At 33.8% G+C, this 60,948-nt stretch overlaps 6 protein-coding genes, 2 long non-coding RNA genes and 1 pseudogene across 14 annotated transcripts; 3 read left to right on the top strand and 6 right to left on the bottom strand.

Annotated features, from left to right (window-relative positions):
- The first annotated feature begins 408 nt into the window (after positions 1–408).
- LOC118054896 (syntaxin-related protein KNOLLE) lies at positions 409–2,716 on the top strand. Its single transcript, XM_035066668.2, has 2 exons — positions 409–599; positions 881–2,716. Exon 2 carries the CDS (start codon positions 908–910, stop codon positions 1,847–1,849), a length of 942 nt encoding a protein of 313 aa, XP_034922559.1. The 5' UTR covers positions 409–599; positions 881–907; the 3' UTR covers positions 1,850–2,716.
- Positions 2,717–9,854: 7,138 nt separating this feature from the next.
- On the bottom strand, positions 9,855–10,088 carry LOC140955135 (uncharacterized). The gene is made up of 2 exons (XR_012168906.1): positions 9,970–10,088; positions 9,855–9,928 (listed from the first exon to the last, which is right to left on the bottom strand). It is a non-coding gene; the product is annotated as an uncharacterized lncRNA (long non-coding RNA).
- On the top strand, positions 9,935–13,864 carry LOC118054899 (uncharacterized). 2 transcript variants are annotated; one of them, XR_012168905.1, is made up of 4 exons: positions 9,935–10,081; positions 10,222–10,513; positions 10,576–13,470; positions 13,695–13,864. It is a non-coding gene; the product is annotated as an uncharacterized lncRNA (long non-coding RNA). The 2 variants fall into 2 exon arrangements; XR_012168904.1 differs by lacking the exon at positions 9,935–10,081 and having other exon boundaries at positions 10,111–10,513.
- Positions 13,865–25,554: 11,690 nt separating this feature from the next.
- On the top strand, positions 25,555–30,102 carry LOC118054905 (putative disease resistance protein RGA4; annotated as a pseudogene).
- Positions 30,103–36,055: 5,953 nt separating this feature from the next.
- LOC118054915 (uncharacterized) lies at positions 36,056–38,939 on the bottom strand. Of its 2 annotated transcripts, none has more exons than XM_035066686.2 (5): positions 38,486–38,939; positions 37,758–37,808; positions 37,365–37,498; positions 36,549–36,649; positions 36,056–36,456 (listed from the first exon to the last, which is right to left on the bottom strand). In XM_035066686.2, the coding sequence occupies exons 1-5, from the start codon at positions 38,864–38,866 to the stop codon at positions 36,272–36,274; spliced, it is 852 nt and encodes a 283-aa protein (XP_034922577.1). In that variant the 5' UTR covers positions 38,867–38,939; the 3' UTR covers positions 36,056–36,271. The 2 variants fall into 2 exon arrangements, with proteins under 2 accessions (XP_034922577.1, XP_073262868.1); XM_073406767.1 differs by lacking the exon at positions 38,486–38,939 and adding an exon at positions 37,937–37,966.
- Positions 38,940–39,541: 602 nt separating this feature from the next.
- On the bottom strand, positions 39,542–43,859 carry LOC118054914 (uncharacterized). 2 transcript variants are annotated; one of them, XM_035066685.2, is made up of 8 exons: positions 43,599–43,859; positions 42,977–43,306; positions 42,701–42,875; positions 42,059–42,239; positions 41,880–41,960; positions 41,546–41,653; positions 40,531–40,800; positions 39,542–39,878 (listed from the first exon to the last, which is right to left on the bottom strand). In XM_035066685.2, exons 2-8 carry the CDS (start codon positions 43,275–43,277, stop codon positions 39,780–39,782), a joined length of 1,215 nt encoding a protein of 404 aa, XP_034922576.1. In that variant the 5' UTR covers positions 43,278–43,306; positions 43,599–43,859; the 3' UTR covers positions 39,542–39,779. The 2 variants fall into 2 exon arrangements, with proteins under 2 accessions (XP_034922576.1, XP_073262932.1); XM_073406831.1 differs by having other exon boundaries at positions 42,977–43,302; positions 43,599–43,858.
- Positions 43,860–45,620: 1,761 nt separating this feature from the next.
- Positions 45,621–50,558, bottom strand: LOC118054913 (proteasome subunit alpha type-2-like). 4 transcript variants are annotated; one of them, XR_012168841.1, is made up of 4 exons: positions 50,255–50,558; positions 50,060–50,124; positions 46,829–47,143; positions 45,621–46,280 (listed from the first exon to the last, which is right to left on the bottom strand). XR_012168841.1 is itself a non-coding variant. In XM_035066683.2 (4 exons), exons 1-4 carry the CDS (start codon positions 50,370–50,372, stop codon positions 45,935–45,937), a joined length of 378 nt encoding a protein of 125 aa, XP_034922574.1. In that variant the 5' UTR covers positions 50,373–50,558; the 3' UTR covers positions 45,621–45,934. The 4 variants fall into 4 exon arrangements, 3 of the variants coding, with proteins under 3 accessions (XP_034922574.1, XP_073262877.1, XP_034922575.1); XM_035066683.2 differs by having other exon boundaries at positions 45,621–46,049; positions 47,064–47,143; XM_073406776.1 differs by having other exon boundaries at positions 45,621–46,049; positions 47,097–47,143.
- A 1,199-nt stretch (positions 50,559–51,757) lies between these two features.
- LOC140954161 (putative disease resistance protein RGA1) lies at positions 51,758–53,971 on the bottom strand. The gene is made up of 2 exons (XM_035066674.2): positions 52,262–53,971; positions 51,758–52,157 (listed from the first exon to the last, which is right to left on the bottom strand). The coding sequence occupies exon 1, from the start codon at positions 53,969–53,971 to the stop codon at positions 52,262–52,264; it is 1,710 nt and encodes a 569-aa protein (XP_034922565.1). The 3' UTR covers positions 51,758–52,157.
- LOC118054907 (putative disease resistance protein RGA4) lies at positions 53,792–56,125 on the bottom strand. Its single transcript, XM_035066675.2, has 2 exons — positions 55,997–56,125; positions 53,792–55,059 (listed from the first exon to the last, which is right to left on the bottom strand). The coding sequence occupies exons 1-2, from the start codon at positions 56,054–56,056 to the stop codon at positions 54,463–54,465; spliced, it is 657 nt and encodes a 218-aa protein (XP_034922566.2). The 5' UTR covers positions 56,057–56,125; the 3' UTR covers positions 53,792–54,462.
- Between the last annotated feature and the right edge of the window lie 4,823 nt (positions 56,126–60,948).

The following is a 60,948-nucleotide window of genomic DNA, read 5'->3' as shown; positions in this document are numbered from 1 at the left end:
TTTATTAAGTTTTAGCTCTTGATTGACAATTGAAAAAATCAATTTAAATTCATAAAATCTAATATGATCCATTATTATTAAATGGTTCAATTTGAATCCAACTCATTGAATTTGTAAATGGACTAAGCTTCGAGGATGTAAGTGCAATTTGTTAGCGCAGAGATTAAAAATGTAATTTCATAAGAAGAAAGGGTCAAAACTAAATCATCTCTCCATGGGGGAAATATCGAAAATATGGACCCACGTGGTGGAAGAGTTGGCCCCATATATTTAATGAATTGAATAACGAACACATTGAAGTAGCATATAGCCGTTGGAAAGGAGGCTTGCTTAACGGCTAGTTTTATTTCCTTCCATTGCCTATATTGGGGGTGTTTTTCTGCTTCCTTTTAAGCACCCTCTTATGACAGAAACTAAGCTTGTGTTTCCAATAAAAAACCATAAGATCATCTTGTTGTTTTTGAATCTCTCATTAAAATCCCACTTACCATCTTGATCTCTTCCCAATTCCCTCCTTCCATTTTGAAAATCTCTCCTTTGCTCTCTTTCTTTGCTGTAGACTATTCAATTGTTGCTGTTTTTTTCCCCATTTGAGAAAGGTAAGTTTTTCTCATTTACTAGTCGATTAGATCTTTATTTTTTTTCTCTTTAGTACTAGTATAGTTTATTTTGGTATGTAGACTTGAGCTTAGTAGATTCAACCAAACCAAATATTACATAATGCTCATGTCTTTATCTGTTGATTTTTATTTTATTATTTTATTTATTTTATATATATTTTGCATAGTTCAATCAACTAGGTTCATCTTTCTCGTTGAAACTGTAGGAAGTTTTTGACTCTCTGATTCTAATATTTAATGTCATGTGGGTTTCGATTCAGGTGTGTCAATTCTGAAGATTTGTAAAGATGAATGACCTAATGACCAAATCGTTCATGAGCTATGTGGACCTAAAGAAAGAGGCCATGAAAGATCTTGAAGCAGGCCCTGACCATGATTTAGAAATGGCAAATGCATCAAACACCATGGACAACAACCTTGGTCTATTCCTTGAAGAAGCTGAGGATGTAAAGAAAGAAATGCGATCGATCCGTGAGATTCTTGACCAGTTGCAAGAAGCAAATGAAGAAAGCAAGTCCTTACACAAACACGAGGCCTTAAAATCGATACGAAACAAAATCAATGCAGATATTGTTAAAGGCCTGAAAAAGGCCAGAAGTATTAAAACCCAGCTTGAAGAAATGGATCGTGCCAATGCTGCTAATAGGCGTCTTTCAGGGTACAAGGAAGGAACTCCGATTTATAGAACAAGGGTTGCTGTTACTAATTGCTTGCGCAAGAAATTGAAGGAGCTGATGATGGATTTTCAAGCTTTAAGGCAAAAGATGATGATTGAGTATAAAGATAATGTTGGTAGGAGGTATTTCACTGTTACCGGAGAGTACCCAGATGAGGAAGTCATTGATAAGATCATCTCTGATGGTAATGGGGGTGAGGAGTTCTTGAAACGTGCAATCCAGGAGCATGGGAAAGGGAAGGTGTTGGAGACTGTGGTGGAGATACAGGACAGGCATGATGCTGCCAAAGAGATTGAGAAGAGCTTGTTGGAGCTGCACCAGGTGTTTTTGGACATGGCAGTGATGGTGGAGGCACAAGGGGAGCAGATGGATGATATTGAGCACCATGTGTTGAAAGCTAGTCACTATGTGAAGGATGGTACCAAAGAGCTCAAGGGTGCTAAAGATCACCAGAAGAGCAGCAGGAAATGGATGTGTATCGGTATCATTCTCCTTTTGATAATCATTCTTGTGATTGTTATACCTATTGTTACTAGCTTTAGCTTCTCTTGAATTGAAGGGCCTTATGGAGGATTTAATGACCTGTTATTCCTTCTGGCTTTCTTGCTTTACTTTTGGAGGATATGCTTGAATCCCTTATTTTGGGCCAGATTAAGTGGGGAGGGGATTTAATGTTGTGATGTAAATTTAGAAAAATTGCTTTATTCTTTATGCTTGTTCTTTGCTTCAATACTGGAGGTTTACATTCTGTACAGACAATTGTTTTAGAACAGGTGTCTGCAATGACTTTTAGAGAAAGAAAAATATGAACTTGAAAAGCAACAGGATTGCCTTTAGGCAAGATAACCTGTATGTTGTTCTGGTTTTTCAGAGAAACATGATCCATCATCCTTCTATACCTTTGTATGGATGTATAGGTACGTTATGGAGCAACATCATGCTCCAATGTAGGCAATTCAGGAGGCAATTGGGTCTTGGTTAGAAACTATAGAAACAAATTGAAAAATAAAAAAAAAAGCAGCGGAAATAAAAAAGAAAGAAAAAATCCATGGCAGCAGTGATGGTGGAGGCACAAGGGGAGCAGATGGATGATATTGAGCACCATGTGTTGAAAGCTAGTCACTATGTGAAGGATGGTACCAAAGAGCTCAAGAGTCCTAAAGATCACCAGAAGAGCAGCAGGAAATGGATGTGTATCGGTATCATTCTCCTTTTGATAATCATTCTTGTGATTGTTATACCAATTGTTACTAGCTTTAGCTACTCTTGAATTGGAGGAGGGCCTTATGGAGGATTTAATGACCTGTTATTCCTTATTTTGGGGCCAGATTAAGTGGGGAGGGGTTTGGTCTCTTGTCATTGAGTAATGGTAGGATTTAATGTTGTGATGTAAATTTGGAAAAATTGCTTTATTCTTTATGCTCGTTCTTTGCTCCAATACTAGAAGTTCACATTCTGTACAGACAGTTGTTTTAGAACAGGTTTCTGCAATGACTTTTAGGGAAAGAAATATATGAATTTGAAAAGCAGCATGATTGCCTTTAGGCAAGATAACCTGTATGCTGTTCTGGTTTTTCAGAGAAACATGATCCGTCATCCTTCTTTACCTTTGTATGGGTGCGTTTTTGGAGCAACTTCATGATCCAATGTAAGGTACGTTATGGAGCAACATCATGATCCAATGTAGGGAATTCAGGAGGCAATTGGGTCTTGGTTAGAAACTATAGAAACAAATTGAAAAAAGAAATGCAGCATAAATAAAAAAGAAAAAAAAATCCAGATTTCCTTTTCTCTGCCTGGGATGGTGGTTGCAAGGAAACTAGACATTTATAACTATGTAAGTTGTCTCTGCAACAGAAAAAATTTCAGTTGCATTGATCTCTCAAGTGAAAATCATGGAGTAGTTTTTTTAGCTCACGGGCTTGGCTAGCTTTTGAGGCATAAGTAATAATAAGGTCACAAGTTGTCATGATTAGGAGAGGATTTCTTTCCTCAACTAAGCTTGCCTTCCTGCACACAACAATCTTCTTCTTTCATGTCTTGTCATCAGATGGCTTCCCTTCACCAAATGACACATCAGGTTTTCCTTGATCTCCTCCATCCTTTTCTGTTTCTTTTCTAGTATTCATATGCTTTGAATAATTAAATAACAAAAAATGGAAGAAGTTTCTATGTATGTGCCCTTGGCTCTAACAACGAACTTTAATTGCAGGTAACTGCGTCTTGGACTTCAAGGCATTCCCTTACGAACCAACCGGTGAGTGCATAGGCCACCAGGACAGGCATGGGAAAGGGAAGGTGTTGGAGACTGTGGTGGAGATACAGGACAGGCATGATGCTGCCAAAGAGATTGAGAAAAGCTTGTTGGAGCAGCACCAGGTGTTTTTGGACATGGCAGTGATGGTGGAGGCACAAGGCGAGCAGATGGATGATATTGAGCACCATGTGTTTGAAAGCTGGTCACTATGTGAAGGATGGTACCAAAGAGCTCAAGAGTGCTAAAGATCACCAGAAGAGCAGTATGAAATGGATGTGTATCGGTATCATTCTCCTTTTGATAATCATTCTTGTGATTGTGATACCTATTGTTACTAGCTTTAGCTACTCTTTAACTGAGGGCCTTATGGAAGATTTAATGACCTGTTATTCCTTCTGGCTTTCTTGCTTTACTTTTGGAGGATATGCTTGAATCCCTTATTTTGTGGCCAGATTAAGTGGGGAGGGGGTTACTCTTGTCATTGCTTTACTCTTTGAGTAATGGCAGGATTTAATGCTGTGATGTAAATTTGGAAAAATTCCTTTATTCTTTATGCTCGTTCTTTGCTTCAATACTGGAGGGTTTACATTCTGTACAGACAGTTGTTTTAGAACAAGTGTCTGCAATGACTTTTAGAGAATGAAATGTATGAACTTGAAAAGCAGCAGGATTGCCTTTAGGCAAGATAACCTGTATGTTGTTCTGGTTTTTCAGAGAAACATGATCCATCATCCTTCTTTACCTTTGTATGGGTGCGTTTTTGGAGAAACTTCATGATCCAATGTAAGGTACGTTATGGAGCAACATCATGATCCATGAGCAACATCATCAGTAGTTTTTTTAGCTCATGGGCTTGGCTAGCTTTTGAGGCATAAGTAATAATAAGGTCACAAGTTGTCGTGATTAGGAGAGGATTTCTTTCCTCAACTAAGCTTGCCTTCCTGCACACAACAATCTTCTTCTTTCATGTCTTGTCATCAGATGGCTTCCCTTCACCAAATGGCACATCAGGTTTTCCTTGATCTCCTCCATCCTTTTCCTTTTCTTTTCTAGTATTCATATGCTTTGAATAATTAAATAACAAAAAATGGAAGAAGTTTCTATGTATGTGCCCTTGGCTCTAACAACGAACTTTAATTGCAGGTAACTGCGTCTTGGACTTCAAGGAATTCCCTTACGAACCAACCGGTGAGTGCATAGGCCACCAGGAGAAAATCAAGGACTGGACAGCTTCAGCACAACATTATGCTGTCGAGATTTTCATTGTCATCGATAACGGAACAGTGGTATTACAAAAAAGCATTAGCCTCGTGTACGAATTTTAGCTCTTCATACGATTATGGGTGTAGCAGCTGCATAGAGGCAATATCAGTTACGAATATCAAATGTCAGCGCTAATGGCAAGAAGGCAAAAATAGTATGTGGGGTGTCAGTTTTTATTTCTGTTGTGGCTGAAAATTTGAAGAATAGCGCTTGGATTGATGATTTCTACAGGTGTTTGCCAACTTCAGATGCATTCAGTAAGGGCCATTACTACTTCTTTTAAATCTTATTTCTCGATTTACCTCTCATTTCACTTCATGATGCTTAGAGTATTGTCTATGAACAGATGAAGGGATACATGCAAATCAAATGTAAGTATAACTATTCTGTTTTCTCATTGAAATAGTTTATTCATTTCTTGGAATTTTATATGGTCGCGTGGATCATCTTGTGAAGGATAAACACTCATAAAGATCTTTAGCTTATCAGATTTTCCCTGGTGAAATTGGTATTTGCTATTTTTATAGCAATCATCACATTGTTGCTGGTCTATTAGTATCATTCTCCTTTTGATAATCATTCTTGTGATTGTTATACCTATTGTTACTAGCTTTAGCTACTCTTGAATTGGAGGGCCTTATGGAGGATTTAATGACCTGTTATTCCATATAGCTTTCTTGCTTTACTTTTGGAGGATATGCTTTAATCCCTTATTTTAGGGCCAGATTAAGTGGGGAGGGGGTTTGGTTTTCTCTCGTCATTGCTTTACTCTTTGAGTAATGGTAGGATTTAGTGTTGTGATGTAAATTTAGAAAAATTGCTTTATTCTTTATGCTCGTTCTTTGCTCCAATCCTGGAAGTTTACATGATCCATCATCCTTCTTTACCTTTATATGGATGTGTAGGTACTTTATGGAGCGACATCATGATCCAATGTAGGGAATTCAGGAGGCAATTGGGTCTTGGTTAGAAACTGTAGAAACAAATTGAAAAAAGAAATGCAGCAGGAAAAAAAAAAGAAAAAAAAATATCCAGATTTCCCTTTATGGGGGACTCAAAAAGATTTAGCTGTGCATTTCTGAAATAATTAAAGGCATGAATACGAAGACTCAACATTTTCTTTTTAAGTTGAACTCTATCTAAACTTCGCTTCCATTTTCAGATCACTCAATTTTATTTGGTCGCGTGGATCATTGTGTGAAGGATAAACACTCATAAAGATCTTTAGCTTATCAAATTCTCTGGTGAAAATGATATTTGCTATTTTTATAGCAATCATCACATTGTTGCTGGTCTTTCTTCTGATAAAATACGTGAGCAAGGGCAAGAAGAAGCGTCCTAAGCCTGTAACTCAACTAAAGAGATCACCACATGGTCTGGCTTATATAGATTCTCCAAGGCTGAGATTGAGAATGCCATTAACCACAGCAAGGTGAGGAAGAGCCTAGGGAGAGGAAGCGCTGGGGAAGTTTACAAAGGTGTTCTACCAAGTGGCTAAGCAGTAGCCATCAAGCACATTCATAAAAGCAACTCATGTGATTCTTTCCAGAGGGAAGTTAAAGGGCTTTCCAGGGTTAGGCATCCAAATCTTGTTTGTCTCTTTGGTTGCTGCATCGAAGGAGACGACCGGTATCTTGTATATGAATATTGTGCAGTGGGGAATTTGTCTCAACATCTCCTAAGTAACTTCCTGTGAATCTCTAAATAACGTTTCAGTGTTTTTTGTTTAACATAGTTAATGGGTGCTTCCAGATGATGCCTGCTTTGTGTTGTCGCTAGGGTGTTTCTGATCATATGCCTCAATCTATTTTATCCAGGTAAAGATACTGCACTGACATGGGAAAGAAGAGTTAAGATCCTAAGAGACTGTGCTCTTGGATTGAGATACCTTCACCATTTTATAGATTGAGGGTGTAGTAGCTGCATAGAGGCAATATCCGATTTGAGGGATTATCAGTTACGAATATCAAATGTCAGCGCTAATGACAAGAAGACAAAAATATTATGTGGGGTGGCAGTTTATTTCTGTTGTGGCTGATAATTTGAAGAATAGCGCTTGGATTGATGATTTCTACAGGTGTTTGTCAGCTTTCAGTAAGGGCCATTACTACTTCTTTTAAATCTTATTTCTCGATTTACTTCCCATTTCACTTCCTGATGCTTAGAGTATTGTCTATGAACAGATGAAGGATACATGCAAATCAAATGTAAGTAACTATTCTGTTTTCTCATTGAAAGAGTTTATTCATTTCTTGGAATTTTATATGGTCGCGTGGATCATCTTGTTAAGGATAAACAATCATAAAGATCTTTAGCTTATCAGATTCTCTGGTGAAAGTGGTATTTGTTATTTTTATAGCAATCATCACATTGTTGCTGGTCTTTCTTCTGATAAAATACGTGAGCAAGGGCAAAAAGAAGCGCCCTAAACCTGTCACTCCATCTAAAGAGAGGAGTTCTTGAAACGTGCAATCCAGGAGCATGGGAAAGGTAAGTTTCTTATGCTGTTAGTGAGCATTCTGCTTATACATATTCTTTCTGCAGTACCTGCAAGCATCTCAAGAGAAAGAACAGAACTCACCTCGCATTCAGTTTCATCAGGCCCCTTATTGCATGTATGGAGGCAAGCAACGTTAGCAGCACAAGATAACAAGGATTAAAATGCACTTGCCGGTTAAATGGAAGGAAATCCCTTTGCTACCAAAAATTTCAACAACAATTCCCATCAATACCACCACCTCCTCATTAAATCTCAACAATAACATGCTTTTGGACATGGCAGTGATGGTGGAGGCACAAGGGGAGCAGATGGATGATATTGAGCACCATGTGTTGAAAGCTAGTCACTATGTGAAGGATGGTACCAAAGAGCTCAAGAGTGCTAAAGATCACCAGAAGAGCAGCAGGAAATGGATGTGCATCGGTATCATTCTCCTTTTGATAATCATTCTTGTGATTGTCATACCTATTGTTACTAGCTTTAGCTACTAAGAGCTCAAGAGTGCTAAAGATCACCAGAAGAGCAGCAGGAAATGGATGTGCATCGGTATCATTCTCCTTTTGATAATCATTCTTGTGATTGTTATACCTATTGTTACTAGCTTTAGCTACTAAGAGCTCAAGAGTGCTAAAGATCACCAGAAGAGCAGCAGGAAATGGATGTGCATCGGTATCATTCTCCTTTTGATAATCATTCTTGTGATTGTTATACCTATTGTTACTAGCTTTAGCTACTCTTGAATTGGAGGGCCTTATGGAGGATTTAATGACCTGTTATTCCTTCTTGCTTTTCTTTTGGAGGATATGTTTAATAGCGAAGGAACTCATTGTCATTGTAGAGTATTGCAGGATACACTGGATCTTGCACAAACCTCTGTACAGTTGATCGGGTGAAAAAGCCAGTATCTAGAGTTCGTATCCTCCAGGACAAGTTCCCGACAAGCTTGTTGGATTCTGTATGGAACTTATGCAATTGGCAGTCAAAGGTATCAAAAGTAGGATTTAGGCCGCTAGTGATGGAACCACTTCCCAACGAAATCTGCAACATTAAAGTTCTTGACAAGAATGGCAGGATCAGGGACAGAATTCCCCAACATCAGACTTCTAAGGTACACACTTCTTTCATGAGACTGCACACTCATTAAATTCATTAACAAGACAATGACAAGCAAAGAAGAAAAAAGAAAAGGAATCAAAGAAGCATTTACTAAAATCATCAAGAAATATTTACATACATTGAAAGAAGAATACAAGCATCATCTAAGTTAGCAGCTGAAAACTGTGAGCTGTATCAACAATGACATTGGGTTCTTAAGGGTACAAAACTTAAACACGGTGAGAAATGGGGAGGGGGGGGGGGGCTAACCTTGAACAAGTGGCAGCAAGGGAAAAAGTGGATGCAGAGTGCCAAAATAGGTGGAAAAAAAGCGCGCGGAGATCTAGGAAGGCAGCGAAGGTGGAAAAGACAGACATCATCATGTGGACTCAAACCATGTAACGTATTCGTTTTCTTCCTCCTCTCTGTATTTTAGTTAGTTACTAGTGATTTTCCTTTAGGATGTCAAGTTCTAGTTTGAAATATATTTTTATTTAGTTTTTTATTGCTATTAAAAAAATATTTATGAGATATACAATTGTTAAAATTCTCGACGGAAAAAACTACATATTCTAAATATATATATATTTTGTTAAACTAATTATTCTTTTCTTATTCATATATTTTTTATTTGATTAAACATATTACTTATTAGTAGTTCATTTTTGAATACCTACTCTTGAATTGGAGGGCCTTATGGAGGATTTAATAACCTGTTATTCCTTATGGCTTTCTTGCTTTACTTTTGGAGGATATGCTTTAATCCCTTATTTTTTGGGGCCAGATTAAGTGGGAGGAGGGGGTTTGGTTTTCTCTCGTCATTGCTTTTCTCTTTGAGTAATGGTAGGATTTAATGTTGTGATGTAAATTTAGAAAAATTGCTTTATTATTTATGCTCGTTCTTTGCTCCAATCCTGGAAGTTTACATTCTGGACAGACAAATTTAGAAGAGGTGTCTTTAGGGAAAGAAAAATATGAACTTGAAAAGCAACAGGATTGCCTTTAGGCAAGATAACTTGCATGTTGTTCTGGTTTTTCAGAGAAACATGATCCATCATCCTTCTTTACCTTTGTATGGATGTATAGGTACGTTATGGAGCAACATCATGCTCCAATGTAGGAAATTCAGGAGGCAATTGGGTCTTGGTTAGAAACTATAGAAACAAATTGAAAAAAGAAATGTAGCAGAAAAAAAAAAGAAAAAAAATCCAGATTTCCCTTTATGGGGACTCAAAACGATTTAGCTGTGCATTTCTGAAATAATTAAAGGCATGAATAAGAAGACTCAATATTTTCTGTTAAGTTGAACTCTATCTAAACTTCGCTTCCATTTTCAGATCACTCAACACATATCATATCCATTTCTTTTTTACTTGGTTTTCTTAAGAAAACCTCCTCGTCTTTTTGGAGTTAATAAATCCTTCTGCCAAACTCTCGGGAACAAGCTCAACTCAGTCTACCTATATTATCAAAAGGAGAGGGTTTGGTTTTCTTCAACTTCCTTTATTATCTGTGCCTTTCCTCTTCTATTTCTTCAACTTCCTTTATTATCTGTGCTGATGAATTTGTTGAAGTCTCTACGGGCTGCCATCTCAAGTTCAAGCACGATGCTTTCTGGCAGAACTGCACTTCTTGTGTACACAACGTCCCATGCATCATTTCTGCCTTGGTAGTTCACAAATATGTAATCATCTTGTTTATTTTTTATCTTCGATTGACAGAATATATCTGGAGACATAATTATGATGATAGCCATTAATCTATCTAGTTTCTGATGCTTAATGATGACTCAGCATTATATTTTTGCAGGAAGTACTTGAAATGGTTTGACTTGAATCCATAATGAAATTGACAAAAAGAAACAGAAAAAGAAAGGCGAATGGGGAGAAGGAGATTACCAGTCATCTTAATAGTGAAGGAGCTCATTGTCATGATTGTAGAGCATTGCAGGATACACTGGATCTTGCACAAACCTCTGTACAGTTGATCGGGTGAAAAGGCTACTAGTGACAAACCACTTCCCAACGAAATCTGCAACATTAAAGTTCTTGACAAGAAAGGCAGGATTAGGGACGGAATCCCCGAACATCAGGCTTCTAAGGTACACACTTCTTTCATGAGACTGCACACTCAATATTCATTAACAAGACTGTTTTCAAATAGGTCCCCACATTTGATCTGCAAAATATCTAAAGACTTCTAAGGTACACACTTTTTTCATGAGACTGCACACTCATAACAAGACTGTTTTCAAATAGATCTCCACATTTGATCTGCAAAATATCTAAAGAGGGTTACTCGTTCAATACCATTATATATCTCACCAGGTATAAGGCACAACAAGATTATTGGACAACCAACTACTCAAAAGCTTAAGCTGAAAAAGAGGGGCGTTTGTTTGATCTAAAAGAGATGCCACCCTTTGCCCTGCAGGCCAAGTGCAAATATATGGTACACTGTTTCCTTTAAAAGCTTCTTATGCTGTTAGTGAGCATTCTGCTTATACATATTCTTTCTGCAGTATCTGCAAGCATCTCAAGAGAAAGAACATAACTCACCTGGCATTCAATCTCATCAGGCCCCTTATTGCATGTATGGAGGCAAGCAACGTTAGCAGCACAAGATGGGTTTGCACTGCACTTTGCCAATTCTAGCCTGGCAATAACAAAGCTGGTAAGTAAAAGATAATAATGAAGGATCAAAATGCACTTGCCGGTTAAATGGAAGGAAATCCATTCGCTACCAAAAATTTCAACAACTAATTCCCATCAATACCACCACCTCCTCATAAAATCTCAACAGAAAATGCTAACATAAACCCATTCATATCATCAAATCTCAACAGAAAATGCTAATTTAAACCCATTCATATGCTAATGTATCTTTTGAATTGCATAACAATACACCATTCATATGTTAGTGTATCTTTTGAATTACATTCATATCATCAAATCTCAACAAAAAATACTAACCTAAACCCATTCATATCATCAAATCTCAACAGAAAATGCTAACCTAAACTCATTCATATCATCAAATTTGAACAGAAAATGCTAACCTAAACCCATTCATATGCTATTGTATCCCCATTCATATTATCAAATCTCAACAAAAAATGCTAACCTAAACTCATTCATATCATCAAATCTCAACAGAAAATGCTAACCTAAACCCATTCATATACTATTATATCCCCATTCATATCATCAAATCTCAACAGAAAATGCTAACCTAAACCCATTCATATGCTAGTGTATCTTTTGAATTGCATTACAGTATGCCACTGTAAACCACATTTAGATAGATTACTGAAATATATCCTCCATAAAATGTTAAACCATGATTTTAAGGATATTTTCATACTGAAATGTTAGAAATTTAACCTATATTAGAATTATGTCATTCACTGTTCTCTAACATTAAAGGATTATGATGTTTGACCTTCTCTACAATCCAAACAGCTAAAAAAAAGTTATTCACCACTAATTCTGTTGCTTAACATAGAGGCTCTTATTTGAATAATAAAATATCGGTATGGGCAATCCAAAGCAGCACCAAAAATAGCTTCAGGTAAACATTTTAAATTAATAAATTTGTTCATTCAATTATTCATTCTTCTGTTTCAAACCAACCAGTCGACTTGGAGTTACAATTGCTGAAGGCACTAATTTGTTCCTTCAATTCAAATTTTACATGTTATCAAAGAGCCATTCAACTCATCAATAGATCCAAAATTTCTATGGTACGGTCTCGGTCTAAGTCAGACACAGCATTGGCATTTACATGCATTGTCCACCTTCTGCTAAAATAAGAAAAGATTGATTGCTAAACGTGTGCAAAGAAGAAAAAAGAAAAAGAATCAAAGAAGCATTTACATACATTGAAAGAAGAATACAAGCATCATCTAAGTTAGTAGCTGAAAACAAGCTGTATCAACAATGACATTGGGTTCTTAAGGGTACAAAACTTAAACACGGTGAGAAATGGGGAGGGGGGCTAACCTTGAAGAGGAGGTGGAGCTTTTCATGGCAGCAAGGGAAAAAGTGGATGCAGAGTGCCAAAATAGGTGAAAAAAGAGCGCGAGGAGGTCTGTGAAGGCAGTGAAGGTGGAAGACAGACATCATCGTGTGGACTCTAACCATGTAATGTTTTCGTTTTCTTCCTCCTCTCTATTTTTTAGTTAGTTACTAATTTTCCTCCTCTCAGTTTCTTCAACTTCCTTTATTATCTCATCTGTGCTTTCCTCTTCTATTTCTTCAACTTCCTTTATTATCTGTGCTGATGAATTTGTTGAAGTCTCTTCCTATGCTTTTGGCTGCCATCTCAAGTTCAAGCACAATGCTTTCTGGCAGAACTGCACTTATTGTGTACACAATGCATCATTTCTGCCTCGGTAGTACACAAATATGTAATCATCTTGTTTATTTTCTATCTTCGATTGACAGAATATATGTTGAGACATAATTATGATAGCCATTAATCTATCTAGATTCTGATGCTTAATGATGACTCAACATTATATTTTTGTAGGAAGTACTTGAAATTGTCTGACTTGAATCCATAATGAAATTGACAAAAAGAAAAAGAAAAAGAAAGGAGAATGGGGAGAAGGAGATTACCAGTCATCTTAATAGTGAAGGAGCTCATTGTCATGATTGTAGAGCATTGCAGGATACACTGGATCTTGCACAAACCTCTGTACAGTTGATCGGGTGAAAAAGCCAGTATCTGGAGTTCGTATCCTCCAGGACAAGTTCCCGACAAGCTTGTTGGATTCTTTATGGAACTTATGCAAAATGGCAGTCAAAGGTATCAAAAGTAGGATTTAGGCAATCGGGTGAAAAAGCCAGTATCTGGAGTTCGTATCATCCTCCAGGACAAGTTCCCGACAAGCTTGGTGGATTCTCTGTATGGAACTTATGCAATTGGCAGTCAAAGGTATCAAAAGTAGGATTTAGGCCACTAGTGATGAACCACTTCCCAACAAAATCTGCAACATTAAAGTTCTTGACAAGAATGGCAGGATCAGGGACGGAATTCCAACATCAGACTTCTGAGGTACACACTTCTTTCATGAGACTGCACACTCATTGAATTCATGAACAAGACTGTTTTCAAATATGTCCCCACATTTGATCTGCAAAATATTTAAAAACTTACGAGGTACACACTTCTTTCATGAGACCGCACACTCGTTGAATTCTTCAAATAGGTCCTACATTTGATCTGCAAAATATCTAAAGAGGGTTACTCGTTGAATACCATTATCCATCTCACCCCAGGTATAAGGCAGAACAAGATTATTGGACAACCCAACTACTCAAAAGCTTAAGCTGACAGGGAGGGGGGTTTGTTTGATCTCCCTTTGCCCTGCAGGCCAAGTGCAAATATATGGTACACTGTTTCCTTTAAAAGCTTATGTTGTTACTGAGCATTCTGCTTATACATATTCTTTCTACAGTATCTGCGAGCATCTCAAGAGAAAGAACAGAACTCACCTAGCATTCAGTCTTATCAGGCCAGTTAATTACATGTATGGAGGCAAGCAACGTTAGCAGCACAAGATGGGTTTGCAATGCACTTTGCCAATTCTAGCCTGGCAATAACAAAGCTGGTAAGTAAAAGATAATGATGAAGAATCAAAATGCACTTGCCGGTTAAATGGAAGGAAATCCCTTCGCTACCAAAAATTTCAAGAACTAATTCCCATCAATACCACCACCTCCTCATAAAATCTCAACAGAAAATGCTAACCTAAACCCATTCATATGCTAGTGTATCTTTTGAATTGCATAACAGTGCGCCATTCATGTGCTAGTGTATCTTTTGAATTGCATTCATATCATCAAATCTCAACAAAAAATGCTAACCTAAACCCATTCATATCATAAAATCTCAATAGAAAATGCTAACCTAAACCCATTCATATGCTATTGTATCCCCATTCATATCATAAAATCTCAACAGAAAATGCTAACCTAAACTCATTCATATGCTATTGTATCCCCATTCATATCATCAAATCTCAACACAAAATGCTAACCTAAACCCATTTATATACTAGTGTATCTTTTGAATTGCATTCATATCATCAAATCTCAACAGAAAATGCTAACCTAAACTCGTTCATATGCTAGTGTATCTTTTGAATTGCATAACAGTACACTATTTATATGCTAGTGTATCTTTTGAATTGCATTCATATCATCAAATCTCAACAAAAAATGCTAACCTAAACCCATTCATATGCTATTGTATCTTTTGAATTGCATTCATATCATCAAATCTCAACAGAAAATGCTAACCTAAACTCATTCATATCATCAAATCTCAAAAGAAAATGCTAACCTAAACCCATTTATATACTAATGTATCTTTTGAATTGCATTCATATCATCAAATCTCAACAGAAAATGCTAACCTAAACCCATTCATATCATCAAATCTCAAAAGAAAATACTAACCTAAACTCATTCATATGCTAGTGTATCTTTGAATTGCATTCATATCATCAAATCTCAACAGAAAATGCTAACCTAAATCCATTCATATGCTAGTGTATCTTTTGAATTGCATAACAGTACGCCACTGTAAACCACATTCAGATAGATTACTGAAATATATCCTCCATAAAACGTTAAACCATGATTTTAAGGATATTTTCATACTGAAATGTTATAAATTTAACTTATATTAGAATTATGTCATTCACTGTTCTCTAACATTAAAGGATTATGATGTTTGACCAATCCAAACAGCTAAAAAAAAAGTTGTTCACCACTAATTTTGTTGCTTAACATTGAGGCTCTAATTTGAATAAATACTAACCTAAACTCATTCATATGCTAGTGTATCTTTGAATTGCATTCATATCATCAAATCTCAACAGAAAATGCTAACCTAAATCCATTCATATGCTAGTGTATCTTTTGAATTGCATAACAGTACGCCACTGTAAACCACATTCAGATAGATTACTGAAATATATCCTCCATAAAATGTTAAACCATGATTTTAAGGATATTTTCATACTGAAATGTTATAAATTTAACTTATATTAGAATTATGTCATTCACTGTTCTCTAACATTAAAGGATTATGATGTTTGACCAATCCAAACAGCTAAAAAAAAAGTTGTTCACCACTAATTTTGTTGCTTAACATTGAGGCTCTAATTTGAATAATAAAATATCGGTATGGGCAATCAAAAGCAGCACCAAAAATAGCTTCAGGTAAACATTTTAAATTAATAAATTTGTTCATTCAATTATTCATTCTTCTGTTTCAAACCAACCAGTCGACTTGGAGTTACAATTGCTGAAGGCACTAATTTGTTCCTTCAATTCGAATTTTACATGTTATCAAAGAGCCATTCAACTCATCAATAGATCCAAAATTTCTATGGTACGGTCTCGGTCTAAGTCAGACACAACATTGGCATTTACATGCATTGTCCACCTTCTGCTAAAATAAGAAAAGATTGATTGCTAAACATGTGCAAAGAAGAAAAAAAGAAAAAGAATCAAAGAAACATTTACTAAAATCATCAAGAAATATTTACATACATTGAAAGAAGAATACAAGCATCATCTAAGTTAATAGCTGAAAACTATGAGCTGTATCAACAATGACATTGGGTTCTTAAGGGTGCAAAACTTAAACACGGTGATAAATGGGGAGGGGGGGCTAAACTTGAACAAGAGGTGGAGCTTTTCATGGCAGCAAGGGAAAATGTGGATGTAGAGTGCCAAAATAGGTGAAAAAAGAGCGCGCGGGGCTTTGTGAAGGCAGCGAAAGTGAAAAAGACAGACATCATCGTGTGGACTCTAACCTTGTAACGTATTCGTTTTCTTCCTCCTCTATTTTTTTTAGTTAGTTACTGGTTATTTTCCTTTAGAATTTCACGTTCCAGTTTAAAATATATTTTTATTTAGTTTTTTATTGTTATTAAAAAAAATATTTATGAGATATACAATTGTTAAAATTCTAGACAGAAAAAAAATACATATTCTAAAAAAAAAATATATATATATATATATATATATATATATATATTTGAATAAATATATTTATTAGTACATTTTTTTGAATAAAAAACAATGTTAATGAGTTTATTGAATAAACATCTTAAAAATAAAATCAAACCCATTGCTAACCTAAAAGCACCCTTCAATTGGTCCAAAAACCCAAATTATCATATCATATCACTTTCTTCTTTACCTCGCTTCCATTTTCAGATCACTCAACATATCATATCCATTTCTTCTTTACTTGGTTTTCTTAAGAAAACTTCCTCGTCTTTTTGGAGTTAATAAATCCTTTTGCCAATCTCTGGAACAAGCTCAACTTAGTCTACCTCTTCTCTTCTATTTCTTCAACTTCCTCTATGAATTTGTTGAAGTCTCTTCCTATGCTTTTGGCTGCCATCTCAAGTTCAAGTGCACTGCTTTCTGGCAGAAACTTGATAGTGAAGGAAATTACCAGCCATCTTGATTGTGAAGGAACTCATTGTCATGATTGTAGAGCATTGCAGGATAGACTGGATCTTGCACAAACCTCTGTACAGTTGATCGGGTGAGTGCATAGGCCACCAGGAGAAAATCAAGGACTGGACAGCTTCAGCACAACATTACGCTGTCGTAATCTGCTCAACGATCTGACCAAGCGTCGCGTGCAATATCGAACCCAAATGTTGACATCTTGATTCCAAAAGATCAATGGATGGAATGTATCCATGGCTTTCCTGGACAAAACTCTGTATCACCGGCTTTTTGTGGCTTTGATGACCTCTACAATGAGAGAAGTGCTTGTTCGAGATTTTCTTTGTCATCGATAACGGAATAGCGTTAGCCTTGTGTACGAATTTTAGCTCTTCATACGATTATGGGTGTAGCAGCTGCATAGAGGCAATATCCGATTTTAGGGATTATCAATTACGAATATCAAATGTCAGCGCGAATGACAAGAAGGCAAAAATAGTATGTGGGGTGGCAGTTCTTATTTCTGTTGTGGCTGAAAATTTGAAGAATAGCGCTTGGATTGATGATTTCTACAGGTGTTTGCCAGCTTCAGATGCATTCAGTAAGGGCCATTACTACTTCTTTTAAATCTTATTTCTCGATTTACTTCCCATTTCACTTCCTGATGCTTAGAGTATTGTTTATGAACAGATGAAGGATACATGCAAATCAAATGTAAGTACAACTATTCTGTTTTCTCATTGAAAGAGTTTATTCATTTCTTGGAATTTTATATGGTCGCGTGGATCATCTTGTGAAGGATAAACACTCATAAAGAAGACTCAAAAAAAGGATTACCAGTCATCTTAATAGCGAAGGAACTCATTGTCATGATTGTAGAGCATTGCAGGATACACTGGATCTTGCACAAACCTCTGTACAGTTGATCGGGTGAAAAAGCCAGTATCTGGAGTTCGTATCCTCCAGGACAAGTTCCCGCCAAGCTTGTTGGATTCTGTATGGAACTTATGCAATTGGCAGTCAAAGGTATCAAAAGTAGGATTTAGGCCGTTTTATTTAAAACGCAGTCATAACCATTGCACAACAATACGCCATTTATATGCTAGTGTATCTTTGAATTGCATTCATATCATCAAATCTCAATAGAAAATGCTAACCTAAACCCATTTATATGCTAGTATATCTTTTGAATTGCATTGATGATTAGCATTCATATCATCAAATCTCAACAGAAAATGCTAACCTAAACCCCTTCATATGCTAGTGTATCTTTTGAATTGCATAACAGTACGTCATCGTAAACCACATTCAAAGACAGATTACTGAAATTTATCCTACATAAAATATTAAACCATGATTTTAAGGATATTTTTATACTGAAATGTTAGAAAATTTAACTTTCATTAGAATTATGTCGTTCACTGTTCTCTAACATTAAAGGATTATGATATTTTGACCTACTACTCTACAATTTAAACACCAAAAAAATTTTAATTTATTCTTCATTTATTTTATTTTACTTATTTTATTATTATTATTATTTTTTATCATCATTTTTTTATTCTTTTAAGTAAATAAAATAATAATAATGATAATTAAAATAAAATGGTAAAAAATTTAGTTATGAGAATATTAATTATCCCTAAAGCAATCAGAGCTGTAACATATTAAATTAATGGTTCAACAAATTTATAAAGCAGAAAAAAAAGCAGAAAATTCCAGATTTTAGAGGGGAAATTCAAAAAGTAAAATCCTAGAAAACAACCTTACGAAGGATAACAGATTATGGAAATATGGTACATAACAGATTATGGAAATATGGTACCGGATATGATTTAAAATACTTTTTTATATTTTTAAAAATTATTTTAAATATTAATATATTAAAATCATATAAAAATATTAATTTAAAATAAAAAAATTCAAAAATTTTAAAAATATAGTTTCAATCCTAATTTCATACACAACCGAAGTCTCTGTATTGACACTACTTTCTTAGATTCATTGCGCGTGTCAAGAGGGAGGGACCCTCTGCTTTCAAGTTGTCTACAGGCTCAGATGGATTTGGACACTCAAGATAAGAAGGAGGGAAACACATTTCACTTTATCTTCAAAGATTTTATTTGTTGTTTTGGTAATTTTATAAATTGTAATTTATAAAAAAGTATAGTTGGATTAGATACAAATGGTATTAAGAAGATATATAGTTAGTTGAAATAAAATGTTTGGTATAAGTGTGGTTCTGATTGTTTTTTTAAAGTGTTTTTTATTTAGAAATATATTAAAATAAAAATTTTTATTTTTTAAAATATATTTTTGATATCAGCACATCAAAATGATTTGAAAACACAAAAAATATATCAATTTTTAATGACATAACTAAACACTAGAAAATATTTTTCAATTTATTTTTCATCACACTATTAAATATCAGAAAATAATTCACTTTCCTTAAATTTATTTTTTTTAAAATTCATTTAAAAAAAAAATTTAATTTTCAGTGAACAAGAACCATTAAAGGAGTTTCTTTCTTGCTTTTCAGAGAGGCAAATGCGGTTGCTTTGCTTTATAGAAAGAAGAGAAGGGAAGGGAAGAAAAGAGAAAAGATGTCATCCACTAAGGGAAGCAATGAAGGATCTTTGCTTTTCCACACAGTAGTGTGTGTATGTATTGGCAGGTACAGGGCAAGGCAATATTAGAACAGATTATCTACCGCGACTTCCTCTGTATCTTCAAGCTTTCCTCTGTTACTGCGTCACGATGTGTTTTAGGAAATTTATTGGTATTTAATTTTTAAGATAATTAAAATAAGTATTTGTCAAAAAATTGATAAATTAATTTTACAGAAAAAAGTCAAAATTCTCTTTTATTATTTATTATTTATTATTTATCTTGACAAAAACATATGTATATATTTTAATTAGCAACATAGTTGTTTTAATAAATAAAAAAACTTGATGATTTAAATAAGTATTCAAGAATTTTTAATTTTTGTAAATTAAAAGGGAAATACTAAATGGTTGTTAATAAATTTAATTTTTATATTAATTTTGATCTTTATTTTTATTTTTCTTTTCTTTTATTATTTATTATTTGAAAATTTTTATTTATCAAATAAACAAGACAATGCATGTCATGATAAAATGCAAAGTTAACTAATTTCATTCGGCAATTTAAATTCTATGTTTGTCTAATTTCTTTAGGTTTACTACTGTGAGGGTCCTGTCAGCTAAGATCTTCTACAACAGTCAGTTATTTTTGTGTAATTTTCCTTGCCTTAATTTCCTTGGCTAGCTGTGTGTGACGATTTGTGATCAATAAATTGATAAACTTTTGGTTGTTTTGAATTATTGGCTTGCCTCTTTATTTTATTCAACTTATCTTTTATTATTTATTTTTTATCTTGACAAAAACATATATTTTTTTTTAAATTAGCAACATAGTTGTTTTATTAAAAAACTTGGTAATTTAAATAAGTATTCTTAAATTTTTAATTATTTAAATTAAAAGGGAAATCCTGAATGGTAGTTTATAAATTCGTTTTGCTCTCTGTTTTTTAGTCACTTTTTTTATATTTTGTTATATGCTTTCCACTTGTCCCGGCTTTCTTAACATTTGTAGATGGAGCGCATGCGTGGTCCTTCTGCCTGGAGAGTATACCAGTGAGGGATGAATCGGTCATTTACAATTTTCTCACAAATTAATAAAGATGAAAGCATAGTTATTAAGATTTTATTTTTACAATCTTTTTGATTTATGAATATGCTTTCTTTTTTCTTGATTTTTCAGTACCATTTAGAAATACTCAGTAAATTAATTTAAATTTAGAAAATCAATATAGAAGCATTACATTTTTATAAAACAGATAATTTAGCCTAGTCTCAAAGAGTTTTAAAATTCTCCCTTGATCTGTTAAGTGTGGATTTTCTTAAAACCTCACCCCCAGTTTTTATGGGAACACATGAATAAAAAGACTCCCAAAATCTCTTTTCAAATCAAGTGAAGGATTAGAAGAGCTGTCCAATTTATTGTGGATTGGGTGCTTGAAATTTCTTCAAACTTTAGTCATCTTTAATTGTGAAAATCTAGAAAATTTGGTCTTAGAAGCACTATTATTAAACCCGGCCCAGGTTTAATAAAAGACCGGCTGTGACAACCTGCCAAACCCGGATGACCTGGCTGGTCGACCTGAGACCTGAGCGAACCCAGACGAGACCCGTTTTTTTTGTTTTTTTTCAAATGTGGGATAAAAAAAATTTTGGTTTAAATATTTCAACTTAAAATGACAACATAGTATTTGAAACCCATTAGTATATATACTCTATGTTTTCAAGGAAAAAATCATGTTTTTTCAATGTGGTATAAAAAACCTTTTGGTTTAAATACTTCAACTTAAAAGGATAACATAATATCTTTTTCAATGTGGGATTTGAAGCCCTTTTATATATATATATATATATATATATATATATATATTCTATGTTCCCATAAAAAAGTTATGTTTTTTCAATGTGAGATTTGAAACCCATTAGTATATATACTCTATGTTTCCAAGTAAAAAAATCATGTTTTTTCAATGTGGGATAAAAAATCTTTTGGTTTAAATACTTTAAGTTAACATAGTATCTTTTCAATGTGGGATTTGAAGCCTTTTCATATATATGCTCTATGTTCCCATGAAAAAAGTTATATTTTTTCAATGTGAAATTTGAATCCTATTAGTATATATACTCTATGTTCCCAAGGAAAAAGTTATGTTTTTTTCAATGTGGGATAAAAATCTTTTTGAAATATTCTTTTAAACTTCATTATTTATAATATATATAATCTATATTTACATTGATTTTTTCATATAAAATATTAAAAACTTTAATTTGTTTTTAATTTTCTCGGGTTAATCCGGGTTGACTCGGGTTGACCCGGGTTGACCCATGAAACCCGAGACTTTGTTCCTTGGCCGGGTCAATCCCCGAGCTGGGTTTAATAACTATACTTAGAAGTCTTCGGATATTGGTTATTGGTGGATGTAGTAGCTTGATTTCTTTTCCAGGAAGCATAAGATGCCTATCTACTCTGGAAGATTTTTGTCTTATTGAAGGTAAAAAGCTTGTTCTAATAATAATAGAAGAAGAGAAAATCCAAACCACTTTCCCTTCGTATTGTAATATTTGAAGAGTTACTAATAACTTTTGCTTTACCACAATCTCTACAAACATTTATCATTAAATAGTGTCCAAACATATCCCTAAAATCAAGCTTAACAATGATAACAGTGGTGAAGGGTTATGAGGATTTAAATCTATTATATTTAGTTTCACATTTTTATCCACTCTTCAATTCCTTTTATTTCACTTAAATTATTTTCCCTGAAAAGAAAATGCAATGTTTATTTGGCAAAACTTTTTGTGTTTTGGAGGGGCAGGTTCAAGTGGAACTTCATTAGATTTAACCAGAGGAAAAGAACAAGACAAGGCATGTCATGATAAAATGCAAAGCTAACTAATTTCATTCAACAATTTAAATTTCTTTGAACTTAATACATCATTACTAAATTCTATGTTTGTCTAATTTCTTCAGGTTTACTACAATGAGGGTCCTGTCGGCTAAGATCTTATACAACAGTCAGTCACTTCCAAACAGGGGCGGAGCTAGGGGGAGGCGAGCAGAGGCCCGGGCCCCTGCAGAATATTTTGAAGTTTCGTATTTTTAATGCTTAAATATAGTATAATATAATATATTTTTAATTTAAATAGATAAAATTTCTAATAATAAATTATATTTTGAGTTTTGCCTTCCCTGTTATATCATTTCTGCTCCGCCCCTATTTCCAAAGATCAGCTTAAGGCTCAGAGTGTCTGCTTGGTGTAATTTTCCCCTGCCTTAATTTCCTTGGCTAGCTGTGTGTGACGATTTATCAATAATAAATTGATAAACTTTTGGTTGCTCTGAATTATTGGCTTGCCTCTTTCTTCTATTCAACTTATCTTATTTAAAATAATTATGTGATCATTTAAATAATTATGTTTAACGTATAAATTCATCCTTCTAAACAAACTAAAAAACTGAAGTTCGGAGGAGAAGTAGCAATTATGCTACTTGTTTCAAATAATACAACAGTCATCAAGAACTTCAAACTTACTGCAATGTCTCATTCATGAGTTTCAAAGATCTTAAAGAAGAGACATCCATTTCCGCACCCTTCAAGAACATCTACCCTTTCTTTATATTGGTGGCTACAAATCTAGTGATAAATTTACGAAAAATGTGCAAGAAGTTGTTCTAAATACATACAAAGCTGACAGAGGCGAATGTTGAATTTTCTCAGTCATGGCATGACAAATTGACAGCCATCAATCAATTAGTATAGGGAGGAAGGGACCCTCATGCAACTATGCTCTAAAGTTGAATGTATCACATCATTCCAAAACACACTTTGATTCATCTTTTAATATTTCACACCATACTTCTCTTTCTCTTGTGCTCAAAATTTCTTTTTTGCTACAAAAGAATCTGTTTTTTTTGGGTAATTTGTGTTTTTTTCTTTATGTCTTGTTAGTACTTCATAACTATGAATTTGTATTTACTCTTGTATTAAGACAATTAAATTATTATGAAGTTAGTTTTATTGTTACTGTTGCGTTGAACTCTGATTGACTTATTTGAAGAATAAGTTTGTATGTAAGTTTGGGTTCGCATAGGTATAGAACTTTGAACGAGAAATCTTATCTATGTGCTGGTCATGAATTCACAAATCGAGTAGTGATATTTTTTATAAATTTTTTATTGTTTTTAATTTCACCTATCAATCTAAGTTTAATAGTGTAATACTATTTTTTATTTTAATCTTCTTTCTTTTGATTTTTTTTTTTCGTTTTGTTAATATTTTTTATTCTTTTTTAATTTAACTTTCAAATTTAAAACATGTTGTTGCCCTTAGATTTATTTTTTATTGCACTTTTAATCCTTATTATTTTTATTGTATTTTTTTATTTTGAATTTTTTTTGTATTGTTAATTTATATAAGCTTAACCCTCATAACTTTTTCATATATAATACTTTTGGTTTTATAACTCAGATTACGGTTTAAAAAATTAACAATAATTAACTATTTTTGTCTTATACTTCTGAGATTCAAAAAAAAAAAAATATATATATATATTAAAAAAAAATTATAACTTTTTTATTCTCATTTCATTTATACTTTGTTAGCAAATAATTTCAGATGTAAGTTCAAGAACATGGATCGTCATGTTGAGACAAACCCATAGGACCAAATCTCAGGCAAAAGAAAGTTACAGCAAAGAATAAAGAGGGGAGCACCAAATTAACGACAATTGAATAGCAATCACTGTATCAAATGGCATTGTTCTACTTTTGTGGGAACCGACAGATTAATTTGGATCTGCAGAGATTTGAGAGATCTTACCTTTTTATCTGAAGACATTGTAGCATGGCATGTCTGGCGAAAACGACAGTTTTAGGATTTACCACAGCATGAAAAGCTTCCAGAGGGACACATGAGCTCTTAAGCACTTGGCAGCATATTTTCTGATAGCATTTTTGAAAAAAATTAAAATATTTTTGGCAACTAGTTTTTATTTTTTAACTAAGTCAGTATATACACTAACAACGTGATGGATTATGTTATTTCTAATTTAGTTTCCGCTAAAACATTTCGTCTACAGTATATACCCAACTTTAAGGGCAGAAAAGTTTGAGAAATCAAACTTATTGCTTGGATGGTGAAGATTTTTTCCAAGGATAAACAAATTCTGATTTGCTGAGAATAATAGTGGCTGCTGAGAATGATAGAGCCAGTTTGATCCCAATATATAGCAATTTTATTCAAGTCTAAATTGCAGTGCTGATGTGATCTGAGCAAGGCATTACAGCCTCTCTATTAAGTTTTTCTCCACTATATAAGATTTGCATGCACAAGACGAAAATAGCAACTTAATTAGTTGTGGTAAATTCATCCAGAAAGGCATTACAGCCTCTACAAACTCATTCCAACCTCAAAGTCGATTTTAATTCATCCAGAAAGTTTTAGAAACTTCAACAAGTCTTGAAAACTAAACTATTTTTAACACAGAACAAAAATAAAGATTGCAAGCAAACCCTGAGTCTATTTTTATCCAGCTTGGAGATTTTAAAAAAAGCAATGAAACAGACTCATACATTGCTGGCTGCGTTGCATTGGTTGTTATCCATGGCTGAGAAGGAAAAAAAGAGCATCAAATCTAATCAAAGGAAGAACACACGGGAATCAATAGAAACCATGTTGCTTCTCAATGAAAAGACTATTCCTGCACGTTTTCTCATCTTCAAAGCAAAAGTGAAAGGCAAAGTCAACAGCTGAAGTTTATTTATATCATGAGTAATTTAGCAACAACACCTTGTACAGAACAATGTCGTTTCATCAATTTTAACCACCATCACGGTTGATTTTTATGTTAAATAGGTCTATTTAATTAGAGGAATTTATCCTGAATGTTTTTTTTCTTTATCCAGAACATTGCGCGTGTCAAGAGAATATAGGGAGAGGGAGGGACCCTCTGCTTTCAAGTTGTCTACAGGCTCACATGGATTTGGACATTTTCTTGATAAGAAGGTAGGGTCATTTTCTTCGCCTTTGCATGACTAATCTGACAGCAGTGGTTCGTGGAAGATGCTGCCAGCTGCAATCAATCAATTAATACAGTGAGGGAGGGACCCTCTGCTTTCAAGTTGAATGCATCTCCCCATTCCAAAACACACTTCATTTCATCCCTACTTCACAACTTTCAGACCATTCTTATCTCTCTTTACCTCAATCTTTCTTCTTTGATTTCCCAAAGAAAACAAGAGAATATGGCAGCAGAGCTTTTTCTTACGTTGGCCATAGAGGAGACTTTGAGAAGGTTGAGTTCCATAGCTGTTGAAGGGATCGGACTTGCTTGGGGATTGGAGGAGCAGCTGCAAAAGCTCAAGCAATCCTTGACCTGGATCAAAGATGTGCTCCAAGATGCAGCAATAAAGTCAGTCACAAACGATTCTGTGAGGGGTTGGCTGGAGAAACTACAAGATGTAGCTTACGATGCTGAAGATGTTCTAGACGAGTTTGCTTATGAGATTCTCCGAAAAGACCAAAAGAAGGGAAAGGTACGTGACTTTTTTTCATCCCGCAACCCTGCCGCATTCCGTTTGAATATGGGTCGGAAAGTTCAGAAGATCATTGAAGCCCTGGATAAAATCCTGGATGTTGGCTCTCGTCTTGGGTTGAGAAATCTACCTGAAGTTAGGCGGGATCCACGCCGACAGACAGATTCCATCCTTGACAGCTCAGCAGTTGTAGTAGGAAGGGAGAATGATGTCTCTAAAGTTGTGGAATTGTTGACTAGCATGACCAAATCCCAACACGCCCTTTCAGTCGTCCCAATAGTGGGGATGGCTGGCCTTGGAAAGACTACTATAGCAAAAAAGGTTTTCCAAGAAGTCAAGGACAGAAAGCTTTATGATGTAACAATATGGGTTTGTGTTTCTAACCATTTTGATGAAGTGAAGATTCTACGAGAGATGTTGCAAAAGATTGATAAAACTACTGGCTGGGTGCACAATCTTGATGCAATTCTTGAAAACCTCAAGAAAGAGCTGGAAAAGAAAACATTTCTTCTTGTTCTTGATGATGTGTGGAATGAAGACCATGATAAGTGGGCTGGTTTGAAGGAGGGATTGTTAAAAATTAGAGACAAGATTGGGAATGCAGTTGTTGTTACAACCCGCCTTGAGGTAGTAGCAAGCATGATATTGAAGACTTGTCCTGGGAGTCAGCACGAGCCATGGAGACTGTCAGAGAATCAATGTTGGTCAATTATCAAGCAAAAGGTGAATGGGGGTGGAGGAGCATCAATGGCTTCAGACTTGGAGTCTATTGGACAAGAGATTGCAAAGAAATGTGGAGGGCTTCCATTGCTAGCTAATGTTTTGGGAGGAACATTGAGCCAAATGGAGACACAGGAGTGGCAGTCAATTCTAAACAGTAAAATTTGGGAGTCCCGTGATGGAAATGAAGCTTTGCATATATTGAGACTCAGTTTTGATCACCTGTCATCGCTATCACTGAAAAAAATGTTTTGCATACTGTTCTATTTTTCCTAAAGATTTTAAAATTGAAAGGGAAGAGCTAATTCAACTTTGGATGGCCGAAGGTTTTTCTCAGGCCATCAAATAGGACGATGGAAGACGAAGGCAACAAGTGTTTCAATGACTTGCTTGCAAATTCCTTTTTCCAAGATGTTGAAAGGAATGAGTGTGAGATCGTAACAAGTTGCAAGATGCATGATCTTGTGCATGATCTTGCATTACAGGTCTCAAAATCAGTAGCGTTAAATCTGGAGGAGGATTCGCTGTTGATGGTGCATCTCATATTCGTCATCTAAATCTCATATCTCGTGGGGGATGTTGAGGCAGTATTTTCCAGCGGTTGATGCTAGAAAATTGCGAAACTGTTTTCTCAATGGTTTGATGTATTCAAGGTGTCTTGGAAATTCAAAAGCTTGAGAACTCTCAAATTGCGACGGTCTGATATCACAGAGTTACCAGATTCAATTTACAAGCTGAGACATTTGAGATATCTTGATGTCTCGGTTACTGCTATCAGAGCATTTCCGGAATCCATCACCAAGCTCTACCATTTGGAAACATTAAGATTCATTTATTGCAAGTCACTAGAAAAGCTTCCCAAGAAAATGAGGAATTTAGTCAGCTTGAGACATCTTCATTTTGATGATCCAAAGCTAGTGCCAGCTGAGGTGAGACTCTTAACACGCCTTCAAACTCTGCCTTTTTTTGTTGTGGGTCCAGATCATATGGTTGAAGAGCTGGGATGTTTGAAAGAACTAAGAGGAGCATTGAAGATATGCAAGCTTGAGCAAGTGAGAGACAGAGAAGAAGCTGAGAAGGCAGAACTGAGTGGAAAAAGAATGAAAAAGTTGGTGTTTGAATGGAGTGATGATGAAGGTAACAGTAGTGTCAATAGCGAGGATGTGCTGGAAGGCCTGCAGCCTCACCCAGACATAAGAAGCTTGACAATTAAGGGTTATGGAGGTGAATATTTCCCATCATGGATGTCTACATTGCCACTCAATAATCTGACGGTGCTGAGATTGAATGGCTGCAGCAAGTTGAGGCAACTCCCAGCACTTGGATGTCTTCCTCGCCTTCAGATTCTACAGATAAATGGAATGGGTACTGTAAAATGTATAGGCAAGGAGTTCTATAGGAGCAGCAGTGGCAGTGCAGCAGTACTGTTTCCAGCACTAAAAGAACTCACTTTGAAGGATATGGATGGTCTTGAAGAATGGGTGGTACCAGGTGGAGAAGGTGATCGAGTATTTCCTTGTCTTGAAAGGTTGTGCATTGAGGGGTGTGGCAAGTTGAGGCAACTCCCAGCACTTGGATGTCTTCCTCACCTTCAGATTCTACAGATAGATGGAATGGGTACTGTACAATGTATAGGCAAGGAGTTCTATAGCAGCAGCAGTGGCAGTGCAGCAGTACTGTTTCCAGCACTAAAAGAACTCACTTTGAAGTATATGGATGGTCTTGAAGAATGGGTGGTACCAGGTGGAGAAGGTGATCGAGTATTTCCTTGTCTTGAAAGGTTGAGCATTCTTAAGTGTGGCAAGTTGAGGCAACTCCCAGCACTTGGATGTCTTCCTCGCCTTCAGATTCTACAGATAAATGGAATGGGTACTGTACAATGTATAGGCAAGGAGTTCTATAGCAGCAGCAGTGGCAGTGCAGCAGTACTGTTTCCAGCACTAAAGAACTCACTTTGAAGTATATGGATGGTCTTGAAAGGGGTGGTACCGGTGGAGAAGGTGATCGAGTATTTCCTTGTCTTGAAAGGTTGAGCATTCTTAAGTGTGGCAAGTTGAGGCAACTCCCAGCACTTGGATGTCTTCCTCGCCTTCAGATTCTACAGATAAATGGAATGGGTACTGTAAAATGTATAGGCAAGGAGTTCTATAGCAGCAGCAGTGGCAGTGCAGCAGTACTGTTTCCAGCACTAAAAGAACTCACTTTGGAGGATATGGATGGTCTTGAAGAATGGGTGGTACCAGGTGGAGAAGGTGATCGAGTATTTCCTTGTCTTGAAAGGTTGAGCATTGATAAGTGTGACAAGTTGAAAAGCATTCCGATATGTGGTCTTTCATCTCTTGTAAAATTTGATATTGGAAGATGTGATGAACTGAGATATTTTTCTGGTGAGTTTCGTGGCTTCACGTCTCTTCAAATTTTAGTGATACGGTTTTGTCCAAAGCTGGCATCCATTCCAAGCGTACAACACTGCACAGCTCTGGTGGAATTGCATATATGGGACTGCCACGAGTTGATCTCAATTCCTGGTGATTTTCGAGAATTGAATTCTTTGAGGAAAGTGATTGTTGATGGGTGTAAATTGGGAGCTCTTCCAAGCGGACTACAATGTTGCGCATCTCTAGAGGAATTGTACATATGGGATTGGAGTGAGCTTATCCGTATCAATGATTTACAAGAATTGTCTTCGCTACGAAGTTTAGGGATTATACGTTGCGATAAGCTCATCAGTGTTGATTGGCATGGTTTACGACAATTGCCTTCTCTTGTTGATTTATCAATCAGTTGGTGTCCTAGTTTGAGTGACATCCCAGAGGATGATTGGTTAGGCAGCCTCACCCAACTGAAGAAATTGAGCATCGGTGGTTTCTCAGAGGAGATGGAGGCTTTTCCTGCTGGAGTTTTAAACTCAATCCAACACCTCAACTTGAGTGGGTCCCTCAAATCCCTAGATATAGTTGGATGGGATAAACTGAAGAGTGTACCACACCAACTTCAACACCTCACTGCCCTTACTAGCTTGTGTATAAGGGATTTCAAGGGAGAGGAGTTTGAGATTGCATTGCCAGAATGGTTGGCCAACCTTTCTTCTCTTCGATCTCTTTTTATTTGGGATTGCAAGAATCTCAAGTATCTACCAAGTTCAACAGCCATTCAACGCCTCTCTAAATTAAAGGAATTACGGATTTGGGATTGTCCACATCTTAAAGAAAATTGTAAAGAGGAAAGTAGCTATGAGTTGCCCAAGATTTCTCATATCCCAATAATCTATATAGACGGTAGATATGTACGGTAGATACTTTGTAATATGTAGTGAGGAGAGAGAACCAATTAGAGAGAACCAAAGTAATAATTAAATTTCATTCTTTTAAAAATGGTTTCTTTCTTGTATCTCAACATTCTTTAGAGTAATATCAAAAATAACCAAATCAATCATAATAAAAAACAATTATTAGAGTCTTATTATCTTTTATTATTATATTAACAAATTTAGATTTGTGATCAATGATAATATTCAATAACCGTCACTTGTTATTGTAATATTACTTGTACTTTCAATCATTATTTTTAGAATCATTAATTTTATATACAATTATGATACTTAAAACAAACTATTAAATCTTTAAATTAAATACATATGAATTTAATGATGATTTCGTTTCTTGGCTACATGTAGTAACCAATTTTAACAAATTGCTTCCATATAGCTATTAAACAAACAGCTTCCAAGATTTAAAAAAGAATCCAACGTAAAAGGGATGCAAAATCTTAACAGTTCAACTTCTGTTAGTTACATGCATAAAAATATAAATTTGGTTTAAACCTTTTTTATTTGAGCTCAAAGCACAAAATAGTTTTGGAAGAAAAATGCTGCAAATAATGGTTCCAAAAAAGAGTTATTCACCACTAGTTCTGTTGCTTAACATAGAGGCTCTGATTTGAATAATAAAATACCAATATGGGAAAACCAAAGCAACACCAAAAATAGCTTGAGGTAAACATTTTAAATTAATAAAGTTAGCTTCATTTGGCTACAAGACTTTATCACTCTCCCGTATTGTTGTCTACTAGACTTTAAGGGTGTTTGTGAGTGTGGTTGCGGTTGCTTTTCAAAGTGTTTTTCACTTAGAAAATCATGTCAATAATATTTTTTTATTTTTTAAAAATCATTTTTGATATCAGCACATCAAAACGATTCTAAAAGTACAAACCGTTCTTAATTTTAGTAAAAAAAAAAATTGAAAATTTGTAAAAAACCGGTTGCACCGCAGTGCCAAACAGGCGATCCACTGAATGTTTCTCAATTTTCTGCTATTTGGCTAAATTTTCAACCCAACTAGCTACCCCATGAAAATGAAGCCCCTGTCACCTATGAAATCTGTCATCACTTGCAAGTCCTGATCTGGCAACGCAAGAACTGCTCCTAATACATTGTTCTTGGGACAAACAATTGCCGTCGACGCCATCCTTCAGTTTGTGGAATTTCAATTTCAATTTCAATCTGAGAATGATAAATTTCTATCAGTCATCCACTAATTTGTTCATTCAATTATTCATTCTTCTGTTTCAAACCACCCAGTCGACTTGGAGTTACAATTGCTGAAGGCACTAATTTGTTCCTTCAATTCGAATTTTACATGTTATCAAAGAGCCATTCAACTCATCAATAGATCCAAAATTTCTATGGTGTGGTCTCGGTCTAAGTCAGACACAGCATTGGCATTTACATGCATTCTGCTAAAATAAGAAAAGATTACTAAAGATAAGATTGATTGCTAAACATGTGCAAAGAAGAGAAAAGAAAAAGAATCAAAGAAGCATTTACTAAAATCATCAATAAATATTTACATACATTGGAAGAAGAATACAAGCATCATCTAAGTTAGTAGCTGAAAACTATGAGCTGTATCAACAATGACATTGGGTTCTTAAGGGTACAAAACTTAAACACGGTGAGGAATGGGGGGGGGCTAACCTTGAACAAGAGGTGGAGCTTTTCATGGCAGCAAGGGAAAATGTGGATGTAGAGTGCCAAAATAGGTGAAAACAGAGCGCGCGGAGGTCTGGGAAGGTAACGAAGGTGGAAAAGATAGACATCATCGTGTGGACTCTAACCATGTAATGTACTCGTTTCTTCCTCCTCTCTGTTTTTTCGTTAGTTACTAGTGATTTTCCTTTAGGATGTCATGTTCCAGTTTGAAAATATATTTTTATTTAGTTTTTTATTGTTATTAAAAAAATATTTATGAGATATACAATTGTTAAAATTCTAGACAGAAAAAAAAGATATTCTAAAAAAATATATTTATTGTTAAACTAATTATTCTTTTCTTATTCATGTATTTTTTTATTTGAATAAAAATATTATTTATTACTAGTTCATTTTTTGAATAAAAAACAATGAAATTTAAAATAAAAATTTATAAAAAGTTAAAAAATTTGAAATAAGTATAAACATTTTTGATAAAATATATTTTCTATTCAGAAGCACTGTCATGATATTAAAAGCAATTTAAAAAAAAATAAGCAAGAATTTTTTCATTCTAAACTCTATTTTTTATTAATGGATTTATTTTTTATTTTAATAAAATATATTTTGTAATCAGAAGCATTATTGTTAAATGAAATCATATCATGATCTAAAAAAAATGTAATAGAATTATGTCTTGATATTTTCCGTGTGACAGAAGGAAACAATTAATTAAGGTAACAAGGTTATGTAAAAAACTAAAAAAAAAAAATATTAATGCGCACATTTTAAAATGTTTTTGGGTATATGACAATTAAAAAATATAATATTATTTAAATACTATGGTAAAATTATTATTATTTACTTTTATTTAAATTTTATTTACAACAAATTTTAATCAAAATCTAGAGAGAGAGAGAAAAAAAAAAAAAAGACTAAAGGGCTATAAAAAGAGGTTCATTTAAGAGATCGGACTTGTGCACTTAACTTGATAAAAAAGAAGGCTAAGCGTGCTAGGGCTTGCAATGCAAGGTCAAACATATATATTTAGTTTTTTTCTTCATTAAATGTTAATGAGTTTATTGTTTTTTTTATTATTATTATTTATAAAAAACTCAATGACAAGTCATCCATTTTGGTAGATAATATGTGGCGTGTTGTATAGATTTCGACCACATTAAAACCATTGCTTAACTAAAAATTTATTTTTTAAACCCTTTTTTATCTTGAGAAATACTTAATAAACATCTTAAAAATCAAATCAAACCCATTGCTAACCTAAAAGCACCCTTCAATTAGCCCGAAAACCCAAATTAAATAATAATGAAAAAAATCTTTATAAAATACGATCTATTTCTTACAACAAAATGAAAGTTTTAAACCACCTTAATTTTTGCTTGAAAGACAAATTCATTCGCATTAAAAATGACTTTTTTGTTATTGAAATATAAAAAAACCAACCTTTTTTCCTGTTTTTTCTTTTTATTGATGATTTTCTCTTTAATTTGTCAAACTCAAGGACTGCAACATTAAACAAATGAAGTTTATGATCAAAATATATATTATGAAAACCACAAGGACTAAAAATTTGTAAAGTAAATATTATTGACCAAAATGAGAAGGACTCCATTTGGTTTTTTTGGTTTTTAATATGGTCCTACTTCTTTAAATTATTTTTTATGTAAATATAAATTTAGTTTTCATTAAATTAGTTTCTACCTTAATTTTTAAAGTTTATTAAACACTATGAATTCATAAAAATATGCAAAGAAAAGAAAATCTCAATATCCAAGATAATATAAAAGGATGAAATATAAAAGAAGTAAAGTTTTATAACCAAAATGAAAAATAAAAAAAGTACATTCATGTTATATAACACAAATATTTAATATTAAAAAATCAATTAACAAATAAAAAAAGTAAATTCATGTTGTATTTATGAATTTCTTAGATTTATACAACTAGTTTTTCAAATTTATTCAATTAGGTTAGCTCAGTAATTATTTGATGAATTCATCTTAACTTTTTTTTTTCTTTATTAAAAAAAAAAAAACGATGGCATGTGATTTCATGCACTATTAATGGTAGAGACCATGTGCCACCACTGATTTACTTTTTCCAATGTACCTTGGAAACTCCTTTGATCATTCAAACCTAGTGCAGAAGGTGTTGTGCAAATTTAGGATGATTTTGTGCTTGTTATGATTATTATGGATTTGTAATAAATGTAAATGTGTGTGTTTTCATTTTCTTATATGTTTTTTTTATTTCATAGAGTAAGGAAAATAAAGAAAACTAGACAACTATAGGGAAAAAAGGTTCCTAGTTGATCTAAAAGACTAACAATTCCTTATAGAAGCATGTCCCAAACAGTAAATCCTTGATCATTACTATCAACTAATAGGAACAACCCTGATTTTATATTGAAGATCCAGAGGAATTGTCGTTGCCAAATCTGTAATATTTCCATATATATCCTCAACCTGTTTATCAACATCCATAATTTTGACAAAAAGAACACAAGAAGCCAAAGGATCTCCTTCCAACCAGCAATCATACCAAATAGATATGTCTTCATAACCAATCCGATGCATAAACCCATCTTTAAGAAAAGAAAAAGCTTTAAGAATTGACTTCCAAGTATAAGAACTTGTAAGAAGTTGATCTAAAGGTAGAAAAAATCAAGCATTCTCATATATTTATGTGTGAGAACCCTTGCCCACAACTTCTCAAGGCTATTTATAAGATGTCATGTCAGCTTATCCAATAAAACAATGTTCCCAAGCCTAGTTTAGGACAAGTAGGAGTACTCCATGAGGCAAGTGGTCTTAGGGCAGCTCCAATAGAGCAGCCAAATGGAAAACCAAACCTTATTTGCTTTTTATTTCTTCACTATTTGCATTACAACCGAAGAGCTAAGTTAAAATGGCTATTTGTGCTCTTAACAGCCATTTCTACATTTAACTGTAGAAATGGACAAAATAGCCAACGACTATTTTTATAGCCGTTGGCCAACAACTTTTTTTTTTTTTTAAATATAAAATTTTTTTTCTATAAATATATAAAGAAAAAACTTGTAGTTTTAAATTTTTGTATTGTGCCTCACCCTTCTCTCAAATTTAAAAAAACAAGAAGAAATTATGAAAATGAATATTTCTAATTTGGATCCAATTTCTTGATTATTTTAAATACATTGTTATGAAATTGATATCAATTCGTAATACTTTTATAAGTTTGAATTTGAATTTACTTTTAAAAAATTAAATTTTTAACAATAACATATAAAACTTAAAATTAAAAATATTCATATAAATAAATTTTAAATTTAATTTTTTAACTTTCATATTACTTCATTAATTTTATATTACTTTTATAAATTACTCATATTAATTATATAATTAATAACATCATAATTATATTATATATAAAATATCTAAATTAGTTATATAATTATATTAAAATTAATTTAACATAAAATATATTAAAATATAAATGGCTTTTCTAAATAGCTTTTTACCATTGGAATGCATATAATACAAAAAGCTATATTTACACTATTCAAAAAGTTATTTTTTTTTATTTGACTCTTCAAAATGATATTTTCCATTGGAGATGCTCTTAGGGAGCCAAAAACTTTACATAGAATACTTTGGCAAAGCCATGAGGACTAATTTGGTTTGGTTTGGGCATTTCCCATCTTCATCTTCTAATTTGATAATCTAATCTTAATGTTTTTAATAACAAAATTGAAATGGTCTTTCTTTACCCTACCTTGAATCAAAGGAAAACCTAAATATTTTCCTAACTCACTGGCAGTATGAATAGATGAAAGCTAAGAAATCTTACATTTCTTTCTTCTGCTAACAGACTTGGAACACATGATTATGGATTTCACTAAGTTAATTTTTAGCCCAAAAGTCATGCAAAACTATGATAAAACATTATTAATCAATCTAACTTGTTAATTCCTAGCCTTCGAGAACAAAAACATATCGTCTATAAAGAGCAAATGGGAGATCTCAGATCCTCCTCTTGACACTCTGATTGGCTCCCATTTCCCATATGAGATTATATCAAATATTAATAAAGATTTATGTATCACAATTATTGATGGATTGTTGTAAAAGAAGTGTTAATTGTTCATCCACTTATAAAATAATATTATTTTTTTAGATTTGAATTTAAATCTTCAGTTTTATTTGTAAATTTCCATTGAATGTATTATTTGTTATATCTAGGTTAGTTTAATATCTAGTTAGGTGGAGAAAGTTTTTCAATTTAGTTACTTTAAGTATGGATCTTTTACGGATTACGACAATAATAATGATAATAATTCAAGTTAAAAACAAGAAATATATAAAAATTAAACTTCGAATCACAAGATAAAACCAAAATGGTGTGGGGGCAATGCAACATCACGTAGAGTGAACTATTCAGCCAGACTACATTCTTAATTTTTATTTTTTTTTAAGATTTTTTAGCAGACAACTTGGTTTATCTACTACATGTACACACCCTTGTATGTCCAAACCAGACGACATCAGACTTCTCATATTTCCACCCTATCAATTCTACTTCCATCTTCTTTCTCCTCCGTATTGAACTCTCCTCGTGAAATAATATTCATGATGGTCTTGGTGGCTTGGCCAACAGCACGGGAAGTCTTCTTTGCGGCACCAGCAACAACGGGCTGCAGGGAAATGATTGGCAAGCTAGCCCTCTCTTGAATCATAGCTAGATGTCAAAAAATTAATAGACAAAAACATCAGTTCTGTAGAGATCCATAAAGAATGACGGGAAAGATAGCAGAAAGCACTGGAACTTACAAATAGTATGATGGTGAGCAAGTGTCCCAATCTGTCGAATTCCAGCTTCTGCTGCTTGAACTGCTTGTGCTGATTTATTGACCCCATCAGTTATCTCTTGGCTGTAATTCAATTGTGATAAACCATATTATTGTACTTGGAAAGCATCTGAAAAAATGAAATTGTATCCTTGTAGGCCATGAGACTTCATAGCACATCTTGTTAAGGTTGTGGTATTCCTCGAGAAATTTACGGTGTTGAGGAGTAACTAGTGACATCCTACTAGTTACGTTACTCTAGATTCATTTTGAAGGAGACAGACACAAGGAAGGAGAAAGAAATCCTAGATGTAAATATTCTTATCACTTTTGATGGCTCATGGATTTTATTTTCCCTCTTCCTTGTGTATGTCTTTCTCTTCAAAGTGAGTTAATGAGTTAATAGAATGCCTCTAGTTACTCCGTGTTCCAGTATTTCTCTAGCTGTCATCAGACAGGTTCACATACAAATAGACATAACTAAAGGACCTATATATCCTCATGGACCTTTGTCACTTTCCCCCCGCATCAATATGTCACTGTCCCAATTTCAAGGAGCATCCTATTAATGGGCTAAGGAAATCCATGTTTCAAAGAGCATCCTTTTACTGGGTTAAGGAAATCCATGTTTTGTTTACAAGACATGACACATGAAACTGATGCAAGCAGACTCTTTCGCATATAAGCTTGTCTAATACAAAATACTCTCAACTAGCATTCAGACCACTGGAAAAGGAGAAGAAAATAGGAAACAGAATTGATGATAACCAAAGAGTAGCAGTTAGAGCTTGACTCTGACCTCAAATCACTTAATTCCAATGTAAGATCACTTATTTCCATGCCTGAAAGCCTAATCGCAGCCATCGTACTGGGCAGTTCCTCACGAGCAGTATCTGCTAGCTTTGAAAGAGATGTTGCTGCTCTCCCCACTGCCTGCCAACCAGAGAGGAAAAAATAGATGAAAAAGAACCATTATAGACCTAAAAGAAAAACACTATAAAAATTAAATTGCAGACAAAATGTATGGAGATTCACATTTCACTTTTTTTTTTCACGGCAGGTATTAACAAGGATATCATTTGATAAAGATACAGCTAGCAAAACAATTGGTTGGAACCAAATCTAGCAAAAATCATAAACATGCCATTAAAAAGATAAAAACTGCACTCGGGTGTAGAGTCAGATAACTTACAAACAGTGTTGGAACGGCAGCAGCAACAAGGCATGTAAATGCTATAGAAGTCTGCAAGCAATCAAAGTAAGCCATATTTTCAGTAATAAAAGAGCTAATTTCACTCATTGGCAACGAATGTGAGTTTTGCAAATCAAAGAAATTCTAGTTTCACAACACAGTCCAGCTGCAATATTTACCAACACGGCAATCATTTTGATTGGATGATTCAACTGAACCTGCACTATCAAAGTTGAAAAAAAAAAAAACAATCTAAATACCTAACAAATAGATTGATTTGCACCAACATCACACAGTCAAGTAGTTCTTCTACTCAAACAACTCAGCGCCTCTAGATTTCTCAGTCAGCAATGAAGACACATAAAACCATAGCATGGTATCGATGAATAGCAATAGATAAGTAAAAGCCGTATACAAATCCAAACTCTAAACAATCTAACACCTTCATAAGCCTCTAATGCACTTCAGATCCAAACCTGAAAAGGAGCCAACTTTCTAACACAAACCACAAAATAAAAACGACCCATCAAAGAATTTATAGCCAGTAAGCCCCAAATCCCAAGAAGACGCAAAAGACATACTTTGCAGAAAAAAGAATTCAATACCCAATAAGCCGTTAAACATCCTAAACACAAAAGCTAAGTTAATTTGTCAAGAAATGGAACAAAGAAATAATACCAAATTAGGCTAATAAAACGAATAACAGGGGAAAAACAGAGAGACAGTACCGTGAAAGCAATAAAAGATAAGAGAAAGAAAGCTTGATCGCTCAAACTAAGCTTGGTCCATGACTGAATATAAGAAGGAACAACAGGATTCGCAACTTGGACATTCAAATTCCTCTCCAATTCATCTCCACCAAGAACTTCAACATTGGAATTCAATGACTCTTCGTTGGCGGGACTTGATTCCTTTCTAGCGGGGTTTGAAGAAGAGCAGATTGGGAGTAAACGAGAGTGTTTGGAGGAATTAGGGTGTGGGGATACTATGGAGAGAAAGTGATTGGGGTGTGGAATTGAATTCCTGGGAAATGGAATAGAATTCCTTGATAGCAGAGTTATGGAATTGAAAATAAGAAAGGAATCAGCAGTCAGCAGATTGGGTTTCATTTGTAGGAACTTTTTGAGAGAACCGTTAGTTTTGAGCTCTTAAACCGTTAGTTCTACTGTTTTCCTTGCTTGGTTTTGTCTGCAACAGAGGAGTCTCCCCTTTTTTCCAATATTTCACGTAAGTTATGGATCAAGGTTGGATTTTTGACAAAAACTATTTATTACTTTACCAGGAAATAAACTAAAAATTTATTATAAAAACTACAAAAATTCAAATCAAATCCAGCATATTGCTATCAAAAGTAAAGGAAAAGGTTAAATTTTATGATAAATAAATTTAAAGCATGTAAATAACGATAAAAAATAAAACTGTAAATAAACTCACCAAATAAATTGCAAAAACGATAAATTGTTGGTGAAAGATAAAGATTGTGTCTGAACAATCATTAACCAGGTATCCCCTACTTTTATTTTATTGATATTTAAAAAAATATATAAATTAGAAATGATACATTTTTTAAATACTAAAATGTTTTTGGAAACAATAGAAAAGTTGGATTTTAAAGGATTTAAATTTGATTATCTCAAAATTAAAATAAAATAAAATCTATTTGTTAGGCCAAATTGAACAATTCATGCAACAATTACTACCTTCTTAATTTCTGGGTAGGAGAAAATGCAACAATTCATGCATAATGGAGAAAAATAACAGTAGCATCACAATGGAGACAAACGTTTGAAACAATGGATTATAATCAAATAAATTATAGAATTTTTATTCTTTTGTTTTTCCAGCATCTCTCCTCATATCACACACAAATTACCTTACCCTCAAGAACAAGCGAAAACAATGAATTACATATAAGCAAGCGAAAAGTTAAATCAGAGGAGAGAATTTGGACTCGCAGACAGCGCCTCGTGATGGAATAGATTCCAGTCATGGGGCTTTCCCCCTTTCCAAACGGGAGAGTGTTCATGTTAGAAACCGTTCGCAGCATAAGAACTTGTCCCATATCAGTCTTAAGCTGTCCTCGAGCATTTTGGAGATTGAATCACCTTCAGCTCCCGGTTCCTTCATAATTCAACAAAAGCAGCTTTAAATACATGAAAAATGTTTTAGAAAATGAAGAACCGAATATGGTTCTCAAACAGGCATGGCATGACATGAACACATGCATGAATCCTGAAACTTAGCACAGCTTAACCTAAGAGCTCCCTTGGCGGTATTAAATCTATACCAGTTACTAGGTCAAATCTATATTAATGGGAACATATATAGATGATGCTCTCCCTTACAAGACAGTGTTGAAGGGCAGGCAGCATTAAGGGGAGCTTAGAACTATGATAACAATTGTTTTTCAAAGTGTTTTTCACTCAAAAATACATAAAAGGAGAGAGAGAGAGAGAGAGAGTAATGCTAGGGGTACTTAAATTGTTGCAGGGAAAGTTTTTCAAGCAACAAAGTGGAAATATGATCACATTTAGGGAGATAATGATAATAATGGAATGTCAAGACGGATAAATCACCAATCATCAAGTAAAAATCTTTTAGTAAGCTAAGCATCTCTAGCATTACTCCACACACAAAAAAAGAGAAGAAGGTTCTGACAGAACATATTTTCTTTGTCTGGAGTGAAATCTGAAACAAAATATCTGGAGAATAAGATGAGACGAAGCAACATAAAGATGCATAGAGAAAAGTAAAACCCAATAAAGGAACTTGCCTGTATTTCTGAAACAATTCTTTTCAACTTCAGATAAATCTCTCTTGCAGCTTCCCCAGCTCCACTCCTAAAATCAAAACGATCGGCATCTCTGACTTTAAGCCTAAACGATGAACTTTTATAGGCTTTGGTTACTGTGTGCCAAGCCCCAGTGACGCTATATCTACCACCAGAAGACGCCTTCCCTAGGGGCCATCTTAATCCACCCTTCGTATCTGAATCTAGAACTGCAGAATTGATCAGACCTGTAATGCTATTCATCTCGTCATCCTGCATTGATTCATACAATCAGTCACAGCGTCACTCTATTACAATGAAGTTTCTTGGCTTTGATTTTTTTAAGTAGGATGATTATCAGAATAACAATCCGGGTGTAGATTAATTAGGCTGTTGATTAATTGGATAGGAAGAAAGAAACCACACTAACAAATTAGATACTTGGTTACTAAGGAGACAATACCAAATCATTGTCTTCTGCTTTATAAACTAAAATCTTCATGCAAGAAATAAATTACTCTTAGAAGCTTTGTGCTGTCTAGACTCTAGATGAAAATCTCTCGCAAATTTAGGGAAATCATTGTTCCAACTATGAAAATACTAGATTTCTCCAGCATGAAAGAGCAATATCCAGGAATATGGTTTTAACCTTCTAAATTTTGTTCCAGACATGTTAGCCTATCTTGCTAGTACAAGCCTACTTAATGCTTGTTTTACATATCTTCTCTTCTACGAGCGATCAAACCAAGTTCATATCTTCTCTTCTACGAGCTATCAAACCAAGTTCAAGAATACAGATTATTTGAAATGGAAAAAGCACTGTTTAGACACGATCAGGAAAGTAATTTAAGGAAAATACAAAGGAAAGATGCTTGCACAAGTTCACACTTCAAGTTTCTGCTGGGCATGGGCAGAACCCAAGAAACTTCATGCTCCAATGAGTGTCTAACAATCCTGCTGTATGATTGTAACTAAATTGCTGTAGTGAATTGAATCAGTGAGAGACAGTACAACTTACAGTTAGAGTTGTTAAGATCTTCTTGGTGCTAAGCATTAGCCTGAGGTCCAGATTCTTATCGAGACATGATACATCTATGACCATCTGGCGCACTTGGTTTAGTTCAACCTACAAGAAATCCTTATGCTTTAATGCGACTCCATGAACAAAAAAAGGTAAAGTGAAGAAAAAAAATAAAATTAAACCATATTAAATCCATAAATGAAAATCAGAAGGTGTCCATGAGATTACACAATGTCACTTTGATAAAGCACAAATTACCAAAAACAAAATCTACCATATAATATGACAAATTAACATGAGAGGACAGGACTCTAGGTAGTACAAAACCTGCCTTGTAGAGGAGAAGTTTTTTATTTTCCAGCACACTGCATTTGCATGAAATAGTGGTATCTGGCCGTGTATTATCAGACAACTGCTTGAAGGAAGAAAAGTTAATGACAAATTGAATTAAAAAATAATAAGAAGAAAATAAGAAAACAGCACAAAGTAGGCATGCAGCAAAAAGAATACCTTTACATGATAAACATCTTTCTCCTCTTCAAAATCAACTCCAATCACTGGGACCACTCCATCTATAATATTCTCCATGTATGAAGAAGGAATATTTGTGTACAATGATCTTCTGAGTTGTCTCAAAATGGCTTCTTCAACCTGAATTTTATCGACACTTTCTAGTGCGATTGAACGGCTCCTGCATCACACAAATTAACTGTCAAGGTCTTATGTTGAGGAACAAAAGACTTTAATGCTTACATTCTGCCCTTAGTTCATCGAATATATCATGGAGTCAACTTCATTTTGACTGATGCAAGAAAGAGAACTACAGCTAGTAGTTAAGAAGTCCACTGAACACCAAAAGGACTATAATGGTTCAAAATTAAAGAATTCTTTGCCTGTAGTGCATCTAAAATTTAAGGAATTCTATTCCTAGAAGCTTCCTGCTGCAACGCAAAAGGAAGTAACTTCAAGGAGAAAAACTGCCACAATTCCAGCCAACTTCACAACATAAGCAATTTTTCAGTTGCATAATAAATTCCTGTGTCCTTTCATCTAAAAAGCAGTCATAAGTTGGAAAAACAGACAATGTTCCATATCATACCACTAACATTAACTTAATTTGCTATATCTATAGAGAGAAGTTGGATTGCTCACCCATGAAAAAGAAATTTTCCCAATCGAGCAACCAATGTTGGCTTTACTCTTTCAGAACCTTGAGCATCCATTTCATTCCTCAAGATTTCGAAAGAAGAGAGTAGTTCTTGCTGTACTTCTTCAGTTATAATCTCCCATGGACTTCTGGAGCAATTCCTTTCCAATTTGCTATCCTCTACATTGCATGAAATTTAATAAAACAATTTCAATAAAAACATTTAACTCAAACACCTTTCAAGAGCAGAAGCAACCAACAGAGAAGGATTGAACACCGACCTTCAGTTACAACGCTATTCACCAAGACCAGAGGCTTTTCTCCACTTTTACGGTCAACATATTCCAAGGAAATCGGCTGGAGATGGATGTGAGGAGGAAAGTTGTCATCATCGTCCAAACCAACAGCAAACCATTTAGATATGCAACGGTCTGCGTAAACGATCTTTCCACTCTTATCTAAATGAGAAGTGGATGCTCTCAAATTCATATTTCTTTTAAAACGAGGATGCAGTGTCTCTGGAATTGGGGATGCCCTTCTCTCATCCTTGGAATACCGCTTGTGTGGAGGAATGTAAGCCATCAAATTAACAGGAAACGTATGTAGCCTGGCTGCCCAAAAAGAACACATTATTGAAACAAGTAGGCAGAAAGAAACCTACCAGAAAAGAAAAGAAAAGAAATTCTGCTATTTCAAGAAGCCAAAAGAAAGAAAAATTCAGTCGCAGATGACATCACAATCTGAATTCCGAAGAAAAAAAACAACCCAGATAAACATATATTACAATAAACTCATTAACTCAAACATTTTAGTAAAAATGATTCACTGAAGCAAAGAACTAAGACCCAGAAACGAAAAGGTCTTAAACAGAGTAAGATTAAAGCAGTAGAGAGACGATCATACCAGAGAGTTAAAAAATGCTGTTTTTATGTAACTCTAGCTCTGCTCTGTTGGTATTGTACTGTAAAAACACAAATTGGAGCATGTATATATATATAGGGAGGAAAGGGACCACACACTCGATCAAGTTAGTGAGTACTTCCCTTGGAGGGTTTTCTTCAAAACAGCTTTTCATTATTTCTTTTAAGATTCTTCGGTGGGGAGTCCAAAACTTGACATCCAAATTTTAAGATTCTTCGTTTCTTGGAAAAACAATTGATTTCGAGAACAAAATTTAAAAGAAAGACTCGCATTTCAATGAGTTATCTTATTTGCGAATATTTTTTTAATAATTTTTATAGTACTGTCATGTAGTATAATATATTGAATATTATATTTAAGGGCTTGTTTTTTATATTTTAAAAGGTATTTTAAAAAATATATATATTTTAATTAATATTTTTTGATATTTTTAAATTATTTTAATATGTTAATGTCAAAAATAATTTTTAAAACGCTTGTCTGGAAATGTAGAGTAATGTTATTTTGATATATTTTTAAACAAAAAAAATTTTAAAACTAATTATTAGTAGATTTTTAAACACTCCCATTAAATTTTTTATGTTTGGAAATGTGGAGTATATTTTTTTTGGTATTGGTATTGGCAGTGACATTCAAGTTTTGATCAAATTTAAACTACTTGTTTGGAAATGCGGAGTAATGTTTTTAAGTGGTTTTTAAATAAAAAATATATTAAAATAAATTTTTTAAAAAAGTTTTTTTAATTAATATTTTATATTTACATATCAAAATTATGAAAAAAATATTAATATTTTTTAAATGAAAAAAATTCAGTTGAACTCCATTACCAAAAAACAAAAAATTAATCACTTTTAGAGTTCAAATATTTACCATACGAATTTCAAGCAATTACATTGCAATACTTTGCCCTTGCCACCAAATGAAAGTTAACCTTTTTTATTTATTATTTTTTTTTGGTCCCAAGAGAAACACCCAATCAAGCTACTTCACTAGGAGGGGTTTGATAACTTCAAAAAAGAGCTTTCCATTCTTTCTTCCAACATTCCTCGGTGGGATGAATCCTCCTATAAAGGACGAACAAATGAGGGAGAAAGGGACACCCACTCCATCAAGCTAGTTCTTCATTAAGATTTTGTTTGTCTACGCGGTTGTGTTTTATTTAAAACACAATCCATAAGCTATTTTATAATAAAAAAAACAATTTATTATGCCTGGGGCTCATATAATTTTTTACGTTTAAAACGTTGTAAAGGAAAAATTATAAAAACCTGCTTTTCATGCGCTGCAGACTATAAAAAATAAGGAACAGTGCAATTCACTTGCACTGTCTGCAGGGTTTTTTTTAGTGTGTTAATTGTATTAATTTTTTTAAAAAAAATAAACTAGTTTAGAGAATTAAATTTATTCGCGATGTGAACAATATTTTTTTTTGAAAAACTATTATAGAGTGAATTAAATTCACTTGCACAGTAATATCAATTTTATATCTGATAATATTTTATCTAATTTTATTACACGCTCAAAAAATTATGAAAACTGTAGTTTTTATCGGATGAATTTTTGCACGTAATGGAATTATAAATAGTTTAATGGAATAATAAAAAAATATTTTATATAAAGTATTATTTTTTTCATGATGTAATAGGAGTAATTAATTTTACAATATTTAAATTTAAAACCATCAATATTAATATATATTTTTTAAAATTATTTTATAACCTCAATTTCAAAAGCATTCTTAACCAACACACATTAAACTATTTTTTCTTCAACCACAGTTTTAACCAAAACACCTATTTTTTCAAACCAACCTCAACTAAAAGTACTTTTTATAAAACAAGTTTTTTCAAACCACAACCACAACAGCTACCGCAATACTAAACACACTCTAAGAATACTGAAGTTTCTAGTGAAATGTATCTGATATGGACACCTGATTATAGCATTCTACTGAAATTCCTGCTTCTCTATTTCTTCTCTTCATTTTATGTTATTCCACTAATCTTCCAAACTGGATCATGGTAATATATATCTGTCCATCCAAACTAATTGCAAAGAAGCAGAGTCCAACATGATTAAAACGAAAGCTAGGTTATAAAATATCGTCAGACAAAGTGTTGATTCGAATGATGATCTTAGGAATTTGTTCAGTTGGAGATACACTCAGATATGTCAAGTCGTGGAGCATTTCAAGCAGTAGTTTGCTGATTGAAATGACTGTAAATGGATCCCAATTGGCAACTGTCATAATTGCACTGCGAGATCCGTTTTATGTTTCTTCAGAACATCAGTTTTCATCGTGATGCCTTCTTCCTTCATCAAAAAGTGGGCCAAATCATAGGAGTATGTCTCGCATCTTCAACTTTAAGGAGTCCTCCTTCATTTCTTGAAAATCCTGGAAAAACAGCTAAGATTTTGCCAGCTCCATTTGATCTGTATGGAAACGGACAGCTCTCCACCAATCAGCAACAGAGGGGTAGGGAGGTGAAGAAGAGAGGGAATAGATGAAATCCCTAATAGTAGCTTGGTGGTTTTTGTTCCGATGACCAAACCAGATAATGTACGAGTTAACAGGTGCAGCCAGAACAGGCCCCTAGAAAAGCACTGAAGGTCTACTACATCAGATGACCCTTCATAGTTCTTGGCCCGGTTGAATAGGTTGTCCTGGCTCCCAGAAAAGCCCAGAAGACAAACAAAACAGAGACAGCAAGAGTAGCATAAGTTTAATATGCATTAAGTCTTTAGTCTTTAGTTCTGTGGGTTGTGACAGTTGAGGGAAGTTCTTGTATAAAAGATGAGCAGGTCTATTAAGGGAGGAAGAGGGGTATGTGACTTGGTGAGATTCTTCATTTTTTTATTATTTCCTTGTGGTGGACACAATGGTTTACTTAGATGAAGTGAATTCTTGCATGACAGCAACAAAAGAAGTGTGATTCGGCACTGTCAAGAAAAAAGTAGAGCAGAGCAACCCTTTTTGACGGAGGCTAATAAGTTGCAAAAGTTAGTAAGAAGTGGCTCATCGAGCAACCAAATAGCCAAGATGTCTTATTTCAAACCCTAGTACAGAGGAATGCCGTATTTTTATTTTTCCAAGGAACTGCATTTTTGTCCCCCTCTTATCCTTCTTTTTTCCTGTTGAAACAGCAACAGGGTACATCTACTCCATGTCAAAGTCAAGTCTATAACCAGACCAGTAAAGAGCATTGACTTACAAGGAGTTCCATTGAAGTTTCGATTATGAGCAGGCATGCTTCTATCCCAACTTACCACTCTGGTCAGATTTCACACTTATCAGAGCACTGTGATGACAACAGCAGAAACTATCTAATTTCCCACCAAACATAAAGAGAGCTTTGAATCTACACACCCGCCAGTTATAATCATTCAAGACAGATATGTTAGGTATAGTTAAGGCCAGAGAGAAACACAAGCTAAAAAAAAATGCACCTTCTAATTACCGAGAAGCATGCAGAAAAAAACCTGTAGACAACTCCAATATTGGGTGTCAGATTCTGTATTTTCTGAACCTGAAACAACAAGCAATTAAATTCCATTAACAACCATCTCAAGTTCTATACTATCTTGCAAGTTATATACCATCAATGAAATAGTTTTTATTTAAAGGGATTAAAATGACATCTTTTTACCAAAATTGTTTCAAAATTTTGTCAACTTTCATTGTGTCAAAATCATTATTGCCGCGATTATAACCATTGCCATCTCTTCCTCAATATTGCCTTTACTACCTGCTGTTATAACACTTGTCGTTTTATCACCTCAACAAATCAATATCATTCTTCTTACCTTAGTTCTTATCAAACAATATAAGTCTTGTTTGATTGTAAAATATCTCATACAAAAGAAATATAAAGAAGAACACTTCTTCTATGAAATAGTTCGAATACGCAAAACAAATGACCCCTTTCAATTAAGATTATAACAGCATGATTCTACGAATAGAAACAAGAATGACTCTAGAGTTGTAGATCATAATGCTATGTATAAAATAAAGAAAATCTATGTAAGAAGTATTCCATAGAGCAGAGCAACCCTTTATGACAGAGGCTAACAAGTTGCAAAAGTTTGTAAGAAGTGGCTCATTGAGCAACCAAATAGCCAAGATGTCTCATGTCAAACCCAAGTACAGAGGAATGCCGTCTTTTTATTTTTCTAAGGAACTGCATATTTGCCCCCCTCTTCTTCTTCTTTTTTCCTGTTTAAAGTTTAAACAGCAACAGGGGACATGTACTCCATGTCAAAGTCAAGTCCATAACCAGACCAGTAAAGAACATTGACCTACAAGGAGTTAAATACCATCAACATGAATCGCTTTCTGGTAATTCAATATACCCCGTTCCCTTCGAGATCTCTTTTGAAGGTGGTGTAGGGCCTGTTCAAGTTACGCAGGAGTCGTTTCGGTTGTAACTTGGACGCAAGCAAGAAAATGAATATCTCCTTTTGGGCGAACGACGGGGATTGAACCCGCGCGTGGTGGATTCACAATCCACTGCCTTGATCCTCTTGGCTACATCCGCCCCTACCCCCGCACAGGTTTCAGTCTCCATCTACGTTCGGGTGGGGCCTCTTCGCAAGGAGGCGAGGGCGTGAAGAGAGATTAATGAAAAAAAGAAAGCAAGCCCTAAATCTTAAAAGTCCTGGATGCAAAAAGCCCGATTTGCTGGTTGAGGCCATGGCGAGATCCAATTCGACATACCATCTCTTATTCTTTTTGAAGGAAAGTCCAAGTAAACCATTAATTTAGGTTGATTTTGTTTTTAAAAGTGATTAAAATGATATTGTTTTGATTGAATTTTTTTTAAAAAAAAAATTAAATCAACAATATTTAACCAAATTTACTTGAGTTTATCGGCATATTTTACCCAAGTCAGGCTATATTAATTCTTTTCTTTAATTTTTTTTTTTTGAAGTTCTTAACTTAATTACCAAGAAGATCCGCTTAATTTTGAGTTATATTAAATTTGGTTTTATAAGCAGTACCTTTATTTTAGCTGATCCATTGAATATTTGGTGCTATTCTATTCAATTTAATCAAACTTTTATTTGGCTGAGAAGAATTTGGCAATCAGAATCTTGTGATTTTGATGATGGCTCTTGAACCGGAAACCATGTGTTAGTTAATATCTCCTTTTTTTTTTCTTATATCGCGGACATACTCCTTGACACCACCCATGGATGAGCACTTAGCCACTCTAAAAAACAAAACCAACAATTGCACACTTGCATGTGAGTTGGGGAGCACAATGATTCTCAAGAGTATGATCTCACACTTCCATGTGGGTTGGGGTACATAATGATTTTTAGGAGGTTACTGATCCGGGGTTTCAACCTCTCTTTTCATATGAAATTTTTTTTCGGATAAACTCGTTATGGTAACTAGATATTTTTACAAATTTTTACGGATTAATACCACAAAGACTTTAAAGGTTAGTAATGAATCAAAATAAAATGAACTCAACAAATTAAACCCTCAAAATGGACTGAAAAAACTCCCCCAGAATATCTCTTCACTCGAGTTGAGATGAATTTTTGCTTTATATTCCATGTGCTGGTTCTATCATGTTTAGAATCATTGTTTTTGCAATTTGTCCTTTTCATGCTGGGTTAAGCAAATATGGTGGTATCTATATTGATTCTGATATCATAGTTTGAATCTATATTGTCTTCCGTTATTAATGCTATTGGTCTGAAGAATCCTCTGTCTGGAAGTTCTTTGAATGGGGCTGTGATGGCATTTATTTTGCAGAAATCATATTTATTGTTGAAGATTTTTTGTGTTAGGTTTAGATAACTTTATTTGGATTTAATCCACAAAATCGATGGGCATCATCTCTTATAGATGAATCGATGGGTATCAAGTTATATGCCATCTTGCAAATTAAAATAATAGACCACTCGACTGGCTCCAAAATCAACACGATTTAAAATAATCAACACTATGTTTTTATACAGTGTGGGATTAATGAGGATATAAATCTACAGACTCCAACATCCAAAGTCTCAATCTTAGAGTTATTAACAAGTATAGCAACGCCTCATTGGCAAGAACTCAAATCACTAAGCTCAAATTACTAATAAAAATTACAAATTTACTCCGAATTTTAACAGATTTCTACCAGCCGATGTCACTAAACTCAAATTACTCCTAAAAAACTAAATATAAACCCATTAACTACTAGACCAACACCTCATTGGCTAGACTCCACGTTGCTTTTCCACAAGAATCATCAGCTTCTTCAGTTAGAATGCTACAAGCCCATGTCTCTATACTTATGTTATTACTAAAAGATCACATGGCCAACCCGAAAAGTTCACAAAGAAGACACAATCAAAAACGCAAAAAAAAAAAAAAAAAAAAAGGGCTTCTTGATTTCAACCAAAGAGTATAACATAACCAATAAAAATAATAATAAATGTTTACTTACAGAAGATTCATCGACTAAAATAGATGGCAATTTCTTCTCAGTTGCAATAACAACACCGTTTGCCGCTACAACACCATAACAAATAATAAAATCAACAACATAGTATCTAAGCACCCATCAGCAACATAGTACATTCAAAAATGACAAGAAAATGAGAAAAACAAGAAGAAGAGAGAGAGCTTAAATTGCAACAACCTTTGATTCCGAGAGAAGTTTGGCCTGATCCAACGGCAGTCAATGCCTGCTCAATCTGTACTAGCTTTCCGGTAGGACTGAAACTAGTGAGAGAAAAGGAGTACTGGCTATCACCCATGGTTTATTGCTTGAAGATGCAGAGAAGAAAAACTGAGAATGCGAGCGTGTGGGAGAGAAAGGCAGGGATATTTACTTGGGGTTTGAACTTTGCTTTTCTTGTTGGAGAAGAAGGTGTTTTCTTAGGAGGGCATTTACAATGGAGTATTTTGGGCTTTTATGACGGCATGTTGATTCTCTTTACATTGAGCTCAATGAAGGCTTTAATTTTTTAAACTTATCTTCATCCGGTTCAGTTCACGGGATGAGAAGTTTAATTTTTTTTTTTAAGAAAATAAAATAGCATTATTTTTAGTAATTGTTTTTTAAATTATATTTTACCTGAGTCCACAGGCGATGTATAAAGTTTTTTTTAAAAAAAATTTAAAAATAATATTTTTAATATTTACTTATTATTTATAAAACGTATTAGATTTTCATTTTATATTTGTTACCGGGTAAAATTTTATTTTTTAATTTGGTCCTCAAATTTGTTTTTGAACAATCACGTTCTATTTAAAAAGTAATTAATTTCAAATTCTTATGAAAATATTGGATTGGGAAAGGAGGAACCGAAATGAAAAACAAGACGGACATGGGTAATGCACCATAAATTTTAAAAACGTTCACTTTGAGCTTTCAATTTAAACAATCACGTAAATTATATAATTTTTGTTCCTCAAAATTATTTCAATTCTATTTTGGTGTAACTATTTATTTTTGATATATTTTTAGTTCTTGATTGAGAGATGAGAAAAAGAGGTAACTGGATTCAGATAATAAAAAAAAAAATTGTTGCTGACACCGACTTAGACCACCAAAATAAGGAATATTTATGTCAAATTATTAGAGGAGTTCCTATTATGTCAAAATAATTTTGTTTATTTTGATATATTTCTAAATAAAAATCACTTTAAAAAAAATAATTCTTTCAAACATGTTTTTTAATGTTTGTTCAAAACTTGTGCTTTTTAAAACATGCATTCTAACGCAAAGAAAGCATATAAAACACATCATAGTTGCAAAAGTGTGTAGTTTTAATTATTAGCAAAAGTATTCTAAAATATGAAAAGATAGGTTTAAATACCCTAAATATCCGTAAATAACTAGAAAACAATTAATTAAAAAATAATAAAACTAAAATCCAAAACTATCAAGGAGAAAATCTAAAATATGGTCTGAAATTTCAAAGGCAATTTTTTAAGAGTGGCATTTAGAGCATTTAAGTAAGGAATAAGCTTCACGTGATCGAGATAATATCATTTTAGATTAATTTTTTAACATGTAAAATTTAAGTCTAATTCAATAATTAAATAAAAAAAATTACCTCTTCCTGCCGGTCTTAAATATTCTTTAAATATGAACATATGAATTACATATTATGTTATATATGTTGAGAGAGAGAGAGAGAGAAAATATCACAGCTGCATTTGATAGAGTAAATGGTAAGTAGGAAATAAAATCGAATTACAGTGAAGTTTGAATGAAATCCTCCATGTAAGTCAAGAGGTCAGATAGAGTAAGCTTCACTTGAGCTTTCATATTATTTTACACTCAACCTTATCAAACACCAAAGCAAATAATTAATATACCAACAGGTTGGTGGCTCAGTGGTTGTCGGGGCAGCACTCCTTTCTTTGAATTTCAGTTCGAATCCTAATGAGAGTGGGGCTGAAGAGTTTATTCCCTTCCTGTCTCTATTGAGTCCTTCCTGTGCGGTATGACTATCACCCCCACGGTGTCTTACTTGCTCACTAGGCTTGCAGGATGTTCAGTAAGCCGTGAAATTAGTCGTAATACGTGCAAGCTGGTAGGATAACACATGTTAATAATAATAATAATAATAAAAAAAAAAAAAGCAAATAATTTAATACACTCAGAGCAGGTTCTAAAGAGTTCTGTCTTTCTCACCTATGTATCATAAAAATAAATCTTTGGGATGTGAGAAATCTTTTGCCAATCTTCACCCATCTCCTTCCCGTAACGTTTCCTTAGATTGGGGCACATGCTTATCTCCAATTCCTGTAGAGGCGCTGCCAAAACATAGTCTGGTAGTGCTCTCAACAACGGGCACTGATGAATCATCAACTGTTGAAGTTGTGGCATAATGGATATTATTGAAGTTGTGTTGGCATCTTCTTCTCCCACTCTCCTTTCAATTCCAACCCACTCTTCTACTCCGAGATTCCAAATCTCAAGTTTTTTTAATTTGGGGAAAGCAGTGACCCTTGCAATTTCTCCTTCATTAATACTGGCATTCTCATCTTTTTCTATACCTAAAAATCCAGCATCCAACCTTCTCACCTTCAACAACGTCAATTCCAGTCTTTCAAGGTTGGACAATCTTCCTAACGGAGGCAAGACCTCCACGTTTCCACAATGATCAAGTCTAAGCTCTTGTAATCTGGTTAATGTCATCATCCAATTTGGCAAATCCAACCCTTCGTACCTAGATATGGTTAGGTTTTCCAAGTTTGGCGGAGGCTGTAAACCTTCAATTAAATTGCCGTTATCCTGGTTGTGGTTGAAACCTAATCCCAAACGAAGCAGGCGCTTCTTATTCTTGAGTTGAGCTTCTGCAGCGTCACTCGCATCTTCTTTACCTCCTCCTAGATGCCGTATATTAAGAGTCCCTCCAATGTGATTTAAGTTTTTTAATTCTCGTAGATTAGCTGCTTTACTTTCCTTCTCATAACCACCCCACACAATAAACTTATCTAATGTTCGAAGACATGTTATCCTCTCTATTCCCTTTGGTATGAAGGCCACACCTGAACCATCAATCTGGAGATGCCTCAATTTGATAAGTTTTCCAATCGCCCGAGGTAATTCCTTGAGAGAACGACACCAAGTAACGTCTAGGGATTGCAGATTGCATAAATCACACATGGTTTCTGGCAGGGACTCCAACTCTCTACAAGATGCCAAATTGAGGTGTCTCAAATGTATCAATTTCTCTACCTGATTTGGTATTTCTTCGATAGAAGACTCTGACAAATTCAATGACCTGATGCATGTTAACTGCTTGAATAAATCAGGTAGTGCAGCTCCAAGCGAAGGGTCTGTAGTGTGGATCAAGAGGCTGCGAAGACCTTTTGCTTTGTGAATGGAGTTAGGAAAAAAGGTCTCCTCTGACAGCATCATGCTTAAATGACGAACCCTTTCAATTGAAGTCTCCACTGTTGCTTCTCCAAGTGTATTGACATCCACTGTTAGACATTCATTTTTTGTCATATATTGGGCAAAATCATGCACTATATCATGCATCTTGAATTTCATTCCTTCAAACCGATGCCTCTCAAAATCTTGGAAGAAAGAGCGCGCTGCTAAGACTTGAAAGTACTGCTCTCCTACAAGCTCCATATCTCCACCTGAAGTCTCCTTGAGGTAACCTTGAGCCATCCACATCTTCACCAATTCATATTTTCCCATCTTGTAGTCTTTTGGAAACATGGCACAATACAAGAAACATCGTCTTACCACAGAAGGTAAATCGTAGTAACTCAAAAGCAAAGGTATAAATATTCGTCGTTCAATCTGATCTCTATCAACCTCATCTAGCCTCCACAGTTCGCTAGATAAAACACGTTCCCATTCTTCTCTTGTTCTTTTAGACTGCATTAGACCTCCTAATACCTTGGCAGCTAGAGGCAAGCCCTTGCACTTGTTTTGCAATTTTATCGCCGATATCTGTCAATCTTTTGCGCTCATCTTCGCTTCTTTCCTGGAATGCCACATGATTGAATATTGACCTGCATACCTCATCGGACAATTTCTCAATGTTGATCCGGTGGTCACTTCCCATCATCGTTGCCACAGTGTCCTTACGAGTGGTCACTAGAATTCTGCTTCCTCGTGCACAGCCTGTGAGAGATGGTTTCAGTTGTTCCCATTGTCCATGATTTTCGGTCCATACATCATCAAGGACAAGAAGGAACCTCTTTCCTTAATGGATTCAGAAACCCTTCGCAAAGGGATTGCAATCCTACCAAAATCAGATGCACTCCCTTCAAGCTCCTCAAGGATAGCTTTGGCTATTCTAAACCTCATCAAATGGTTCTGAAACACACACCCATATCTTTTTCTTAAAATGAGCCGTAACCTCAGAATCATTAAAGGCTAGTTGGGCGAGAGTTGTTTTTTCCAATTCCGCCCAGCCCTACTAGAGAGATGACATCCACGTCCCGTGCTTCTTGACTACTTTCAGCCAGCAACTTGCTTACAACATTTCTCTTTTCACCATCTCGACCAATCACGCTTGATTCATCAACAAAGGAGGTAGTTGTTGGTCGCTGGAGTTCATCAGTGGCTTTGTACAGATCAAAGCCATACTTAGCTCTCTCTTTGGCAATGTCATCCACTTTTTCATTAACTTCTTTGATCTTCAGGGCAATGTCGCGACGTCGAACCACTTGATTGAAACAAAAGCAAGGAGTCCCCAGGAAGGAACACCGTATCTTCTGTCGGCTGTGAGTATTTTCTTCAGCTTCCTCCATTTTCCATCTAAGAATTGCAGTGCTCCATTCATCTAGCACGTCATCCATATCATAACATGCATCTTTGAGCTTGTCTACCCAATGTCTTACAGCCTTATCCTTAACTTGTTTTCTATCTGCATCTTCAAGGACAGATTGGATATCAAGGAGATTGCTTTTCAGCTTGTCACATTGTTCCTTCACACCCACTACTAGGTTCACCTCTTCTTGTACCTATTAGTGTGCAAAGGAAAAGAAACGTTAAGCATAGGAAACATTTCTATGACAATTTCACACCCCCTACTAGGTTCACCTCTTCCTGTACCTATTAGTGTAGAAAATACAAGTTCAAGCGTAGGAAACATTTTTATTTTTGTATTAATATATTTTATTGTGAAATGAATTTAATATATTAATAATTTATATATAAAATATTTATTAGAAATAATAATATTTCTTTTTTCTTTTTATCATCATGATGATGATATCAGTCTGCACTATGCTACAGTACAAGAAGGTATAAAATGAATCTTAAATGGTAAAATGTTAAACCTGTACGTGTGTGTGTGTATATATATGTGTGTATGGAAAGAGTTCAATGTTCTCACGAGAGAAGTAATATTTCTCCTTTGAACCGACATAAAAATCTGGTTTTCATTTTACATTAAAATATAGATATATGGATGTATAAAGGCAAGTGAATAAAAGGATCTAGCTTACCAAAAAAAAAGAATAAAAGGATCTGCATGTATATATTTGTGAAGTCAATTTAGAAATAAAGGCATGATAATAAGATTGTGTTGATAACTATATAGTTTTAATTCACACCAAATACTCACTCGCTAATCCTTTGAACTTTTTATTGATTATTTTACCTTTAATAGTTCAGTTTAAAGAGAATTGGCAACTCTTGTTTTGTCTTTTTTGGTTTTCTTATATCCGGAATGATATATTTTCTTTAGGTTATTTTTAGAAATATGAAATATAATAAAACTAGAAAAAGAATTCTTTAATAAAATAGAAATATATACTCGAGGATTTAAAATATTATTTTTATTTTTTTCAAGTTAAAAGTATTCTTTTTATGAGAGGAAGAAAAAAGGCTTGAACTTTATATATATTTCTTATCTTTGCTAGGTAAATCAGGTTATTGCAGATGGCAGAAAAATACCTGTTGAGCAACGATCGTGGTTAACTGCTCCAAGATCGGAGATAGAAGTGCCTCAGCCATCGCCTGTTTAGTTCTGATTAGAGAGAGAGAGAGAGAGAGAAGCAGTGATGATAGGCAGACAGAGAGAAAGAGAGGGTGAAGGGAAGGAGGCGGCTGATTGTGAATGGAAGTTAGTTTATATACTTGGGGTTTCTCGTTGCAGGTGGAGTTCTTGCAACTTGTAGTTTTTTTTACTAGTGAAGCTTTGTATTTTAGTGTCTCCACATTTTTTTATTAGTTTTTGTAGGCCTGTGGTAAAGCGAGATCAGCACAACTTGTAATTTTAGCTGGCAGTAAACCTGAAGTAATGAGAAAATAATTTGATTTAGTTGTTTCTGGTTATGGGACACAAAGTGGTGTTTTTTTATTAAAAAAAAAACAAACAGAGGGAATGCAAGAAAGAAAGTCACAGCTGCATTTGATAGAATAAATGTAAGTAGGAAATAAAATCCAATTCAAGAATAGATTACAAATGATTTTAATCCATTTACAGAAAAAGTGTATATAAAATATATGGTTTTAAAACAACATTGAATCAAATCCACCATGTATACAAGGCTTACAAGTTATTTAACATAGTCGCAAACTCAATAACATCAAAGCATGCATATAATATTGGGTGTCAGATTCTGTATTTTCTAAACCTGAAACAACAAGCAATTAAATTCCATTAAACAAGTTTTACTCGAGTCTACCAAGATATTTTAACCAGGTCAAATCATATTAATTTTTTTTTTATTTATGTTTTTTTGAAGTTCTTACCTTAATTACCAAAAATTAAGCCTTTTTGCGGTATTAGATTGAGATTTTGGATTTTTTTTTTAAAAAAATAATAATAGCTAGCGTTCATGTCCCCTGTATAAACAAGGTTTTGAAGTAGAAGATCTGAAAGCAAGCAACATGGTTGAAATTCACATGTTTAGTACATAGAAGAACTGCACCACCAACACTGTTCAAGAGCCACACGAACATGGAGGAATTACAGGGGCTGGCAGGGGCAGGGTCCTGCAAGGTTTTTTTTTCTTCTTCAATAAATTAGATTTTTATCTTTAAAAATAGAAAATTTAAAATTTTGGCCCTCCCTCTAAAATCTTTTATCTAATTTGACATTCCCAAACTACAATTCCTAACTCCGCTGCTTACTATACACACGAAGTCATTGTTTTATGATGAAAAAATAATAATGTTTTTTCTCTTTTTCTTGTATTTTTTAAATTTTGGTTTTTTTTTTTATCTTAGATTTTATGAATGATGAATTCCATAACAAGGATGATACATACCCATTAATCATACATGTCATTAATAACTTTAAAGCATAGACATCTAACGGTGAAAAATATAGATACAGCCATCAATTAAAAAATAAAAACAGCGATTATATATATATATATATAAAACTGAGATATTTTTTAAACACAACTTTCACTGTGTCAAAATCTTGAAGATGAGTTATGCTTGCTTCCTACTTTTTGAACCAAATCGCGAAAGTCAGGACCCATTCCACTGCACCAAAATAAGCGTGATTCAGCACTGTTAAGAAAAAAAAGTAGAGCAGAGCAACCATTAATTCTTTTTTTTTTTTTTTTGAAGTTCTTACCTTAATTATCGAAAAAATACGCTTAATTTTGAGCTATATTAAATTTGGTTTTACAAACAGTACCTTTTATTTGAGCTGATCCATTGAATATTTGGTGCTATTCAATTCAATTTAATCTTCTGATTTTGATGATGGCAATCAGAATCTTGTGATTTTTGTTTTATATTCAATGTGCTGGTTCTATTATGTTTAGAATCATTGTTTATGCAATTTTTCCTTTTTATGTTGGGTTAAGCAAATATGGTGGGATCTATATTGATTCTAATATCATAGTTTGAATCTATATTGTCTTCCGTTATTAATGCTATTGGTATCAAGAATCCTTTAGAATAATAGACCACTTGACTGGCTCCAAAATCAACACGATTTAAAATAATCAATATTATGTTTTTATACAGTGTGGGATTAATGAGGATATAAATCTACATACTCCAACATACAAAGTCTCAATCTTAGAGTTATTAACAAGTATAGTAACGCCTCATTAGCAAGAACCCAAATCACTAAGCTCAAATTACTATAGAATACAAATTTACACCGAATTTGAACAGATTTCTACCAGCCATGTCACTAAACTCAAATCACTCCTAATAATCTCAATATAAATCCATTAACTACTAGACCAACACCTCATTGGCTAGGATCAACGTTGCTTTTCCACAACAATCATCAGCTTCTTCAATTAGGATGCTACAAGCCCTTGTCTATATACTAGCTTAAATTGCAACAACCTTTGATTCCGAGAGAAGTTTGGCCTGATCCAACGGCAGTCAATGCCTGCTCAATCTGTACTAGCTTTCCGGTAGGACTGAAACTAGTGAGAGAAAAGGAGTACTGGCTATCACCCATGGTTTATTGCTTGAAGATGCAGAGAAGAAAAACTGAGAATGCGAGCGTGTGGAGAGAAAGGCAGGGATATTTACTTGGGTTTGAACTTTGCTTTTCTTGTTGGAGAAGAAGGTGTTTTCTTAGGAGGGCTTTTACAATGGAGTGTTTTGGGCTTTTATGACGGCAGGTTAGTTCTCTTTTACATTGAGCTCAATGAAGGCTTTAATTTTTTAAACTTAACTTTATCCGGGTCAGTTCACGGGAGGAGAAGTTTAATTTTTTTTTTTTAAGAAAATAAAATAATATTATTTTTAGTAATTTTTTAAATTATATTTTACCTGAGTCCACAGGTGATGTATAAAGTTTTTTTAATTTAAAATAATATTTTTTTAATATTTACTTAGTATTTGTATACTAAAACAATAAAAAACGTGTGAGATTTTCACTTTATATTTGTTATGGTGCAATGGTGCAAAGATTTATTTTTGTTATTTTTTAGTTCTTGATTAAAAGAGGAGAGAAAGAGGGGGGGTCACTGGATTTCCAACAGTAAAGAGAGAAACTTGTTGTTGATACTGACTTAAACCACTAAAATAAAGGATATTTATGTCAAATTATTAGGGGAGTTCCTATTAGGTGTTTTTATAACTTAAAAGTTTATGAAAAAACGGATCTAAACTCGGGTTGATTTTTTTATTTTAGACTGTGTTTAGTTTTTGAGGCAGCTTTTTGGATCTAGTATGGTTTCTTAACAAATAAAGTGACGTGATTAGTTAAAAACTAAAAATAAAAAAAATAGACTTAACCTCATTTTTTTTTATTTTGTTCAGAAGGTCTCTTTGAAATAATATTGATTTTTTTGTTATGAGTTTAATTTTCAGAGAGGTTTTCTGGTGTATTTATGGTTTTGTTTTTGTCTTTTATATAAATAAATTATATTTTTAAAAATAAAAAAATATTTATTTTCAAATAATATTTTTAATACACAGAGAGACCTTTGATCATTGGATGATGCCTCTAAATGAGGCTCCACATTATAAAGGCATAACAGAGAGAGGATGAGAATAATTATAGACCAGTTAGGTGACCCACAGTATACCGCAGGCTCACCTTTAATTTCTAAAACTAAACTAGGTGAGGATCCAAGCCTATTTAGGTCCTTCCCAGATAGGAACCAAGCATATTTAAGTCTTGTCACAACTAGGCCGGGTAGGACCTAAGATTATTTGGATCGTGTACCTGACAGGACCCAAGGTTATTTTTTTAGTCTTGTAACTAATAATTTGTATTTAATTTCTAAATAAAAAAAAATGTAAAATTAAGTATAATTTGATAAAATTAAGTATAATTTGATAAAATTATTATTACAATACATTTAGTAAAATTAGTAAATGATATAACATTTTCTTTCAAATTCATAAATTATTTTATTAATAATATTAATTACAATAAAATATACTCTTTTAAATTTTAATAAAAATAATAATATTTATAATACAACCGATAACATTTTTAGTATTAATATTATTAATTAATATAAAAATAATATTATTTATAACACAAAAAATAATAATATTTTTGAGATTAAAACTATTAATTAGACTAAAACATAATATTAATAAAAAAAATAATATTTTAAATAATAATACTATTAATTTAATATTAATTATACTAAAAAAATATATTAAGAAAAAATATAATAATACTTTTAATAATTAAAAAAAATATAAACTAAACAAATAATAATATTTTTAATATTAATACTATTAATATTAATTATACTAAAAAAAACTATTAATAAAACAAATAATAATATTTCTAATACTAATACTTGTAATTATACTAAAAATATGGACTTGGACTACACTCAAGAGAAAACATATTCGTCCACTAATTGCTAATATAAATACACTTTTAAAACTAATATAAAGTATTAGTTTTAATTATTAGCAAAAGTATCCTAAAATATGAAAAAGATGGGTTTAAATACCCTAAGTATCCGTAAGTAACTAGAAAACAATTAATAAAAAATAATAAAACTAAAATCCAAAATTATCAAGGAGAAAATCTAAAATATGGTCTGAAATTTCAAAGGCAGTTTTTTAGAGTGGCATTTGGAGAATTTAAGTAAGGAATAAGCTTCACGTGAGCGAGATAATATCACAGCTGCATTTGATAGAGTAAATGGTAAGTAGGAAATAAAATCGAATTACAGTAAACGGGCAATTAACAATAACCAACACTCGAAGTTGTGGCATAATGGATATTATTGAAGTTGTGTTGGCATCTTCTTCTCCCACTCTCCTTTCAATTCCATCCCACTCTTCTGCATGCTTCTTCGAGATTCCAAATCGTCAACTTTTTCAATTTGGGGAAAGCAGTGACCCTTGCAATTTCTCCTTCATTAATACTGGCATTCTCATCTTTTTCTATACCTAAAAATCCACCATCCAGCCTTCTCACCTTCATCGACCTCAATACCAGGCTT

The sequence above is a fragment of the Populus alba genome, chromosome 19 (genome assembly GCF_005239225.2).
Source record: "Populus alba chromosome 19, ASM523922v2, whole genome shotgun sequence".
NCBI classification, from domain to species: domain Eukaryota; kingdom Viridiplantae; phylum Streptophyta; class Magnoliopsida; order Malpighiales; family Salicaceae; genus Populus; species Populus alba.
The sequence above is the reverse complement of the archived record's forward strand: the minus strand, read 5'-3'. Positions and strand labels throughout refer to the sequence as shown.

Excerpts from the sequence above, each read along its gene's own strand:
- LOC118054896 (XM_035066668.2), top strand. The coding sequence starts at position 908 with ATGAATGACCTAATGACCAAATCGTTCATGAGCTATGTGGACCTAAAG.
- LOC118054915 (XM_035066686.2), bottom strand. The coding sequence starts at position 38,866 with ATGAAACCCAATCTGCTGACTGCTGATTCCTTTCTTATTTTCAATTCC. Across the intron at positions 37,809-38,485 it reads TATCTTTTATTGCTTTCACG|ACTTCTATAGCATTTACATG; the intron begins GTACTGTCTCTC and ends GATTGCTTGCAG. Across the intron at positions 36,650-37,364 it reads TTGGAATTAAGTGATTTGAG|CCAAGAGATAACTGATGGGG; the intron begins GTCAGAGTCAAG and ends ATTGAATTACAG.
- LOC118054914 (XM_035066685.2), bottom strand. The coding sequence starts at position 43,277 with ATGGCTTACATTCCTCCACACAAGCGGTATTCCAAGGATGAGAGAAGG. Across the intron at positions 42,240-42,700 it reads GGAAAATTTCTTTTTCATGG|GAGCCGTTCAATCGCACTAG; the intron begins GTGAGCAATCCA and ends TGTGTGATGCAG. Across the intron at positions 40,801-41,545 it reads AGATCTTAACAACTCTAACT|GATGACGAGATGAATAGCAT; the intron begins GTAAGTTGTACT and ends GAATCAATGCAG.
- LOC118054913 (XM_035066683.2), bottom strand. The coding sequence starts at position 50,372 with ATGGGTGATAGCCAGTACTCCTTTTCTCTCACTAGTTTCAGTCCTACC. Across the intron at positions 47,144-50,059 it reads TTTTAGTCGATGAATCTTCT|GTTCAGAAAATACAGAATCT; the intron begins GTAAGTAAACAT and ends TTGTTGTTTCAG. Across the intron at positions 46,050-47,063 it reads TGCTTCTCGGTAATTAGAAG|ATCAAATGGAGCTGGCAAAA; the intron begins GTGCATTTTTTT and ends GTTTCCATACAG.
- LOC140954161 (XM_035066674.2), bottom strand. The coding sequence starts at position 53,971 with ATGCAGTCTAAAAGAACAAGAGAAGAATGGGAACGTGTTTTATCTAGC.
- LOC118054907 (XM_035066675.2), bottom strand. The coding sequence starts at position 56,056 with ATGGCTGAGGCACTTCTATCTCCGATCTTGGAGCAGTTAACCACGATC. Across the intron at positions 55,060-55,996 it reads CCACGATCGTTGCTCAACAG|GTACAAGAAGAGGTGAACCT; the intron begins GTATTTTTCTGC and ends GCACACTAATAG.